Source organism: Sapajus apella, unplaced genomic scaffold (genome assembly GCF_009761245.1).
Source record: "Sapajus apella isolate SASKATOON/1434 unplaced genomic scaffold, GSC_monkey_1.0 scaffold41, whole genome shotgun sequence".
NCBI classification, from domain to species: Eukaryota; Metazoa; Chordata; class Mammalia; order Primates; family Cebidae; genus Sapajus; species Sapajus apella.
Genome location: NW_022436981.1, coordinates 10473772 through 10540423, shown reverse-complemented (window position 1 = coordinate 10540423; position 66652 = coordinate 10473772). Strand labels below are relative to the sequence as shown.

Here is a 66652-nt window from a genome sequence, read left to right as displayed (position 1 = left end):
TGTTACCCAGGCTGGAGTGCAATGGCGCGATCTCGGCTCACCGCAACCTCCGCCTCCTGGGTTCAGGCAATTCTCCTGCCTCAGCCTCCTGAGTCGCTGGGATTACAGGCACGCGCCACCATGCCCAGCTGATTTTTTGTAGTTTTAGTAGAGATGGGGTTTCACCATGTTGACCAGGATGGTCTCGATCTCTTGACCTCGTGATCCACCCGCCTCGGCCTCCCAAAGTGCTGGGATTACAGGCTTGAGCCACCGCGCCCGGCCGAAATTTTCTCTTTTATAAGAAAATCATGCAGATCACCTTTCAATGATTTGCAAAGGGAAATGAATGTAATCTTATGAGAATTTCAAATGATTCTACATTACCTGTGGGATGAATGCATGAAGCCTTTGGTGCCATGCCAGACTACTTTTTAAATTATAACTATTTTGAAAAGAGCAATACAATTGCAAAGAGTAATACAGAAGCAAACCTGCATTTGGATTTCTTCTCCTCTACTGTCTCTACAGGCTTCTTCCATCGAGACTTAAAACCTGAGAACCTCCTCTGCATGGGACCAGAACTTGTGAAAATTGCAGACTTTGGTTTGGCCCGAGAAATCCGATCAAAACCTCCATATACAGATTATGTATCTACCAGATGGTGAATACTGTTTTTCTCAAAAGCATTTATTTGCACTTCTTTAAAAAGATATCATTAAGCTAAGGATAATATTAAAATCACAAACATTAACTTTTCACTAAGGAACAGTGCAGTCTGAAACATGTATTTATAGATATGTTGGTAGTGTACAAGGTTAAAATTTTGTGTTATAAATCATGTTAAAAGAAAACCTATTATGCTTTTCTATAATGTAAATAAAATTTTATATATAGGCCTTCCTGAGGACAGTTTCCCAAAAGAACTATGTAAAATATTCTCCAAAGACCTGCCTTTAAACCATCCAATTGCTATTGTGAAAACTTTGAGACTAGGAATTTGATTTTAAGCCGTTTGCCATGACCGAATAGCCTACACAGAAGTTGTAGGTTTTTTCTCCCTCTCCCTTTCTCTCTTAGTTTTTCCTTCCTCTCTTTTCTCTCTTTTTTCCTAATTCTTACTTTCTCTATGTTTCTCAAAGATGCCATAGAGAAGACTCCTTAGAGAAATGCTCAATAGAAAATATTGTGAACTAGAGAGAAGCACTACTTATCAACAGCAGCCCACGGCAGTTGTGAAGTTCTCCCAATTCCATTACACCACAGTGAACTAGAGAGAAAATAGAAACATATCCACCCCCTCACTGAGAACTGATTGTTATTTAATTTAATGTTTGAGCAGTGGAAGCAATAGCTAGCAGTTCACCTTTGTTCCTCCAGGTACAGGGCTCCAGAAGTACTCCTGAGGTCTACCAACTACAGCTCCCCCATTGACGTCTGGGCTGTGGGCTGCATCATGGCTGAGGTGTACACCCTCAGGCCACTCTTCCCTGGGGCCAGTGAAATTGACATGATATTCAAAATTTGCCAAGTGCTGGGGACACCAAAAAAGGTAATGATACAGAACAAAGGCCAGTGGGCCAAAGCCAGCAGCTTCCCATGCTCCCTCCGCCCAGCCCTGTTCAGCACTGGCACCATTGGGCACCTGCCCATTCTAGACTCTTTGTCTTGACCTCAGTCATTCTCCACTGCCCACGTTCTCAGACACATTTGGCTTCTCTTCTTCCTCCTAAAGTATGACATCTGTCATGGCTCCCTCTGCCTTCCTCTCTATATCATCTCACCTCCCTTGCAGAACTCCTTGGTTCTCATTGCTACGATTCATGCCTGTTCAGACGTCGCTTGACCGTAATCCTTAGCCCCCGACTCCCTACATTATTACTCCACTCACATGTTTCCAATTCTCTATGGGATTTTCTCCTGACTCCCTCACCATCACCTCAAACTCATCATGTCTGAAACATTGCCTTTTGTTTACCATCCTGCTAGCTTCCTTCTTTCATTCTCCATATCTGTTTGTGGTACGATCAGCATCCCAGAGCCCCCACCTTGAGGCTGAATTTCAGCTTTACCTTCTGTCTTTCTCTTACTCCCCTTTTCCTTGATCCAAGCAGTTGGTGGGTAAACGCTGTTGAATATTGCCACGTCACATGTCTCACATAGCTCCCGTCCTTTCAAGTCCACTGCTGCCATCACAGACCGAACCACAGTCACCTACCTATGTCTAATGGTATCTTCTCCATCTTTCTGCCTTCAAGTATTTTCACCCTGGCTTTTTGTTCAGTCTGTGGCCAGATTCAACCTCCTAAAGGACAGCTCTGGTACTGCCTTCCCCTTATAAAAGTATTGGTTGACTCACCATTGCCCAGCCTCGTAACTCCTATTCCTATCCCCACTTCACACCTGTACACCTACCAGCTGCGTGCCCTGGAATTTCCCTGCTTCTGTGCTCTGTACATTTACCTTCTGCCTGAGTGATGTCTGTCACATGGCCATCAGTAATCCTCTTTCTCATGTTTCTCTAATCTCCTCCCCATCTTCAGCTGTGTTCTGTCTTATTAATATAATTATTTGTGTTAATAAGTTGTTTCCTAGACTGTAAGCTCATTCAGGACAAAGATTTGCTGTATGTTTATTTTCCCAGGTCCCAGGACCATTGCTGATACAGACTAGATCCTCAAAAATTGTTTTAAATCATTTGAATGAATTACTAATACCGCTTCTTTAAGAAAGTTTCCTAAGTCCACTGCTGGAATCTTTCTCCTCTGTGTATCTGTACCTGTACCTCTCTTGCAGCTTTTTTCACTTTTTTTTTTCCATTTATTTATTTTATTGCATTTTAGGTTTTGGGGTACATGTGAAGAACATGCAAGATTGTTGCATAGGTACACACGTGGCAGTGTGATTTGCTGCCTTCCTCCCCATCACCTACATCTGGCATCCCTCCCCTTGCTATCTCTCCTCAACTCCCCACCCCCCACCGTCCCTCCCCTATTTCCCCCCAACTGACCCCAGTGTGTAGTTGCTCCTCTCCTTGCGTCCATGTGTTTTCATTGTTCAACACCCGCCTATGAGTGAGAACATGTGGTGTTTGATGTTCTGCTCTTCTGTCAGTTTGCTGAGAATGATGGTTTCCAGGTTCATCCATGTCCCTACAAAGGACACAAACTCATCGTTTTTGATGGCTGCATAATATTCCATTGTGTATATGTGCCACATTTTCCACACTACCAGACTTCAAACTATACTACAAGGCTACAGTAATCAAAACAGCATGGTACTGGTACCAAAACAGAGATATAGACCAATGGAACAGAACAGAGGTCTCGGAGGCAACACAACATATCTACAACCATCTGATCTTTGACAAACCAGACAAAAGCAATGGGGAAAGGATTCCCTGTTTAATAAATGGTGTTGGGAAAACTGGCTAGCCATGTGCAGAAAGCAGAAACTGGACCCCTTCCTGACACCTTTCACTAAAATTAACTCCAGATGGGTTAAAGACTTAAACATAAGACCTAACACCATAAAAACCCTAGAAGAAAATCTAGGCAAAACCATTCAGGACATAGGCGTAGGCAAGGACTTCATGACCAAAACACCAAAAGCATTGACAACAAAAGCCAAAATAGACAAATGGGACCTAATCAAACTCCACAGCTTCTGCACAGCAAAAGAAACAGTCATTAGAGTGAATCGGCAACCAACAGAATAGGAAAAAATTTTTGCAGTTTACCCATCTGACAAAGGGCTGATATCTGTAATTTACAAAGAACTAAAGCAGATTTACAAGAAAAAAACAAACAAGCCCATTCAAAAGTGGGCAAAGGATATGAACAGATACTTTACAAAAGAAGACATACATGAGGCCAACAAACATATGAAAAAATGCTCATCATCACTGGTCATCAGAGAAATGCAAATCAAAACTACATTGAGATACCATCTCACTCCAGTTAGAATGGCGATCATTAAAAATCTAGAGACAACAGATGCTGGAGAGGATGTGGAGAAATAGGAACACTTTTGCACTGTTGGTGGGAGTGTAAATTAGTTCAACCATTGTGGGAGACAGTGTGGTGATTCCTCAAGGACCTAGAAATAGAAATTCCATTTGACCCAGCAATCCCATTACTGGGTATATATCCAAAGGATTATAAATCGTTCTACTATAAGGACATGTGCACACGAATGTTCATTGCAGCACTGTGTACAATAGCAAAGACCTGGAACCAACCCAAATGCCCATCGATGATAGACTGCACAGGGAAAATGTGGCTTTTGTCACTTTTTACTCTGCATTATTACTCTGTTTTTAATTAAATGTCCTCTTTTATCTTTTAGAACAGTAATATCTTTAAGGGCAGGATTTATATTGGATCTCCAACAACACTAAGCATATAGGAGGCATTCTAGAGCTATCAAGTGAATGAATGATAAAAGCTATACATATTGCCACTTGGCTTTTAAAAAGAGTAGGGGAAAAATTACCTTAGCCTGTATGTTATAAAATAGAAGAGTGTTAGAACTCAAAGGAACCATAAAGACCATTTCTTTTGCATTTTCTATCATTCACTCCAACATTTAGTGTCCCACAGAAATGATGCATGAAAAAGTGGAAAGTTTGACACTTTTGAGACTGGGTGAAGCACCTTTCCTTACTGCTGGTCTTCTCCACATGTATACTTTGAATCATCAAGTTGAAGATATAAGTAGAGTTTCACAATTTATTTGCCCAGGAACAGGATGTTTTGTTTTATGTTGTTTTCCCCCAAAGAATATCTCATTGGCAGTTTCCAGAACCTCTGTCTCATGGAACACAGTTGGGGAAATATTAATTTGGTTCAATCCCAAAATCTCAACAGATGGGCTATCTTACATAAAGATTATAAAACAAGTTGGCAAATCTGATATCTTTTCCACTCCTCCCCAGATTTCATGGTTTTGGTAATCTTTCTATTTATACAACTCTATTTCTCATTCCATACAGTGCTATGGTAATGAATGTGGGTGGTTAATGAATGTGAGTGGGTAATGACATGGTTGCCTTTCCATTTGGGCGCACACACCAGAATACAAACTTATATCACAGCAATTGGCTGAGCAAGGTTTTCTATCTTTTCCTTCTTTCAGACGGACTGGCCTGAAGGCTACCAACTTTCAAGTGCAATGAACTTCCGCTGGCCACAGTGTGTACCCGATAACTTAAAGACCTTGATTCCCAATGCTAGCAGTGAAGCAATCCAGCTCCTGAGAGACATGCTTCAGTGGGATCCCAAGAAACGACCAACAGCTAGTCAGGTTTTCCTCCATTTTCTTCTGCTTGATGTGCTTCTTATGAATTCATATCTAACTCCGAATAATTTCTTTAAATTGCGTAGGAAATATTTAGTATTATGGGTGAGAAATAGTACAGAATACCACTAATGGTGTACTACATAAGGTATGAGAACTTAAAATAGTTTGAAACTTACTGGGTATAAAGTAATTAAGATGTAAACAATATAGTTGCTTTGAAAATATAGTTCACATGATACATCACCATTTGTATGGAAATGGAAATAAACATATATTTTTCTGCCTTTGGAGAATGTTTTCAAATCTATTCTCTATGAGTTACAATTATATAGTAGTTTGTTTATAAGCCAGTACTGGTTGTTAAAATGTAACTTCATATCATGTAAAGTCCGACTGATTCATGACCTAAAGAGATCAGATGAGGTAGAGCTAGGAGAGTAACTGCACTTAGCATTTCATAGCACTTTACAGTGTGCAAATGCTTGAGTATGTTTTATATGATTTTCACTTGAAATGAAGTCAGGTTCTCTGACTTCATAGCTCCTGCTTTCCCAACGACTTAGACTTAAATAATGAAATATAACCAAAAGAGGTGTGGTAATGCTGTGGGCTCTTATCACTCACAGGCCTCTTGCAAGCCTCCTATTGTGGTAGTTATGTCTGGCCCCTTTGCAGCTTGTCTCATTGACAGTTACATTGCTCAGAGGATCAAATAAATGACCAATTCTAATCAGAGAAAATGATTCAGAAGAAGAGGAGTGATGAGGATATTTGAAGAAAGTGCCAACATGGTGGTAGAATTTGTGATAGCAGGGGAGATGATAGCTGGAGGAATAGTTAAGGAGTGTAGAAAAGCAGTTTCCACAAGCTCAAGGAAGAAATAACCACAATTTGGTGTCATAAGACTTTGGATGGCTCGAGAGTTAGAAGGCTCTCAGAAATGCACTCCTGGTGGTGAAATTCACAAATATCTGCAGGGCAGGAAAGCAGCTTTTCGATGAACGCAGTTTTTTAAAGGATGCGTATAAGAAATGAAAAAGATTCTATAACCAGAAACCAAGAGAGGAATGTATGCTTTTAAGAATAGTGTGAAAAGCTAAAAATACCCCCCAAATCAGTTAAGACTTGCAAAAATGTCTGCAACTACAGAGAAGGCTTTCAAACTATAATAGATGCTAATATCTGGGACCTCTACCAGGTTATCCCCATTAATTGCCTCTGTATCTACACTTGCATATAATCATCACAGATGTTTATAACTGTCCCAGGCTTGCTAAGAAAGATTATGCTATCCTTAATGACTTTCATTCAAAAAGACGAGAATACAGGGAATATTTCAGAAAGAATTGTAAACCCCAAACCTTAAGTTATCTCTTGGCTATATAGAAAACTCAGTTATCCAGAACAACTGACAGCGTTTTGTTCTTGATAGAGAAGGTTTAACTATATCATGTTTTACACTTCTGGCACTTTCGGGGTAAAAGCATATGTGCCTGCTTATTTTGTACTCAATTCTTCAGTGTCTTCCAGGATCATTATGTTCGGTTCTTTCAGTTTTTAATTATTATTTTTTTCTTCTTCCATGGAATGAGGAAATAGGCTTAGAAGGATGAAGTACCCTATTTAAGACACATAGCAAATGAGTTACAAAACCAGGATCTGTGTTGATCCAGAATGCTTTTTAGAAGTAGCCAGGGTAACAGCAGTGTCACTGGCTACTATATAGAAATGATTTTGTGTTGCAATCATTACATATATTTTATGGTATCTTAGATAAGAAAAATCACAAGGGTATTACAAATTCAAGATGCTGTTTTCTAGTTGGGCTAAGAAACGGTAGTAAACTGGTCACAATGAAATATAGCCCAGTAATCAAGATAGTAGCAACTTTCCTGGCTAGACTTTTCTCCTAAAGCCTTCTTTGTCATTCCAGGCACTTCGATATCCTTACTTCCAGGTTGGACACCCACTAGGCAGCACCACACAGAGCCCTCAGGAATCAGGAAAACCACAGAAAGGCATCCTGGAAAAGGCAGGCCCACCTCCTCATATTAAGCCAGTCCCTCCTGCCCAGCCACCAACCAAACCACACACACGAATTTCTTCACGACAACATCAAGCCACCCAGCCCTTTCTGCATCTCACGTACCCCTACAAAGCAGAGGTCTCCAGGACAGATCACCCGAGCCATCTCCAGGAGGACAAGCCAAGCCCGTTGCTTTTCCCAGCCCTCCACAACAAGAATCCCCAGTCGGTGAGCAGCCCAGATTCACTAGTGAGCTTTGTGTCTGCTTATTCCTCTTCTGACCCCACTTATTGTGTGACATATTTTCTCTTTCCGTATACAGAGTCTAATCACGGTAGATTTACGTTTGCAACAACATGGAATTGTGAAAAGACCCTTGGCTTTGGAGTGAAAGATCTAAATTCAAGTTCTGGATGTGCCTGTTAATAACATTGTCACTCATGGGGACAGCTGTAGGGTAGTGGTTGGGAGCTGGCCTCTGCAGCCAGACCGCCAGGGGTTCAAATCTCAGCTGTGCTATTTAATAGCTTTATACCTGTGCAATTTACCTGGCCTCTCTGTTCCTCATTTTCCTCATCTGTAAACTAAGGATAATAATAGTAGCTAACTGCTACAACTGCTTTCAGGACTAATGAGTTAAAACGAAAAGAATTCAGAATAATACCTGGCACCTAGTTACAACTCCGTAAAGGTTAGTAGTTGTTATCATTCATCCCTGTGGACTCAGTTTCCTCATCCGTAAAACGAAGAGTATAGCGCACATCTTACCTACCAGACAGGGTTGTTCATGAAGATCAAAGGTCATGATATTTATAAGATGTTTTGAAAAGCATAGAAGCACTGTATTAATATTTATAATTGTTACCCATATTATTGCTGTTAATCAATACTGTTAATGCTGGGCTATTAACTGAGCCCAGATCCTTCTGCTCCTCTTGGGCTGGTTTTCAAGAGAAAACAATGAGTGTTAGATTTAATAAAATAATAACCTTACAAGGGGTTCTGTTTTTTACTAGCTTTGCAGTGCTGTCTGAAGAGGCCAACTTTCTATCACTTGTTCGAAAAAGTGGCACTTTCTGTGTCGGTTAGTATTTGCTGAGTGCTGGCCCCCAGCCACAATAGTGTGAGACATTGCCAGATCAGGGTGGCATCTCTGGCCTGTTCACTTTATTCCAGCATACAATTTCGAAGTGGTGTGTGTATGGAAATGTCCTGTTGTAGCTAATTCTTTATAGCTAAGAGATAGTAACCATACCTACTGAGAAGGAAAAAAAAAAAAAAAGCATTATCTGCATTGATTTCTGTAAAAGGTCAGGCAAGCTGACATCTTAGCCTTAATTTCTTTCATCCATTTTTATAACAGTAGAAATCACATGAACTCATCTAGGATGAGACTGTGCATGAATCTAGTCACCTTTCTGGTGTGTGAGAAATACCTTAAACATTTTTTTATCCTTATTTTACACAACTTTAACGTCTTCAGTGGATGGCAGCTGATGTGATCCATGCAGGATGAGTGAGACAGAAAGATTGGGAATGTGTTTTCCACAATTGCCCTTCAGATCAGCAATGCTATGCCCCAGGAGCCTCCTTTGCATAGCAGAGGAAGTTTAGAATGGAGATTACTCATGGATGAGTTCCATTAATGCCAAGTATTGCTTCCCCCTCCCCACCCCACTTGTTTACACAGAAAATCGCAGCTGGCCTGGAACACAAAAATGGTGAGATAAAGCCAAAGAGTAGGAGAAGGTGGGGTCTTATTTCCAGGTCGGCAAAGGATTCAGATGATTGGGCTGACTTGGATGACTTGGATTTCAGTCCATCCCTCAGCAGGATCGACCTGAAAAACAAGAAAAGACAGAGTGATGACACTCTCTGCAGGCAAGTGTGCTGCTCACATTCATAAACACACTGAAGCTGGGATTTGTGAGATTATTGGTACATATCTGAGGATATATGCTGTCTCTCATGCTGACCCAAGCCATGCTGTCTTCATTCAGGTTTGAGAGTGTTTTGGACCTGAAACCCTCTGAGCCCGTGGGCACAGGAAACAGTGCCCCCACTCAGACGTCATATCAGCAGCGAGACACACCCACCCTGAGATCTGCAGCCAAGCAGCACTATTTGAAGCACTCTCGATACTTGCCTGGTAATATAAATGACTTGGCTTTACTTTGACTTTTGATAAGAAATCCTGTCCTTGGAATCACGTATCACTCACAAAGATTCTGTTTTAGAAGGCAGATACTAGGGGATTCCCTTCAGAACTGAGGGACACATCACAGAAATATTTGCTGAAGCCCAAGCTTCACATTTTTTTTTTTTTTAAACGGAGTCTTGCCCTGCTGCCCAGGCTGGGTGCAATGGTGGTACCTTGGCTCACGACAGTCTCTGCCTTCTGGGTTCAAGTGATTCTCCTGACTCAGCCTCCCGAGTAGCTGGGACTACAGGTACCCACCACCACACCCAGCTAATTTTTGTATTTTTTACTAAAGATGGGGTTTCACCATGTTGACCAGGCTGGTCTTGAACTCCTGACCTCAAGTGATCCACCCACCTCAGCCTCCCAAAGTGCTGGATTACAGGCATGAGCCACTGTGCTAGCCTCAGGCCTCATATTTTTATCTTTTATAGTCACTCAAGATACGAAATATGGTATAGGAAACTGGGTCCAGCCTCCAGGGAGAAAGGAACTGGCAAGAGCTGGGTGGCGTGTCTGAGGCCCCTCTACCAGACCAGGTTTAGGGGAAATTGCCAATAGGGAAACCAGGACAGAAGCTTAGACACACCATCCTGGCAGTAATATGGGGGTTAAATATCAGTGCTATAGTTTTGTGGGTTCCCAAGCCTTTCTCTTGATTTTCTATATTCCAAACGTACATTAGTGAATCATTCATTCAATACATGTGTATCAAGCATCTACTGCATGCCAAGCACTGGGAATATTATTGCAAACGAAATAGCCAAGCAGAGCCACTCAGTCGCACAACTCTGGGAAATTCCTTCATGTTGTGGTCTACACAGCGGTTTTATACAGCAGCTTTGCAAACAACACCCTCACCCTCACACAGCTCACATGCTAGCGGTGGGAGTGAGACTTTAATAGATAGACACACAGTAATCACAGATCGTAAAAGAATGGTCAGGTAGGGCCTCTCTGAACAAGTGACTTGGCTGGGCCCTAAAGAATGAGAAGGAACCAAATGTGCAGAGAGCTGAGGGCAGAGCACAGCAGGGAGAGGGGAACAGTGAGTGAAAGATCTGGAGCCAGGAGTGGGCTTGTCCTGTGAGAGGAACGGCAGAGGCCAGTGTGGCCAGAGCACTGTGGGAAAGGAGGTGACATAACGTGTAGTATGAGGCATCTTTTGGGGCCTTGTAAGAAATTTGAATTTTACTTCATGAGCAGTGAGAAGTCCTTGAAGGGTTTTAACTGAAGGAGTGATGTGGTTGTACCAACACCTCTGTGCTGAGTAGGGAGGGGCCGGCAAGCTGTAGCTGTCATCCAGGTGAGGGGGATGGCGGCACAGGCTGGGGTGCAGTCAGAAGGGAGGGATGGGGTGGGAATGGCAGGCCCTCCTGATGCATGAAATTCCTCACCGTCTGGGAATGTCGTCTAAATACTGCTAAACTTCATCAGGATTGACATTTTGGTCTTAGAAGATTGGCCTGACAGGCCCCAGGATGATCCAGAAGAGAGATCCAGATAACAGGTGTAGGGTGATGCAGTAGGCAGGGCCAAGCCTTGAATTACAGTGACCACAGGCAGAAAGGAGCAGGGAGTGAATCCGAGAGCTTTTTATTTCTTTTTGGTTGTAGAGGAAGGAGAAGAAGGATAAAGGGGGAATTTAAACTGTCAGTTCTGAAAAATAGCTGCAGTGCCAGTGGGAATGGGGGTGATCTGGAGGAAAAGTGGCTTTTGTCCTGAGGTCAAGGTCAAGGCAGCCCCATTCTGGGAGGCCTTGGGTGTGAGGGACCACAGTCGGTGAGAGTTCCTTGTACAGACCAGAGTCATCAGCACGTGAGGGTAGCAATGGTCCTGGTTGGGTGAGAAGAACCCTGGGGACAAGACAGAACGAGGAGAGCAGAGAGCTGCAGAGTTGGAGGCTAGGGGTTTGGGATAGAGAAGAAACTGAAGACTGAAAGGAAGTGGTCTGTAAAGGGGAAGAACAGAACGTCCAGCAGCTGCAAAGCCCAGGATGGCACGAGAGGGTCAAGATGTGGAACAGATCCATTGGTAGAAGCGGAAGAGGCCTCTCTTGGGCACCTATAAGTGAGACGTCTTTCCTCTGACATCTGTCAGATGACATCATCACACTCAGTTTTTGTTTTGATTATTGCATTATAGAATGTTTTTGACAAATGGCATTCTGCATTAATTTCATCTTTGTAGTCTGGTATAAGATTCAATGTGTATTTTGCATTTTAAAATCATTTCTTCTCTATTAGGGATAAATATAAGAAACGGCATACTCTCGAATCCTGGCAAGGACTTTATTCCACCTAATTCGTGGTCTAGTTCTGGCTTGTCTGGAAAATCTTCAGGGACAGTGTCAGTAATCAGCAAAGTAAATTCAGGTGAGTAATGATCATTAACCCCCAAATTTGCAAAAAACAAATTCCCTGGATGCAGTAAGGTGGGCACAGGGAACCATGGGACGAGCTTTGGAAGCACAGGGGCCTTTGTGGTCTGAAAGCTCAGGCCTCTTTTCCAGCCCTATCCTCCTGTCTCTTTCTTGGCTGTGGTCCCTGGGAACTCAGCCAGCTCCCATAGGAGTCTGCCTTCAAGGGTAGCTGGGGAGTAGAGCACAGTCTTCCCTGGCTCAAGGGAAGGAAAGGAAACAAAAATACCTGGACAGACTACTACTAGGCCGGACGGCCAAGGCCCTGGCTGCAGCAGACACCCTCCTCCTGAGATAGAAGTCACCCTTGGCTGTGTCTGCCTTGTTCCAGCCCATCCCCTCCTTCTGATGACCCAACTGCAGACCCAGTATCAAGATCCCTTCTAGTTGGAAGGTGGACAGTTTGGAAGGCCCTCCCCACTCTTTTTGTTAAATGGATGAATGAATTTCCTGAGTCCTAATGCTGACCAACCCTGTTCACAGTAGAAGCGTTTCCCACATCAGTTTTCCCTCACGCAGGCAGCCCCTGCCAGGTGCTGCTTCCCCTCTGCACTGCCAACTGGGCTTCGCTTCTCCCTGCCCTCATCCATTAAGTGTTTGTTTATCTTAAGGAATACAAAAAAGAAAGAGATAGTATAGCAATGCCTGTATAGCCACCACTCAGCTTAAGAAGTCAAACTTTGGCCAGGCAAGGTGGTTCATGCCTGTAATCCCAACACTTTGGGAGGCTGAGGCAGGCAGATCACTTGAGGTCAGGAATTCAAGACCAGCCTGGCCAACATGGCAAAACCCTGTCTCTACCTAAAATATAAAAATTAGCCATTCATGGTGGCAACAGGCCTATAATCCCAGCTACTCAGGAGTCTGAGTCAGGAGAATCACTTGAACCTGGGAGGTGGAGGTTGCAGTGAGCCGAGATTGTGCCACTGTACTCCAGGCTTGGTGATAGAGCAAGATTCTGTCTCAAAAAAAACAACAAAAAACAAACAAAGTTAAACTTGGCAAATGCACATAAAGCCCAGTGTCTGGGCCTTTCCTTCCCATCCTCCCTCCTTCCCCTTACCACCCTCCATGCCAGCCTAATCAAGTTTTTATTTGGGTTTGTATAAACTTCATAGTGTGGCTTTGCAGGTTTTAAAATTTATTTGAACATAATCTTGGATCACTGCTTCATGCATTTTAATAAATATGTGTATAGCTATTATAGAGATATATATTATAAAACATATATACACAATACCATAACTTATTATTTATGTAGACTATGATTTATGTATGCCTTCTCTTCTTGATAAACATGTAAGTTGTTTGCAATTTTTGCTACTAGAAAAAGAGCTGAGATGATTATTGTACCCTATTGTTACGCACAAGTGTCAGGATTCCTCTGGGTATGATAAATAGTGGTCAACATTTTATTTTATTTTATTTTATTTTATATTTTATTTTTTTATTTATTTGAGATGAAGTGTTGCTCTGTTCCCCAGGCTGGAGTGCAGTGGCACAATCTCGGCTCACTGCAACCTCTGCCTCCCAGGTTCAAGCAATTCTCTTGCTTCAGCCTCCCTTGTAGCTAGGATTACAGGCGTATGCTACCACACCCAGGTGTTTTTTTGTTTGTTTTTTGTTTTCGTATTTTTAGTAGAAACAGGGTTTCACCATGTTGAGCAGGCTGGTCTAGAACTCTGGTGATCCATCCACCTCAGTCTCCCAACATTCTGGGATTACAGGTGTGAGCCATCAGAGTCAACATTTTAGGTTAAAGGGTGTGCTCATCTTCAACTTCACAGATACTGCCAAACAGCTCTCCAGTAGGATATGGGAGTTGCTCTGCATCCTTGATGCCACTTGGTACTGTCTGACAAGTGTGAAATGTTGTCCTCTTGTGGTTTAAACTTGCATGTGCTGTTTACTAATGGGGTTCATCATCTTTTCCTGTGTTTGTTGACTATATGTTTTTTCTCTTTTATGACTTACCTATTCAAATTATCTTCCCATTTTTCTTCATTCACCAAAGTGTGAAATGCACTCCCGCTGACCAACACAACTCCTCACACAGGCATTCCAGCCTGTGTTTCCTACTCTGCTTTAAGCAGTTGCTAAAAAGCCTCTGTGTTGTGGAAACAGAGCAACTGTACCACTTATTGACTTTTCTTAATGGATAGAACTTCCATTTTTATAATGCGCAATAATGACAGTCTTCATTATTCCATGTGTACCTTCAAGCCTTAATAATAAGAATTATAGATATTCATTCACCCATCCAATATTAACTGATTACCTGCTATATGCAAGGCATTCAGTTATCCTCCCCAGAGTACAAAGATAAGTAGCATACAGTCCCTGCCCTTAAAGCTCTCCCAAGTGGAAATGACATAAAAAGTGAATGTATTTAGTATTTTTTAAAATGGTTAATTTTTCTGATGTGGATAAGAATATTTAGTATGTTATTACTTATCACAGCTAAATAATATAACCTGGTGTGTTGATCTGTAAGAAAATGGTTAAATGGACTATGGTTTAGCCATACTCTAGAATATATGTATACTGACATGGAAGGATAGCTATATTATGGAGTAAAGAAAGCAAATTTTAGAACAGTCTAAAACTACTCTTACAAAAGGAAATAAAAAATGTCACAGCCAACCAATCCTGCATTGGCTGCCCCCTACAGGAGCAGCGCTGTCTTTGACCCTTACAGTCTTTGTGACAGGGTCAGAAAAACTAGCCAGGTGTGGTGGGATGTTCGGCTCAGAATTCATTTTTATCACGATTTGCTATTTTCCCTCAAAGTAAACACTTGGTTTGTTATTGCCCTGCAATGCTGTCATTTAACCTTTTGATGTCCTGGGTCCATGTCTTTGTGGTAAAAGAGCTTTTTGCTTTTGCAAATCAGTTGGTTCCAGCTCTACAAGTTCTAGTGGACTGACTGGAAACTATGTCCCTTCTTTTCTGAAAAAAGAAATTGGTTCTGCTATGCAGAGGGTACACCTGGCACCTATTCCAGACCCTTCCCCTGGTGAGTTCTATTTTAAATGATTCATGAATTGACTCAATAAATGGTTACTCAACAACTACTCTTGACATGATTGTTCATCTTACAACTGCATGTTGTAGGCTTGGGATCCACCAATAAATGAGACTTGCCCTCTACAGATAATAAGTAAGCTGAATAAGTGCTATATAACATATAGTAAGTCAGATGCTTACTGACTCACTGCTAAGAAGAAAAATACAGCAGACAGGAGGTAGGGATTATGGGGGTTGGAGTGTGGGGTACAGGTTGCAATTTTAGATAGAGTAGCTAAAGAAGAGCTCACTGCAAAGGAGTTGTTGAGTAAAGACCTGGAGGAGGTGATTGAGCAAGCATGCGGTATGAGTGAGGCTTTTCCAGACAGGAGATTCTTCTGTGCTTGAGCTTTGAGGCAGAACTGGCCTGACAAATTCAAGGAGCAGGAAGGACGCCAGAGTGCGGGAGTGACATGAGTGAGAGGGGGCGTAGCAAGACGAGGTCAGGGGCGGTAAGCATGTTGTCATGGATTCTGAGTGACGTGGAGCCCCCAGAGGGCTTTGAGTCCAGAAGTGAGGTGATCTGACAGCGATCTTCACGGGCTCCCCCAAGCTGCTGTTGTCATTAGACTGAAGCAGGGGCAAGGCTGGAAGCAGGGAATCCAATTAGGAGGATGTTGAAATTATCCAGGCAAGAAGTGATGCTGGCTTGGGCCAGTGTGGTAATAGTTGAGCTGGTAAAAAGCTACCAGGTTCTGTAAATATTTAGAAGGTAGAGCTAAGAGGATATGCTGACAAATTATATGTGGGACATGAAAAAAAGAGGAGCCAAGAATCATGCCATTATTTTTGGCCTGACAACTTTAAAATGTTGTCTTTAACTGCAGTAGAGAAGATTATAAGAACGAGACAACTTGCTCCTCTTGAACTTCTTATTTTCTCATGTTTTTGTCACCAGAATGCAATTCTTTGCACTTTGCTTGCATTGGCCCCATATCAGTCCTGTCAGCCTTTTTCTTTCATTGCAGGTTATTCCTCTCTGAAGGCCATGAGACCTCATCCTGGGCGACCTTTCTTCCACACCCAGCCTAGAAGCACTCCCGGGTTGATACCACGGCCTCCAGCCGCCCAGCCAGTGCATGGCCGGACAGACTGGGCTTCCAAGTACGCATCTCGGCGATGACTATCTGCCTTGGTGATGAATCTCTTCGTAGGGAGAAGCAGGACGCTTTTTCTCAGCTGACGAATGTTCTACCTGCAAGACGTGAAGAGGGCATAAAAGCAAATCAACACTTTATAGTTATTCTGAACTAAGACATGTCAATATTCTTTTTTAAAGTTTTTTTTTTAATATTGATTTGAATGCAGTACGCTTTTTTGTATAAAATTATTTTATTCTAAAACTGGGTCCCATTATTTTCTTAAACAACAGCATTTTGTATATATGGATTATGTTTTAGCATTTTATACAGTCAACTTTGTAATGAACTTTTAAAAGATTAATTGATTTTCCTTTGGGGTTCCAGATAATATTTTATACAGATTTTGAAAAATGTAATAATATTAATGCAGTATTGCAACAGGGGTGCAATTTAAGGCTATGTGATAGAGGCTCAGTGTGTGCAGTTATTTATGAAGTGGTTAAATTTTAAGTATGGCTCACTAGGTACTTCAGCCTTTCTTGGACTGTTGTTAGAAAAGTGATCCTCTGCTTTTCCTAATAAGTCATTGGTTTGGTTTTTGGGTACCACCCTGCTGCTGCTCTAAAAAAACTATTAGATAATTGGCTTTGTTTTATTTTTGTTCCCCAGATGAAAGAAGACTAAATAAATACATTTTAAAAAATTTTCCCAACACCCTTTAATTTGGCTTCAGATAGCAAATGAAACCAGGCTTAATCATATTATGCCATTATATTCTCATTTATTCTATTTTTGAAATCAAATTGTATGTGTACCAATAAAAGGAGAGCTTTCTGCATCAAAAGGCTCTCAACATAAAGGTTAATACAGTCAATCAAACTTACATTCCTGCAAAGGTGCATAGCCAAAAAACTAAGTATCAAAGCAGCAGAAGGTTTCGATGGTAATAACTGAGATGGAATTTTGCGCCTGGCTCAGTTCTCCAGATCCGGCTAGGAGCAGTCAATGACTAATCTTCTATCCTAGCCAAATTCTCAGGACAACTGGGGAGCAGAAAGAGTTATGGCAGAGGTTCCACTCATCTGCGAAGTCACAGTCACATGCCACGTTTGATTTCCTAACCCTGGTGTAGTATCTTTCAAGAGTGAGAACTTTATGTGTTGGGCAGAGGCTGTTTCATTGAGAGGAATGTTTACAACAATTTCGAAAATGACAAAGCCAGTTTGGAGACAGAAAAAGACAAAAGGTCCATCTCTATATGGTACATTTGCCTCATTCACGGTTACCTTAAAGGCAAGAGGGAAAGTCACCATCAGTGAATGCAATGTAATCTCAAGAGCGTATTGACTCATATTCTCTTAAGGGCTCAAACTACTCTCTGTTGGTTCTGGGTTCCAGGATAATGGCAGGTTGAACCATATGTAAGTGATCATTTTTATAAGTTAAAATGATAGGTGAAATGAATATAGACACTTCCATATGGTTCAACCGAATGAGTTGGTAAATAATTGCTTTGGTGTATTAATAATATGTTGCATTCTGAACGAATTACCATGGCTTCCAAAGGGCCCTAACCTAAAATCAGAGAGTAATTTATGCTTTGGAGAATCTGACTCAAAAATATACTTGACCAAGCACCGTGATTCCTAGGGGCATGAGAAAAGCACATAATGGATGTGGATGTGATAGGTGGTCTTTTCCTGTTAACAAGCTGGCAGCAAAGCTTCGGAAAATATACATGCAAGCACAACTTGAAGCTGAATTCATTTCTGTATTATATTCTCAACTCATTATCTAAAGCATCAGAAAATGTGTTTTCAGAGATGAGTCCTTTACTATAAGGTTAAAATTTATTTTCCTTTTCTGTATTATATATAAAGAGTAAATTAATCTGAAACCTTGCCCAGCTTGCTGGAAAGCAGGTTTTAAATTGTAAATATTCCTTAGAGGAGCAAATGGATTGTTTAATACCATAGTCTTGGTAATCTAGCTTATATAAGGTCATTACATTTTTTTAATTGAAAAACCTAGTTACTTAATTATTTCACATTATAAAATTGTTTTTCTAATACTTTTGTAGGGCCCAAATTCAGAAAATACTTCACTCTCTTCCTTTTATGCTTTCCTTTGTTTACCAGCAGACAACTTCCTGGGGAAACCAAACCATATTCATAAAAAAGTCAAGTAGCTGATGTGCAGTTGAGAAAACTAGAGGACTGAAAAAACAAATTCTAACTAGCAAATGCTATGAAGGACTCTTCCTCCCCCTCTCTGAAATGGGTGAAGGACTAATTGTGTATACAAGCTATGCACTATAGAAGGGAATATTAACCATTTCTTTTGTCTCTTTCTGTTTTTGTTCTGACTGAGATCTGTTACATGAAAATAAAATGCTACTTGTTAGCTATATTTTTTGTTATTATAGAATTATAAAATGTAATATAAGACCAACAGAAATGATGTACCTGTAACTGTACCTATCAGGACCATACCTCATTTACAATCAGAAAGCTTACTGGGATGTCAGGAAATGATACAGGGTTGGTTCTCATTTCATGCTGAAAGGAGACAAAAGTTCAGTGACAAAGGTGTGCTGTGCGGGCACCGATGTGCCCCATGTAGAGTGAGCAGAGCAGGGAAAACTGCATTTGCATAAAACTACTCTTGACATGGTTGTTCATCTTACAATAAAATTTCATTCATTACCAAGCCCTCAACCCAGCTCATATATGATAGGTTTTATGTAGGAAGAAACTTGATTTTCAAATAATTTTTAAAGTGTATCTCTTACCTAAAGGACTATATACATCTAATAAAGTAACACTTTGTCATTTTCTGGAGTTATCAAAAATTGTATACCATCAAGACAGCACAAAATGAGAATTATTTTGTTTTTAAGTGCAACTACAGGTACTGTTGGAGTTAATGGGCACCATGCTGTCTCATGAAGTAGCATTTCCCTACCATCAAGCCATTGTTTTGTGCCATTTAAAAGAGGAAAAAAAGGAATTTAGGCTGTACATTTCAGTTCAGTGTATGACCAAAAGCAATATGTTTATAAGAAGATGTTTGACATACTCTTATTTTATATCATTTAAAGCATACTGTAGCAATTTGTTTGTTTAATATATGTAGTTAATTTTTAGAATTATTTTTACTATTTCCGACCAAATGTACTGTACTTTTATATAATTTATTGTAAGGAGTTTCTCATGGAAACCATTAGGAAGACAGACTGGAGGTAAATATCACATAAATCTGTATTACCAGTTTCTCATAGACACTGTGCTAATGTGAATTTTAGATGAACTGAATCAAGTCTTCTGTTCTCAGATATCTCAGTACAGATAGAAATTAGTCACCTGATTTGATTACAATGGAGTAACTGACGATATATTTATTTATAAAGCAAATTTTCATAACAATGAGAAGATAGGAAGACAGAAAACCACTTAAGCAAGACCCTTCTGAAATAAAAATGTTACTTTTTAAATAGTTTGTCCTGAGGTGTTTAAAAATGTCAACCTTATGTAAGGAAAAATTTCCTGCTCCAAATAAAGTTGAAGTTTAAGAAAAATTGATTTGAGTGTTCTGTTTTTGTTTTCATGTTCTTCCATTAGTATTTTCTAATTTTTGTCCTTTTTTAGTTCATTTGGAACTTTGATGTTTTATAACTTCTGAATGCTTAGTATTGTGTTATCACTATGAAATTAGAAGCATACACTTAGAGTAGCAGAATGAAGAGTTATCCTGCAATATGGAGTTGTTTTTTTTAATTTAGCTTTTAGAAAGCTAGGTGCCTGGGAGTGGTGGTTCATACCTATAATCTGAGCACTTAGGGAGGCAGAAGAGGGAGGATCCCTGGAATCTAGGAGTTTGAGACCAGCCTGGGCAACATGGCAAAACCCATCTCTACCAAAATTACAAAATTTAGCCAGGTGTGGTGGTGCGCACCTGTGGTCCCTGTTACTTAGGGGTCTGAGTCAGGGGAATTGCTTGAGCCTGGGAGACAGAGGTTACAGTCATCCCAGATCACCCCTCTGCACCCCAGCCTGGGCAAAAAAGCAAGGCCCTGTGTCAAAAAAAAAAAAAGAAAAAGCAGGTGGAAACAGTTTCTTGTTCCTGATTTCATCATTTTGACCTGCTTTGTATGTCTTTTGGCTTTTCACAGTGCATTCTCATATACAACATAAACCTTCAAAAGAAGTTCATAACTTCATGAGAATGTCATAGTTCATAACTTCATAAAGAATGTCACAGGAAATTCATTTTCTAAACATTCTTTGACTCCTTGACAGGATTTTGTAGAAACATGACCTACCAATCGAACCTGCATTGGTGAATCCCTGAATGTGCCTCTCGCCATCAGAACATGGTGACTTTACTGTGTAATCATGGGCATTTGTCTAACTTTTTGGCATCACATTGGGCTCATGCTGCCCTTTCAGAAACCCTGAAGAAGCCATTTCAAGCTCTCAACCATCTTTCCTGATAAGAAAACCCACTCATTAGAGTAAACTTTGACACTAATCACTTATAGCTGAGGCTGAATTGAAGACAAATGTTTTCCTCTTCTGGGAGTATACAAAGCTCTTAAACTGAGATTTGAAGCTCTTGATCTTTGTGCAAGCAATTTTACCTACTACTGAGTGGATGAGTGAAGGGTTGAGGCTAAGAAGACTTCTCAGGGCCTCTGAAAATGTAACAGGTAGGTAGGTAGGTAGAATAGATAGATAAAATGAATAAGACTATCTCAGAATGAGGTCAACTCTAAGGGTCTTCAAGAACAAGCAGGTTGATGATGTCAGGGGCTTCAAAGGAATAAAATGGGCTTTGGAGTACCTGTCATAAAATGCCAGAACTATTATGACAGGAGTTTCCATTTCTCTCCAAGCCTGTGTAGTAATAGAGTCATGCTGCTACCTTATTTACACTTTTCAGGTGAACAAGGCTGAATGTTGCCAGAAAAAGGCATCCTGATCCAGACCCTAAGAGAGGGTTCTTGGATCTCACACAGGAAGGAATGTAAGGTGAGTCACAGAGTGCCATGAGAAGCAATAGTTTATTGACAGCTACTGAGTTACAGAGTAGAGTGTCCTTAGAAAGCAAGAGGAGGAATGCCTCCTCTTTGTTTTCTCTTCAATAGGGTTCTTATCTATCTAAAAGTTAAGCTAAGCAATGTCTATGTACTAACAGCATGAAAAATATTAGCACTTGGGTAACTTAAAGAAAGTTATCCTTGGCATTTTCATGCGTAAGTATGTGAAAATATGACTATAATTATCTTAAAGGCATATAGCATTATGCAATATTGGAACACCTGGACATTCTCCTTTCATAGGAATTTTTCCTTGCAGGTATTATTAAGCCATTTCCTCAGCTGTAGACATCTTAAGATGGCGTTGAATTTTTTCTTTTTAATTTTACTTCAAGTTCCAGGATACAAGGGCAGAATGTGTAGGTTTGTTACAGTGTGTCACGATGGTCTGCCGCACCTATCAACCTGTCATCTGGGTTTTACGCCTCACGTGCATTAGCTATTTGTCCTAATGCTCTCCTTCCCCTCTCCTCCCAACCCCCGACTGGCCCCGGTTTGTGTTGTTCCACTCCCTGTGTCTATGGGTTCTCATTGTAAGATGGAGTTGATTATAAAAGGCTGAGGCCGGGCGTGGTGGCTCACGCCTGTAATCCCAGCATTTTCGGAGACCTAGGTGGGCGGATCACGAAGTCAAGAGTTCAAGACCATCCTGGCCAACATGGTGAAACCCTGTCTCTACTAAAAATACAAAAATTAGCTGGGCGTGGTGGTGTGCGCCTGTAGTCCCAGCTACTTGGTTGGCTGAGGCAGGAGAATTACTTGAAACTGGGAGGCAGAGGTGGCAGTGAGCCGAGATCACGCCACTGCACCCTAGCCTGGTGTCTGGCGACAGAGCGAGACTGTCTCAGGAAAAAAAAAAAAAAAAAAAAGGCTGTCACTCCGGCTCGCCTACACTCCTGTTTCCCTAACTCTAGGATGATGTCTCTATTTTATAAGATTGGGCATCTGAAACTGCCATTTTTGAAGGGTAAAAAAAGTAACATATTAGCAATTTGGTATATAATTCAACCAATTGGAACTAAGGAAATGGAGACAAGTGCTTGGCTTAAATGTCCAATAAAAGCAATCATGACCGGGCATGATGGCTCACGCCTGTAATCCCAGCACTTTGGGAGGCCGAGGTGGGTGGATCACGAGGTCAAGAGATCGAGACCATCCTGGTCAACATGGTGAAACCCCGTCTCTACTAAAAATACAAAAAATGAGCTGGGCATGGTGGCGCGTGCCTGTAATCCCAGCTACTCAGGAGGCTGAGGCAGGGGAATTGCCTGAACCCAGGAGGCGGAGGTTGCGGTGAGCCGAAGTCGTGCCATTGCACTCCAGCCTGGGTAACGAGCAAAACTCCGTCTCAAAAAAAAAAAAAAATACAAAAATTAGCTGGGCACGGTGATGGGCATTTGTAATCCCAGCTACTCGGGAGGCTGAGGCAGGAGAATCGCCCGAACCTGGAAGGCGGAGGTTGCAGTGAAACGAGATCGTGCCAATGCACTCCAGCCTAACAACAGAGCAAGACTCTGTCTCCAAAAAAAAAAAAAAAAAGCAATTATAAGAGCCAGGTGCAGTGGCACATCCTGTGATTACAGCACTTTAGGAGGCAGAGGCAGGAAGATCACTTAAGCTTAGGAATTGGAGACCATCCTGGGCAACATAGTGAGACCCTTTCTCTACAAAAACTAAAAATTAGCCAATGTGGTGGTGTGAGCCTGTAGTCCCAGCTACTTAGCAGGCTGAGGTGGGAGGATCACTCGAACCTGGAAGGTCGAAGCTGCAGTGAGCCCTGATTGCATCGTTGCATTACAGGCTGGGCAACAGAAGGAGACCCTGTCTCCAAAAGACAAACGAACAACAACAACAAATTCTCACAAAAAAACTATGAAACCCACAACCTTCCAGAAAGGCCATTGCAGTCTTATAGAAAAAAATGCTGGTACTACCCTTGTTATTCATCTTTGTAGCAAAGGAAAATTATTTCAAAACAATTATGCCATTGTCATTTTTGTCATTTAGAAATCTTTGTTTCATTTTACCTCCCTGAATGCACACATAGTTTACTACGGCATGCGTATTCGTATTGCAAAACTCTATTTCCAAATAAATTTCTTTTAGAGAGCCTGTCTCTGCTTGTTATTTAGGAGTCTTGCTCTGTTGCCCAGCTTGGAATGCAGTGGCACAATCACGGCTCACTGCAACCTCCTCTTTCCAGGTTCAAGTGATTCTCCCACCTCAGACTCCTGAATAGCTGGGACTACAGGCTTGCGCCACCACGCCTGGCTGATTTTTTTTTTTTTTTTTTTTGAGACGGAGTTTCACTCATGTTACCCAGGCTAGAGTGCAATGGCGCGATCTCGGCTCACCGCAACCTCCGCCTCCTGGGTTCAGGCAATTCTCCTGCCTCAGCCTCCTGAGTAGCTGGGATTACAGGCACGCACCACCATGCCCAGCTAATGTTTTGTATTTTTAGTAGAGACGGGGTTTCACCATGTTGACCAGGATGGTCTCGATCTCTTGACCTCGTGATCCACCCGCCTCGGCCTCCCACAGTGCTGGGATTACAGGCTTGAGCCACCGCGCCCGGCCCTGGCTGATTTTATATTTTTAGTAGAAATGGGGTTTCACCAGTCGTGAGGTTGATCTCAAACTCTTGACCTTAGGTGATCCACCCGTCTCAGCCTCTCAAAGTGTTGGGATTACAGGCGTGAGCCACCGCACCTGGCCCTCATTGGCTTTTTCAACTAGTAGGCATTTCCAGCTGGATGGCTCATAGCAACAAAAGACAAATCAACCCATTTTCCACAAAGTTTGCCTTCCTCTTCCACTCTTTATGGAGCTAGAAACCAAAGCATTGCCCATTCATTCATTTATTCATTCAACAAATGTTCTTTGAATGACTACTGTATACTAAGACGGATGTACAGAAGGAAAACAAAAAAACCCAAAAATCCTTGATCTCGTGGAATTTAAATGTTATAAAAAACAGACGTGTGTCTTTGTGTGTGTGTGTGTGTGTGTGTGTATGTGTGTTGGGCAGGGCATCATTCTAGACTTTTCTTCCTCCTCCCTTCGACCTGATTTGTAAATCCTTTACCACCTACCTCCTTAGTATTTCACCTTTTCTTCCCCGTATTCTTCAAACTCATGTTGCTACTTTAATTCACACAGAGACAACAGGTTTCTTAGTCTGCCCCTACTGCCCCAATTCATTCTCCACACTTTGGTCGGAGAAACCTACTTAAAATAAAATCTGACCATGTTAGCAGCTACAATTGTTCAGCACTACAGGCTTTTCAAGCAAGATTCTCTCTAGCGTCCCGTGGGTGAAGAAAATAACATTTTTAGCCTGAGAAACAGCAGAAGCTGCCTCTAAAAATAAGATGTATTTTCGAAGGCATATATTTCAAAATTTAAAATCCAATTTTGCAATTGTTCCATAGCATAACCCTGATAGTTTTAATATATTTTTAACCCTTTTAACTAGCTTGCTAGCAAATTTTTTTTTTATTTGCTCCCCAACCCCAAAGACCACCTTCCAAGCCGGTGTGCTGTCTTGAGGCCATTGCTATAGAGCGCTTGTCTCTAAAATGGACAAAATGAAGGGAAATCTCAAGATGTCCCACTGAGATGAAGAAAGAAAGAAGAAAATATGTATGTGTGTATATATGTATACATGTATATGTATGTATATACAAAAGTAGAAAAATTAGGGTCTACTGTTTTGATTTTAATCCGTATGTAGTGCTTTGCCTACTTAATATCCTTATGTGGATTTCCTGAGGGACTTGACATTCCTGTTGGAAAGCATTGTGTACTCGCTGTTTTAAAAGCATCTAAGGGCCAGGCACCGTGGCTCACGCCTGTAATTCCAGTACTTTGGGAGGCCTAGGCGGGCGGATCACCTGAGGTCAGGAATTCGAGACACGGCGAAACCCCGTCTCTACTAAAAATACAAAAATTAGCCGGGCGTGGTGGCGGGCGCATGTAATCCAAGCTACTTGGGAGGCATGAGGCAGGATTCGTTTGAATCTCGAAGACGGAGGTTGCAGTGAGCCGAGATCGCGCCATTGCACTCCATCTCAAAAACTCCATCTCAAAAACAAAACAAAAAAGGCATCTAAAAATTCAGGGGTCAAAAGAAAGGCAGACTGCCACATGCAGCGCCTCATTTGGATGTGTCTGGAGTCTTGGAAGCTTGACTACCCTACGTTCTCCTACAAATGGACCTTGAGAGCTTGTTTGGAGGTTCTAGCAGGGGAGCGCAGCTACTCGTATACCCTTGACCGAAGACCGGTCCTCCTCTATCGGGGATGGTCGTCCTCTTCGACCGAGCGCGCAGCTTCGGGAGGGACGCACATGGAGCGGTGAGGGAGGAAGGGGACACCCGCCTAGCCAGCCAGATCAGCCGAATCAACCCTGGCGATCAATGGGGTGACAGATGTCGCAGCCAGATCGCCCTCACATCCGAGATTTAGGTGAGGCGCACAAGCTATATAAACCGGAAGAAACTTCCAACTTTTCACTGAGGTTAGGTTATTTTTCAATCTAGAGCTTCTGCAAGAAATTTTCATCAAAGACAAATTTAACTGGTATAGCAAATATCATTTATTACTAAAATGCTAACATTTGAGAGAAACGGACTTGATTTTGGGCTGTTTTGACACTATCCAGAATGCCTTGCAGATGGGTGGGGCATGCTAAATACTGCCGTCTCTATTGGTGAGGTCGTCCTGGAGCCTCGCCTAGCTCTCGCGCACTAGGGCCGCCTGCTGGTCCAGTATAGCCGCCTACAGCTGGCCTAGCGCGTTGTGCGGCTCCGAGCCTCCGAGCGGACTCCAGGTCTGTCTCCCTCCTGCCGTAACCCCCTTCCCTGCCCTTTCCCTCTTCTTTTTTCCCTCCCCTCTACTCTCCGAGTCTCACTCTCGCATTCTCGCATTCATCCCTGACCCCCGCCAATTCAGTGCTTCTCTTGTCTTTCTCCCTCTTATCCTCTGCGCTCCAGCCTCAGTCTGGGCAGAGGCAGACCCCTTGGCTGGGGTTGGGGTCCTTCTTGCTCAGTGTGCGTATTTTTTTTTTAAGCCCCTTCTGCGGAGTCTGAATGCATTGATGGAAGGTGGGCTCGGATCGTCCCTGGGCCTGGCCGGGTGGCCGCTACGTCCCTGCGTGGGCTGAGCGGGGAAGCGGAGCACTGGAGAGTGCAGTCTCAGATGGCCAAGCCCTGGCTCCGGCTCATTCTGCAAGACCCGGGACTCATCTCCCAGTAGGGGTGGGAGACACGCGGGACCCGGGAGGCAGCCACCGCATGCGTGACAATGGACGCACGTTTTGTAGACAATAGTAGTACTTGGCCTGTCCACCTCCCGGTTGCTGTGATAATAAAATACGATGATGTATGTAAGAGCATAAATACTTGAAGAGGCTCCAGTGGGTGTGCGATTTTTCTTCGCCGCCCCCTCCTTCCGATGCTTGCCACCCCCTACCCCCAAGCTGAATTTGGAAAAGCTGAAATTCTCAAGGTCAAAATATATAATGTTCTGAATTTGTGAAATCCCGTACTGCTAGCACGTGTTTTTACAACAAATGGCCCCAGCTTCCCAAGATCCAGGATAAGACGTCATAAATAGAAATCATATAAAAGCCAAGGGTTTTTTTTTAAACTCATGTTTTAAAATGGTGGTATGTTTTTCTTGAGTGAGGAAAAATGCAATAACAAAAATAAAGAACAGTTTCCCATGCCAAAATCCTGAATATTCATTTTGCCCCTGAGCATTGCGTTGAAGACGTGAAATTGAGACTGCTGGTAGGCGAGTAGCTGCTGCTGCATTTGTTTTTCAGGAAGCCTGAAAAGCTATCATGGCAGCAAGGCCCAAACTCCACTATCCTAACGGAAGAGGCCGGATGGAGTCCGTGAGATGGGTTTTAGCTGCCGCCGGAGTGGAGGTACCTTATATGCTTTTTCTTCACAGATTTGTCAGGGAACTTTTGAGACCTTTGAAAGAAAAATACATTTTGAAGCAGAGTTCAGTCCTAATTCTCGTCCACCAAAATCACAGACATGCTTCACTGAATCAGATTCCTCTTCCCGGAAGGAATAAATAAATAAAATTTATAAATAAAATTTAGTTCATGGAATTCTACTTTCCTTTTGACTTTTACTTAATTATTAGCTTCTGATCTAGCACAAATGAATATTTGTTAATAAGAAGAAAGGAAATTTACCTGAAAATTGCCAATTACTCTGAGCTTTTATTAATTATACATTCTTAGGGTAAATTTCCTGTTTATTTCAGTGGCTTCGAACTGGCAGCCTTGGTATCTATCTTGCTTGCCCGTGTGTGTGCGTCTGCTTTTGTTTTGTTTTAGCTTCTTATTATGGAAACTTTCAAATACAAACAAATGTAGAGAGAGCATTGCCATGAATTCTATGCACTCATCACCGGACTTCAGCAATCATCAGCTCTATGCTAATCTTGTTTCATCTATCACCCCCTTGTTTCGTGGGAGTAAAAGCAAAATCCAAACATCGTAACATTTCATCTGGGAGTTCCTCAACATTTTTGTCTAACAGATGAGGATTTTAAAACATAACAATATTATTATCACACTCAACAAAATTAACAATTCCTTGTCCTCATTAGAGTCTGATTGTCTCAAACAGGTGTTTTTTATTTGTGTTTATAGTTTGTTCCAGTCTACGTATTACATTTAAAATGGTTATGTTTCTTTCAGTATTTTAAAAATCTGTAGGCTTCCTCTTCATTTTTTTTACAAACAAACTTATGTTTGGGAATAAGTTCAGATTTATAGAAAAGTTATAAAATAATACAGCCCCTTCTTATTCAGTCTCCCTTAATGTAACATTTTACATCACCATGATTAACACCGGTGCATGTTAATTTCTAAGTAACTAATTTCTAAGTAACTAAACTACAGTTTAAACTTAGCTTATAATCCAGTGACCTATATTGACTTTTTTCAGATTTCACTGTTTTTTTCTACTAATGTTCTGATTTTTTTGAGATGGAATCTGGCTCTGTCACCCAGGCTGGAATGCAGTGGTGCAATCTTGGCTCACTGCAACCTCTGCCTCCTAGGTTCAAGCAATTCTCCTGCCTCAGCCTCCTGAGTAGCTGGGACTACAGGTGCACGCCACCACAACCAGCTAAGTTTTTGTATTTTTTTAGTAGAAACAGGGTTTCTCCATGTTGGCCAGGCTGGTCTCAAACTCCTGACCTCAAGTGATCCGCCCACCTCGGCCTCTGAAAGTACCGGGATTCCAGGCGTGAGCCACCACACCCAGCCCATTGCTAGTGTCCTTTTACTATTCCAGGATCCAACATTATATTTATTCATTATGTTTCCATAGTTGCCAACAATCCATGACAATTTCCCAGTCTTTCCTTCATTTTACCCATCTTGACGGTTTTGAAAAGTACTGGTCAGTTATTTTTGTAGATTCTGATTGCTTTCATCTTGGTTTTTTGTGTGTGTGTTTAGACTGAAGTTAAGGGTTTTGGGAAAGAATGCCACAGAGGTGAAGTATCCTCACCTCATTATATTAGGGGTTACATATTAACACGAGTTGTCACTGGCAATATTAACCTTGATCACATGGTTAAGGTAGTCTCTGCCAGGTTCCTCCAGTGTAAAGTTACTGTCTTTCCCTGTATTCTTCTGAAGCAGATCATGAAGTCTGGCCCACATTCAAAATGATGAGAATTAAGTTCTACCTCCTGGATGAGGTAGTATCTACATTTGAAATTTTTATATAAGGAAGATTTGTCTCCACGCATTTCCTCAGTTACCCAATTTTTTATATCACTATAGACCTAAGTATATTGATTTTATACTTTAGGTTATAGTCCAATGACCTAAATTGCCAAAATTGTTCCAGCTTTGGCCACTATTGGTGCTCTTTCAGGTTTGGCTTTTTTGATTTCAGATTGGCCTCTTTTTTGTTCTCAGCACTTTCTGACACTACAAAATGCTCTGTGCTCATCTTGTATTAATATTTTCCCTGCCCTAGCCCTAGAATCAGTAATTTCTTCAATAGAAAATGGTATTAACAAGACGCACGGTGGCTCATGCCTGTAATCCCAGCACTTTGGGAGGCTGAGGCAGGTGGATCATGAGGTCAGGAGTTTGAGACTAGCCTGACCAACATGGTGAAACCCTGCCTCTACTAAAAATACAAAAATTAGCTGGGTTTGGTGGTGCGAACCTGTAATCCCAGCTACTCAGGAGGCTGAGGCAAGAGAATCGCTTGAACCCGGGAGGTGAAGGTTGCAGTGAGCCGAGATTGAGCCACTGCACTGCAGCCTGGGCGACTGAGCGAGACTCCATCTCAAAAAAACAAAAAGAAAAGAAAAGACAATAGCATTAACAGCCAAGGTCTGGGTGCTAGATATCTACCTTTGCTTCTAGTGCCATTTATTTGTGGAATAAACTGCCCTGTAGAATTTCTCCTATTCTGGATTTGGTTTACTTGCCCTCCAAGTGTTGCCTTGCGGTAGCATGGTAAAATTGTAACCGGGTTTTTTCTTGGATGCCCGTGACTGTTGTGGGTTTTTGGCCTTCAGCCTCCTAAGGAATAAGCGGTGGGGCCCCTGCAGGTGGACTGTATGCTCGTAAAGTGAATATCGGACCCAAAAAGTGTTGCAGAAAGGTGATTTTATTTAGGTTGAGAAAAGAGAAGGAACGAAGAAGAGAAAGGCTTCCACGAAGAGTGTGGACGGGGATTCCTGAGGGGAAGTCCAGGAGGGAGCTCCCACTGCGTGGGAGGGGATTCCAGAAAGCTGGAATTCCGGCGCAGGTGAGGGATCACGGACTTTTATTCCGGGAGAAACTCCCACCTTCTCCAAGACCCTGGGCCAATGAAAGGAGTTCCTTAGAACTTCCGCTGGAGTGATTGACTTTTAGCGAAATTCAAACATAAACCGTTGAATCTCCCGGATGGAGAGAGATGGGAGGGGGGCATGGCGCCAGGAAATTCTTGCCCTTAAAGCTTCGCCCCCCCCTCATGAACCCGGAAGAAGAACACATTCCCACAAAATGAGGATACCCTTATTTTAACATGCTCCTCTATTCTCTGTACTTCCCATAAATTACTAGCTGGACCCAGAGGCATGATCACTTCAGGCTCCTTTTTTCTTTCTCTTTAATTTTTTTTTCCTGCCAGACTCTGTCAGAGGAGATACTCTGAACAAACACATTTCTATTGTACCACATCAGGGACTGCCTGGCATCTGGTGGTCTCATTTTCAGTGATGCCAAGTTTCATCATTGTGTTCCTGTGATGTCAACGCTGATCCACACATTATAGTATCTCCCATTTTCTTTTCAACTTGTGGTTTTAGCAGCTGTTGGTCATCATCATTGGGGATTACAAAATGGCAATTATTTTAATTTCCATCATTTCACCTATGTTTATGAACTGCGATTCTAAGAGAGTACTTGTCACTCATTAACTAATTACTTTAAAATATGGCTCATATAGGAAAGGTAAGGTAATTGCTTATCAATTTTCAGAATAATGCGTTGTTACCCTAGCAACCTCAAAAGATGGCAAATGTGAGTTATTGGATTATGGGTTTTGTGTTTGCTGTTTTTATTTTTTGCATATGATAACTTGCCACATGGTGTTTTACAATTTTCTAAATGAGTTGACATCATTTTCATATGCAGATTCTGATTTCTGACTTGTCTTTAGAAATTGGAAGATATGGTGATCCTGAGTTCTCATTTTCACAGGGCAGCAATTGTTGGATCTGAATAAGGACTGCCCCACCTTGTCCTCTTGTCTCGCCGTGTATTTGTTAACTGTTAAGAGGAAAATGAAAAACATTCATGGTCCCAGGACCTGAACCTGCTCAACTTCACTTGTGTCTGTCATTTGTCTAATACCCATAGTGTTCTGTGTTTGTAATTCTTTCTTTATTTCATAGGTTTTGAATGGATGTCTTATATATGTGTGCAATATAATCCTTTGCCAAGTATTCTCTCTTTCTTGTCTTCATTCTAGCCTGCCCCTCCTACTATTTTTGGTTACAGTAATAAAAACTCAACCCCAAATAAGTTAAACAAAAAAATAATGAGTCATCTGACCCACCTACCTGAGACCAGTCACAGGGACAGGCTGATCGGGTGGAGTAATGAGCGCATTCCTCAGACCAGAGTGGAGGAAGCTAGATTGGTTTCTCTCCTAGGGCAACCACATGGTTTACAGTGACAATTCCCAAAAGGTGGAGGGGAGGGGGGCCCTCCCCATCTCTTTGCCAGTTAAGTTTGTGCTCACATAGATGTGAGACAGTCAGGAGGAATCAGCTGGCAGCCACCAGACAAGTCCATGTTTCTCAATATTCCATGATTAGGTTGGACCTGAAGTTGAAGCACATACATCTGAGTGAGCAGGTCGCTACAACCTGCTGAAAACAGCCTGCTCTAATTCAGGGAGTCCTCAGTGTTGGTCAGTCACTTAATTTGAGTCATCATTGATATTGCTATATGTTGCTTGTTTCTTCCATGCTTGGAACTTTATTTGCCCAAAGACCCCTCAAAACCCAGGCAAATCCCCATTGATACATGGGAGATTTATACCATTTCTACCATTAACAAGGAGCATCAATTGAACACCGTGTCCCTGCATATATCAGATAAACTTTCTGAGCCAAATGTGGTGGCTTGAGTCTATAATCTCAGCTTCTTGGGAGGCTGAGGGTGGCAGGATCCCTTGAGCCCAGGAGTTTGAGGATGTAGTGAACTGTGACTGAGCCACTGCATTCCACCCTGGGTGATAGAACTGTAAGAAAAAATAAATTATTAGTTATTTCTGTTAACTAATATGATGTTTTGACTTTTGATTTTAGTATGTTGTAGCACAAATATCCAGGGACAAATTCCTCAATTGCCTCTATCTGAGAGACAAATTGTCAGTTGATCCAGGAGTACTGCCTGCACCACATCTGACCACCTGGGCTTTGGGATAAATGTCCTGAGCATTGTTGTCCCAAGGCTACTGTTCATGAGTGTTAGATGGAGATCTCCGGGAGCACCGAGGACCCTTTCCTCATACCATGAGCACCCACCCTGGCAAGTAGTAGAAGCCAGGCCTCTACCCTATGATCCTGATTCTCCCCACCCCTCCAAGTTGAATGTTTTTTCAACTAAATTCACCGTTTGTTAACATTTTGCCTCATTTGCTTTTTCTCTTCCCTTTTTTTTTTTTTCTGAATTATTTCAAAGTAGTTGCAGACATCAGCATGTGTCTTCTTCCCAATGTTACAGGAAAGGGGTCCCAACCCACACCCCAAACAAGGGTTCTTGGATTCTGCACAAGAAAGAATTCAGGGAAGTCCACAGTGCAAAGCAAAAACAAGTTTATTAAGAAAGAAAAGGAATAAAAAAAATAGGAGCCTAGTTCCTTTCAGGGGGCAGTGATACTTAGAAACCAAGGTATGGATGCTAAGACTGCTCTTTCTCTCCGCTCCTTGAGACTGTTTAACTTGGTATTTTCAGTCCTGAACCTGTAATGATATTTAACTCCTTTTGGAGGTTGGGGATAGCTTTTTTGATACATGCATATCATGTGTAGTGATCAAGTCAGGGTAATTAGAATATCCATCACCCACCTCAGACATTTATCTTTCCTTTATGGTGAAACGTTCCAACTCTTCTCACCATTTTGAACTATGTATTATGTTATTGTTAACTATAGTCACCCTACTGTACTATCAAAACTAGATTTTATTTCTTCTGTCTAGCTGTATTTATGTACCATTAACCAAACTCTTTCCACATCCCCTTCCTCACTACACTTCCCAGCCTCTAGTAAACACCAATCAACTTTCTATTTTCATGAGATCTACTTTTTTAGCTCCCACATATGAATCAGAACATGCAATCTTTGTCTTTCTGTGCCTGGCTTATTTCACTTAACGTAATGACCTCCGTTTCTGTCTGTGTTGCTGAAAATGACAGGATTTTATTTTTTAAATGGCTGAATAATATTCCACTATGTATATATTGTTCTTTTTTTTAAATTTAGTTTGATGAAGAATTTCTGGAAACAAAAGAACAGTTGCACAAGTTGCAGGATGGTGAGTATGAAAATGAACCAACTGTCTCTAATAGTGATTTTCCTTTAAGAAATGCTATCTATGTGGAAGGGCAAAAATATTTGATGACACTGAACATTCAGAACAGTACCCTAAAACCAAAAAAGCACGAGGGGATAAATAGCTGAAATTGCCAGGAAATCAATTCTTATTCAGTAGTTCCATAAAAGCTGGCTGAAGGGAGTGAACGACTCTTCTCCATTCCTTTCTTCTCCCCTCTCTCTCCTCCAATCTCTTCCTCCCACTTTCTTTCTCTCTCTTGCCCCTTCCCTCCTTTTCATCTTCCACTACATCCTTCACACTATCCGGGGCATCCTGGCCTGCTTGAAGTATGCAGATAAATATCCCCATCTACATGGGGAGACTTTCTGAAGTAAATACTACACAGAAGTGAAATCAACCAACCCCCCTCCCTGCTTTAATTCCTGGTCAGCCCTGCTCCCTCCTTGCCATCCATTGTAGCAGGAGCCACCAGCAGACCCATAAGGAATGCACCCATTAACCCTGTGAGCAGCCTCCTCCCAGCAACAGCAGGGTCCTCAGGCCCAACTCAAGGCTCCCTTGTGTGGTACCGGTACTCCAGGGCTGTAAGGCCATCTTTTGTGTGTGACGCTGGCTGGAAGCCACTAGGCATGTGCTAAGTACTCTTCTCCTGTCTCCCCTCACCTCCCGCAAATGCCCAAATCCCTCAAGGGCCAGGCTGCACCCTATAACTACATCTCTCCCCAGGATTTGGTATGTGGAAAGTGTTGGATTCCGGTTTGTTAAAGAAAAAAGTGGGTTATTTTTTTTCACTATTGACAGCAAACTTGGTAGTAAATGTGGCTACTGTTCTGTAGCCACAGAAGAGATATAAACTAAAGAGTATACATGAGTCTCAGCTGATTACTTAGGTTTCATGATCAGATTCTCTAAAAACAGTGCTGTCCAGCGGAACATTCTATGGTGAAGGAAACGTTCTATTCTGCACTGTCCAGTATGGTAGCCACTAGGCACATTTGACTGTTGAGCACGAGAAGTATGTCTAGTGCAACTGAGGAACTGAATTTTAAGATTTAAAAATTGTAATTAATTTAAATTTAGGTTTACATAGCTGCATGTTGCTAGTGATTGCTGTATTGGCCAGTGTAGACTGAAGAAATATCTTCTGTAATGAAGATAATTACCCCCAGTCCTATCACTGTGAATAGGTATTTTTCCGGGGGTGAAAATGAAAAGGGTGGGTTTATAACAATGCTAGTTTTCAGGCCTCTTTTTTTTTTTTTTTTCCTGAGACAGAGTCTTGCTCAGTCGCCCAGGCTGGAGTGCAATGGCATGATCTCGGCTCACTGTAACCTCTGCCTCCCAGGTTCAAGCAATTCTCTGCCTCAGCCTCGCGAGTAGCTGGGATTACAGGTGCCCGCCACCATGCTCTGCTAATTTTTGTATTTTCAGTAGAGATGGGGTTTCACCATGTTGGCCAGGCTGGCTCGAACTCCTGACCTTGTGATCCACCTGCCTCAGCCTCCCAAATTGCTGAGGTTACAGGCGTAAGCCACAGCACCCGACCCCTTCAGGCTTTTTTATGGCTAAATCTGCTCTCCTGAATGAAGTTAAGGTTATCTGTCATCCAGAAGCTTTACACTATTTCCTAAGGCCATGATTCCACTGTTTATTTTCATTCAACAGAGCATTGTTTAGGGGTTGGGGGACAGGGAAGAAGAGATCACTTCTAACTCTGGGCTTCCATTCTTAGGTAACCACCTGCTGTTCCAACAAGTGCCCATGGTTGAAATTGACGGGATGAAGTTGGTACAGACCCGAAGCATTCTCCACTACATAGCAGACAAGCACAATCTCTTTGGCAAGGACCTCAAGGAAAGAACCCTGTACTGTGGCCCCTCTCGAGTGTTCTCACTTGTCAGCTTACTGATGCCTTAGCTGATTAGCAACCCCCTGCAGCATGACACGTTTACTTTATGTCTTACATAGTTAGTGAGATCAGAGAACAAAAACCCAGGAGGGTCACAAAGACCAGTTGAAACTTCAGTAGAGAGAGCCTGAATAAAACAAAAGAAAAGAATTGGATTCAGAAATTGAATACTAGATCTAGGGTGTCATTGTTTCAGATTTCAAATTTTTAAATGCTTTGATACTGCTTTTTCCCTTTCTTGCAAATTCACTATTGTTAAGTATGAGGAATGAGGAGGTTCTGTGACATTCAAGGCCTGGGAGAGAGAGCATTAGATTACAATTTGAATTCAAAGCCTGGTCCTTGCACCCCTTAGATGCATGACCCTGGACAAAGTGGGAATAGTACATTTCTCATAGTGTCATGTGATTCAATGAGATAATGGATAGAGAGTGTTTAGCACTATGCATGGTACACTCTGAGCACCCATAAGTGATATTCACTACTTTTGTAAATACGAAGTTTGACCCATACCAAGAGACCAAAATGTAGATGCTGGGGTGAGGATTAAGGAGGTAGATACCCAGAAAGAGAGCACTTATGAATGTCAAGCTCTCTGATCTGTGACAGATTTCCAAAAGATTTTTTTCTGAGTTACAACTAGAATTGACCTTATATCTTTGCTCTTAAGAGACAGGTATAGGTAAATGCTTCTAGGAACGTGAGTTACCAACACACTAAAAAAAAAAAAAAGAAAAAGAAAAAAAGCACTCTGAATTCTTAGTTGTGGAAACTGATGACTTGGAAGGGAGAAGAAACTGAGACAACTGCTTTTTTGTTTTAAGGATTGACATGTATGTAGAGGGGACGCTGGATCTGCTGGAACTGCTTATCATGCATCCTTTCTTAAAACCAGATGATCAACAAAAGGAAGTGGTTAACATGGCCCAGAAGGCGATCATTAGATACTTTCCTGTGTTTGAAAAGGTAGGTGGCAGAGATGCCTACATACACTGAGTAACCAAACCACAAAGGAGCTACCACAAATACCCTTTTCTGCCCAGGGCATCTTAAAGCTGAGCCCAGTTGGATTAACTAACCTAAGGGCTAATAGCAGCCACAGCACAAAGCTGGTGTCTTAGAGCCCCTCAGACTCTGCTAGGACCGCATGATTCCGAAGTCTAGAAAAAGTATGGGCTTCCTGCCTTTGTCCCTTATTGTTCCTTGCATTCACCAAGTGCTCACCTTGTGTGGGTACAGCAGAGACTTCAGAAGATGCAGAAAAGCAGAAACCACCTCATTTGTTCATTCAACAAACAGTTGTTGAATAGCTATCTCGTAGCGGACATCCTCCTTGATAATTTGATATGAGAAAAAGAACCATTTCCATTTTATTTGTCTTCCCTTTGCTCTTTTTGTTTTTGGTTTTGTTGTTTTTCTCTGTTTGCTGTATCTGCTTTTCCGAGCTTCAGATTTTTTATTCCTGAACTGGGAGGAATTTTTTTTAGTGTTTCAGTACAAACACTAAAGAAAAGCATGTGAAAATATGGGAAGGCCTATTTGGCAAGCTTCCTGTGACCATCTTCACGGAATTAGACTTAGGAAAAAGGAGAGGTAATTTCTGGGGTTTCTGTAGCTTGGTTTTATGGTCTCTTTCCCACAGACACTTTGTGAATGTAAAATAGGATAATGCAGAAATGTGGTCTGAAAAGGGCACACAGGAGCTGCTGCTCTGGTGAAGGATCACTGCTCATTCTTAGGTCCCAGGGGCCCAGAATGTGTCAGGGTTTCTTGCAACACACCTGTGAAATGAGAACTGTTGTCCCTTTTACACATGATGAAATGAAGTCATGGAGAGATTTAGTGACCTGTCAAAGGTAACATGGCTAGAAAACTGAAAGATTTTTTTTCGAGGAAAAAAAAATCTCATTTAATGACTTCAGTATTCACATGAGGAAGTAAAGACCCAGGATAAAGAAGTCAGCAGCCAAGCTGGCTTATCCAGTGGACGCTTGAGAGCAGGGTTGGAACTGTGGCCTCTGACTACAAATTCAGGATGCATTATACTATGCCACTCTGGCTGCAGTAGCTATATTTGACTTTGAGTTGTGTTCAGAGTCCCTGTCACACACACACTTGTACAGCGCAGACACCCATGGGCATCTAAGAGTTCACTGTGAAGGGGATCTCCCCTTTGCTGCCACCACTCCTTATCTCTCCCTAATTGATTCCTATAAAGCCCCCTAGCTATATCTTACCCTCAGAATGGGAGTCAAGATGAACTCAAGTTTTTAATCTCTGTTTTGGGAGATGTAAGAGGAAGTCTAATTTTATAATTGGGTTGCATTTATGACTACACGTCTTGATGTTCTAGCAACAGAACTGGGAAATAAGAGTGGGCCTCTTGAAGATGATCTATCACTTAGATTTCTTAAATCACCCTGCCCCTCCCCAAGCCTCCTGCATGCATTTCTGTAGATAAATTTTTGGAGTAGACGTATCCTTTGAAAACACCAGATGCTAAATCCAGAAATAAGGAATTTTCCCTTCCTCACTTCAGTGTCTCATTCAGATCCACAGCATACATTTAAGGATGCTTTCATGTATTTTCACGCCTTGTTTTGTACTCTTTCTTTCTCTTTATCTCTGTCAGATATAGGGGGTGTTCTCTTAATTGATGTTATTTATGAAACTAAGGACAAGGCCATAGTTTCACCTCTTCTCAGATACTGCACTGATTCAATAGCCTCATAAGTCTCTCCATGTGGAATATTATAACTGATGCAAACCATTTTCCTACAGATTTTAAGGAGTCACGGACAAAACTTTCTTGTTGGTAATCAGCTGAGCCTTGCAGATGTGATTTTACTCCAAACCATTTTAGCTCTAGAAGAGAAAATTCCTAATATCCTGTCTGCATTTCCTTTCCTCCAGGTAAATAAAACTATGTATTAGAAGATTGGCCTAGAACTCCTGGGCCTCCCTTCCGTGCCTATTGTTTCGTTGGCTTTGGGGAGTGTGAGTGTGTGTGTGTGTGTGTGTGTAATTTTTTTAAGTTTGGCAAATGAAATGAAAGTGAGGACCTGAAGTTGTTTTTCTAGTTCTTAAATACTTCAAGTTGAAAGATCATTGATGTGTAAAAGATTTGTTTTTTGAGATGGGATCTTGCTATATTGCCCAGGATAGTCTTGAACTCTTGGGCTGAAGAGATCCTCCCACCTCAGTTTCTCGAGTAGTGGGGACTATAGGCGTGTGCCAGCACTCCCAGCTCAGAAATTTCCATCAGAATTTTGTTCCATAACTGTACTCCTGGAAAAAAACTCCATACACAAGAAGTTTGCCACTGGGGACTTCCCATAGAAATAACCATAGAGGTGAGGTGCTCTCACGCTCTCATGTATCTACTGATGGGAGAGTGGGTGAGATCAACATCAAAACCGTCTATTCATCAGGCTGTGACCCCCTTTCTCTGAAATAGTATGGTCTCAAGTTAGGAAATTTTAAGGCTGATCTCTGAAAGCAATTGAAAGATGTTAGCACCCTAAACATCACCCCAAAGCATTCCTACCATTCTCCTTCTGAGAAATTCCAAGGAAAGATTTGTGTGGTTCAAATTATCCCTCAGGGTTATTCTGGCAGGATTGATCATAGAACTTTAAAGCAGAGACGGGCCTTAAAAAAAAAATCTCATTTGATGATTTCAGTATTCACATGAGGAAGTAGAGACCCAGGATAAAGAAATCAGCAGCCAAGCTGGTTTAGCCAGTGGATGAGAACCTTAGCCTTTTATTTCCATGTCTAATGTGCAGACTTTAACCCCTGGGCCAAACCTGGCCTGCCACCTGTTTTTGTACAGCTCTTAAGAATAATTTCTACATTTTTAAATTGTTGAAAAATATCTCTGGAATAATATTTCATGACACATGAAAATTATATGAAATTCAAATTTTAGTATTCATAAATTTCATTGGAACAAAGCCATGCCCACTCATTTACAAAATGCCAATGTTGCCTTTGTGCTTCTACAGCAGACTTGAATAGATCAGACAGAGACCATATGGCCTGCAGAACTTAAAATATTTGCTGACTGGCCCTTTATAGAGAAAGCTTGCCAATCCCTGATACAGACCAAATTGCTATGTACTTGACCAAGTTATCAAAAGCCAAGAGAGACACACTAAGTCCCCAAAGAGTAACATACATAAAACAGTTTTTTGCCAAGTCTGTTAAATATTTTGATATGCTAATGAGGGCAATTACCACCAGTTCAATAAATACACCCGGAAAATGAGAATAAAAATCTTCAACAAGACAATAAACCACCATATCATTTATGATGTTATAGTTTATATACTTTTTTTCAATTTTTTTTTTCATTTACTTTTGCAGACACAGAGATCAACTTTCTTTAATGTGATTTTATTTATTCAGAACTTAGGATACTTTTCACCTGAAGTATTCTTTTGCACTGTTAAAAAAAAAAAAAACCAACATTATTTGTTTAGCAGAGAAGGGGAAATCAGAGGAAGGGATCTGCTACTTGTTGAGTGCCAGCTTCGTTTCAGTCAGTCTGCTAGGCACTTACATGCATTTACTCATCTGTCCTCTCAACCCCACCCCAGTAACCCAGGAGATAGGCTTCACCATCTCCATTTTACAGATGAAAACTACAGGCTTGGAAACCTTACATTCTGCATAAAGTTGCAAGACTGTGGATGGCTGAGTTGGGAGCCACAGAGGAGTCTGGGACCTAAGTCTATACTCTTTCTGCTAGTCTGTATGGTTTCTGAAAAATAGATTATTTAGAAGTACTAGAAGCACCTATATCCCTTAATAGGTGGGATGCTGAACCTAGAAGTAGGTAGACTGCTAAGCTTATTAAATATGAAATCTAGGTCAGGTATGGTGGCTTATGCCTAATCCCAGCACTTTGGGAGGCTGAGGCAGGTGGATCACTTGAGGTCAGGAGTTCGATACCAGCCTGACCAACATAAGGAAACATTGTCTCTACTAAAAATACAAAAATTAGCTGGGCGTGATGGCATCTGCCTGTAATCCCAGCTACTCGGAAGGCTGAGGCAGGAAAATCGCTAGAACCAGGGAGGCAGAGGTTGCCGTGAGCCAAGATAGTGCTACTGCACTCCAGCCTGAGTGACAGTAAAACTGTGTCTAAAAAAAAAAAAAGTGAAATCTTTCCAGGCATGCATATACATGCTTGTGAACACATACACACATACCTCACAGGTAGTAAGGTACTTTTCATTGAATATACACAAAAGATCTAAAAAGTCTACGGTAAATGATAGAGATCAAGCTTTTTTTGGTAAGCTGTAGCACCAGGACCTATTGGTATTTTCCATTCATGACACTATAATAACAATCCCCCTTTTTTTTTTTAATCCCAAAGTGCTGGGATTACAGGCCGGAGCCACCATGCCCAGACAATAACAATCCTTTTTTAAGCCCCAAGGCTTTATCTGTATAAATACAGTTTTAATCTCTGATCAGATCGAGCATCAATATTTAAAAACTTCAGAATCTGACACCAGATCTATGATGAATTTTAAAGAGTTATTCCTGTGTTGACTAATGGATTTAAAAAGTTACAAAAGTTTTATTATACATAACTATGAACCCCAGATAAATCTTGAAACAATACATCCTTTGGAACAAGCTTCTAAATTTTGGTATACTATTTAAAATCAGATAACAGAAGTAGAGCTTAAGTAAGTAATGAAAAGAGAAAATTGTCATATTTATATATAATTAATTGGCATCATTATTAGGGTTTTTGTTAATATTAGTGACATGTATATATGTTTGTGTGTGTGTGTGTGTGTGCTTAACTAAGGCTGTGCCTTGTGCATAATAGGCAATAAATAGTAGCTATTTAAAATGACCTCTTCACTTTTAAATAAATGATTTTATTTAAATAGCTTTAAAAGGTTTTACTAGAACAATTGTAAATGATGAGTATATGTTTCTTCATATAGTTCGGATTTTTCACTAGATCAAATGGGCTTTTCTTCTCAGTTACTGAAAATTGGTAAGATTTGACTCTATGAATGAAAAATAGAATTTTTTCTTCCATTCCAGTTTACGTAAATATTTGGTATCTGAGCCAGAGGCTAGGAAAAAATGTAACTGGCTATTTCCTCTACATAGCCAGAAAGAGGATTCATTTACTGATAGGAATAAAAAGTCTGAAGAAGCTGAATCTTAAAATATAAATTGTACCATCTGATGACTTTTTAAAGCACTTTTACTTAAATGGCTCATGCATTTTCTCCCAGCAGATCAATGCACTTCAGGTGGCTGGTCAGAGTGGCATTTACAGCAAATTGATCATAACCAGTTACAGCTTTCTTTGTTCCTACTCCACTCCCATTGCTTTGCTTTACTAACATTAAAAAAAAAAAATACACTTGAGGTATTTTCTATGAGTTTTTTCCTTTTCTTTTTTTTTCACCTTAAGTGTCAGAATTCTATTTTGAGTATGTTTTTACTTTTGCCATTTCTGGAAAGAGTTCATATCTTTTTGTGAACCTGGAGATTGACGTAAACCCTGATCTTGATACAGGTGATTGATGACACAGATTGTATAGTCATAGAAATCAGATCTTAACCCAAGCTTGTCCAACCCACGGCCTGCAGGCTGCATGTGGCCCAGGACAGCCTTGAATGTGGCCCAACATAAAGTCGTAAACTTTCTTAAAACATTATATTTTGGGATTTTTTTTTCCAGCTCATTAGCTATCATTAGTGTAGTGTATTTTATGTGTGGCCCAGTGAAGCCAAAAGATTGGATGCCTGTAGTAAACAAATGCTGGATTTCAGTTCTGCTTGGAACCTTTCAACGAGTATTTATTAAACAAATTTTGATGGGTGATTTTGTGTAATCATATTTTCATAGTAACTAATACCTTTGCTGTTAGCCTAAAACTTTTGGATTTTCCTTTTTCAGGAGTACACAGTGAAACTAAGTAATATCCCTACAATTAAGAGATTCCTTGAACCTGGCAGCAAGAAGAAGCCTCCCCCTGATGAAATTTATGTGAGAACCGTCTACAACATCTTCAGGCCATAAAACAACACATCCATGTGTGACTGAGAACGTGTTGCCAGAGATGGCTGTGTCCACAGTAATGTCTTAATTGATCCCAGCTCTGTAACGTTGCTATGTATTCAGTTGGGTCCTAAGTCGGGTCTTTTGTGTCAAAGAGATAGTCTCTTCTAGAAATATCAAAGTTTTTTGTCCAGTAAATAATTGTTAGGGGATTTTTTTGGAAAACCTTTTTGGAGAGGCTGTCATTTAAATTAGATCTGACCAGGCTACTCATGTCCCGTAACCAGTTCATCTTGATAACCAGAATAGGCAGGATCTCATGTTCTCCCCTGAGCATCTTTCTGCTCTCCTTATCCTATTCTCTTATCCTTATCCCCTCCAGCGTCTTCCTAATTCGTAGTGTTTATTAACAACAGAATGTCTAGTGAATGACTCTCCTCTGAGCTGTAATAAATAAAATGGCAGTAATGAATACAGCCAATATTAGCCAAAATAAAGAATTTATGAGTCATTGCTCATTGCCTTGTTGCTAGAATTTTTAATTAATTTTTTTGAAATACAGACTACATTTGCATGGTTCAAAAATTAAAGTGTAAAAGGTCTCAGAAGTCTTTTCAACCCTGCTTCCCAGCAACCAAGTCCTGCTTCTTACAGGCAAATGCAGTTGAAATTGGTGTACCCTTCCAGTTACATTTGGCACATATAGAAGAAAATGCAAATATATATGTTTTTATCTTCTTGCTACCCAAGTGGTTATTTGTAGACTTCTAATTTTTTTGCACTTCAGAACTCAAAATATGGTCTGTTAATAGAATGTTCCCGTTAAACAGGTGTTCATTCATGTCTCAAATACTTATCAAGCATCAGCTGGGCACAGTGGCTCACACCTGTGATCCCAGAGCTTTGGGAGGCTGAGGTGGGTGATCATCTGAGGTCAGGAGTTTGAGACCAGCCTGGTCAACATGGTGAAACCCCATCTCTACTAAAAATGCAAAAAGTAGCCAGGCATGGTGGCACGCCCTGTAATCTCAGCTACTTGGGAGCCTTAGCTGGGAGAATTGCTTGAACCTGGGAGGCAGAGGCTGCAGTGAGCCGAGATAATGCCACTGTACTCCAGCCTGTGTGACAGAGCAAGACAATGTCTCAAAAAATAATAATAATAAACTGATCAAGCCCCTGTTAAAAGCCAGGCAGACTTGCCAGGAGGCAGAATTGGAGAGCAAAGCCCATGCTTTAGAATTCAGCATTGGGTTGGGGGAAGATACACATGTAAACAGCAGAAGTGATTTTAAAAAGGAGAGAATTGCTGCTTTTGGAGTATCTATTACTCAGAAATTTAAAAACCAAGGAAAGGCAAGTTTTTGATGAGAGTTTCATTGACTCGTCTCTCACTACAGAAGGGATTTTTTGCTCAGAGAATTTTTTGCTCAAAAGACAAGTGGGAGGTGATCATTGCCTGATGCAATCAATACAAGTCCCACTGTTTTCCTTAGGGGAAAATCAAGCGCCAACATCAAGGCAGTGATTTGCCTTCACATTTACACAAAGTGTGCCCTCTGTTATCACCCTGCTATTTCAAATTCCTGCAAAAGCAAAAGCCAGGTGGCAGGTACAGCCCCGAGGCAGGCCTGAGAACCAGTGCTGTCCTAAGCCTGTTCTGAGAAAGAGGCCCAGCCTTGGAGTCCCCTGAGTGCAACAGCCAATAAAAAGAAGAAAAGGGAGTACGTGGTAAAGACTTTCATCTTGCCCCAACAGAGGCCTGACCTTTGCTTCTGGAAGGGAGTCTCTATGTCCTTTCAATGCTAGGCCTGACAGGAGTGTCTTCCTTTGCCTGGGGATCTTGGGCCAGCCAGCTAGTAACAATATGAGTTTGGATGAGAGCTTTGAGCCACACCAGCAACGTGATACTGGGTGAGAGCTCTGGGTCACGTGGTATCAGCTCAACTCGGGAGTGAGTGAAAACAGATCACCTGTTGGGCAGTCAGCCATGCTTACCTGATGGACTCCCCAATAAAAACCCTAGGCTCCGTGCCTGTAATCTCAGCTACTCAGGAGGCTGAGGCAGGAGAATTGCCTGAACCCAGGAGGCAGAGGTTGCGGTGAGCCAAGATCACGCCATTGCACTCCAGCCTGGGTAACAAGAGCAAAACTCCATCTCAAAAAAAAAAAACACCTTAGGCTCCAAAGCTTGGGTTAACTTCCACAGTTGACTATACTCCATGTGTGTTGATACACAGTGTTTTCAGGAGGATTACCTGTTGGGCAGTCACCCGTGCCTACCTGATGGTCCCCCAATAAAAACCCTAGGCTCCAAGGCTTGGGTAAACTTTACAGTTGACAGTACTCCATGTGTATTGACACAGAGTGTTGCCAGGAGGAGTGAACGCTGCCCATGACTCCACAGGAGGACATCTGGAAGCCTGTGTTTGGATCCCTCATGGACTCTGCCCCATGATACAGATGAAAACCCTTGGGTGGTTTTCATCTGTATCCTTTCCCTGTAATAAATCACAGCCATAGTGGCTCACACCTCTAATCCCAGCACTTTGGGAGGCAAAAATGGGAGGATCACCTGAGGTCGGGAGGATCACCTGAGGTCAGGGGTTCCAGACCAGCCTGACCAACACGAAGAAACCCCATTTCTACTAAAAATACAAAATTAGACAGGAGTGTTGGTGCACACCTGTAATCCCAGCTACTCGGGAGGCTGAGGCAGGAGAATCGCTTGAACCTGGGAAGCAGAGGCTGCGGTGAGCTGAGATTGCGCCATTGCACTCCAGCCTGGGTCACAAGAGCGATACTCTGTCTCAGAAAAATCAATCAATCAATCAATCAAACAGTAATTAAATAAAACCATAGTCATGGGTATTACAGCTTTCAGTGAGTTCTGTGAGTCCTTCGCATGAATCATCCAACCTAAGGGTGGTCTCAAACTTCCCTCTAAACTCTTCAGAGAAGATAAATATTTTACACACATTTAGAAATTAATTTACACATAGTAACCAGTTATTTGACTTGACAATCCTCAGGGGTCTGTATTACAGACCATCTGAAATCCCAAATGCTTTGAAATTCAAAATGCTCTAAAATCGGTAACTCAGTGCTGACATTGCACTCAAACGAAATCTTCATTGGAGCATTTTGGATTTTGGAAATTTTGGTTTGGGATACTCAGCCAGTAAGTGTAATGCAAATACTCCAAAGTCCAAACAAATTCTGAAATTTGAAACACTTCTGGTCCCAAGCATTTTGGATAAGGGATACTCAACCTGTACTGAGTTTTGTGGAATGGCAGCAAATTTGGGCTATTTAATATTACTGTGTTGCTATTTTTACTACTGCCATTCCTGATAATTTTAATCGAGGGCTGGCTATATAGACCTTAAGCCATTTTGCGAGTACTTGCTGTTTGGTTTTTGTTTTGTTTTTTGTTTGTTTTTGTTTGCTGGGACAGAGCCTCCATCTGTCGCCAGGCTGGAGTGCAGCGGCGCCATCTCGGCTCACTGCAACCTCTGTCTCCCAGGATTCCCCTGCCTCAGCCTCCCAAGTAGCTGGGATTACAGGCACGTGCCACCATGCCTGGCTAATTTTTTGTATTTTAGTAGAGACGGAGTTTCATCATGTTGGCCAGGATGGTCTTGATCTCGTGACTTCGTGATCTGCCTGCTTCGGCCTCCCAAAGTGCTGGGATTACAGGCGTCAGCCACTGCGCCGGGCCTGGGTTTTAATTCTCTTAGACACAAGGGGCCCCCTAATCTGGTTCTTTGAGGAAAAAACCAGGGAGGAAAGTTGGCTTCTGCATTGAATTAAAGGATTAGAGAAAAGAAAAACAAGAGACCGGGCTCTCTCCAACAGAAAGAGGTTCCCATGTTTCTCATGTTCATGGTTCACAACCTTAAATTGTGCAATTCACTTCCCATATTGGAAACCAGTCGCCTCCTGCCCCGTTCTGCCTCAGGTGCATTACCTCAGCTTCATGATTTCCCTTTTTGGTGCAGACTCCCACCCTTTAGTCTCAAACCTCTAACCATCACCACCATTACCCCTGACAATTTTCACAAGTTACCAGACTTTGATAATACAATCAGAGGTCAGGGACAGGATCGTTTATCCTAAAAAAATATCAACATGGCTGAGCATTCAAGGCTAAACCTGAAGTCAGCATGAGTGAGACAGGGTGCAAGAAAGAGCAGAAGGAAGACATGAGGCTCACTAAGTAAAAGCCACGACATGTGAACCAACGGGGTTAAAGTGCACAGCCATGCGTAAATGGGGCAGTTGCAGAGGCTTCAGAGTCTGGGACAAAAGAGGAAAAATGGACAGTGTGGGACCCTGGTGTCTAGGACAGAATTGCCAGGGGACCCAGAATAAAGCCACACTTTCAGAGAGGTTTTGGCAGTTTGAGTGCCTGAAGAAACACCTAACTCTGACTTTCTTCCTGTGCTCACCTGACCGAGGCAGTTCTGCAGGGACCAGCCTCCCTGGGGGATGGAGCAGAGCAGAAAGTGAATCCCACAGGACAGGGGCTGCAACAGACAGTAACCAGCAGCAGCTTTTGTATTTGCTGATGTTCCCTCATGGCTGAATGTAAATTTCATTCCTTCAACCAAAATAACATGCCTCAGAACATTGTATGGCAGGCTCTGTCTTATTCCATGAGCGCTAACATCCCCAGTGAGGGAATCCTTTTCTGACCATGAGATCTACGAGCTTTCCATATACTCACATACCTCTTTCTGTTTATTTGTTTGTTGGTTTGAGATGGAGTCTCACTCTGTCACCCGAACTGGAGTGCAGTGGTGCGATCTTGGCTCACTACAACCTCAGCCTCCCAGGTTCAAGACATTCTTGTGCTTCAGCCTCTCGAGTAACTGGGATTACAGCCATGCACCACCACGCCTAGCCAATTTTGTATTTTCAGTAGAGATGGGGTTTTACCATGTCAGCCAGGCTGGTCTTGAAGTCCTGACCTCAAGTGATCTGCCTGCCTCAGCCTCCCAAAGTGCTGGGATTACAGGCATGAGCCACTGTGGCTGGCCCCACATACCCTTCTTATCCTCTTATTTTCTTCACAGATCTCAGCACCTCTGGCTTGCTTATTTGTTTAATCAATCCAATCTGTGTCTCTGTATTTGAAGTGGCTTGCTTGTATATGCACAGTTGAGTCTTGTTTTTTAAATCTACTCATGATAGTCTTTGTCTTTTTATTTATTTATTTGAGATGGAGTTTCACTCTTGTTTCCCAGGGTGGAGTGCAATGGCACAGTCTCCACTCACTGTAACCTCTGCCTCCCAGGTTCAAGCGATTCTCCTGCATCAGCCTCCCTAGTAGCTGGGATTACAGGTGCCCGCCACCACACCTGGCTATTTTTTTTTTTTTTCATATTTTTAGTAGAGACAAGGTTTCACCATGTTGACCAGGCTGGTCTCAAACTCCTGACCTCAGGTGATCCACCCATCTTAGCCTCCCAAAGTGCTGGGATTACAGGTGTGAACCACCGCACCAGGCAAGTGTTTGTCTTTAAATTGGTGTATTTAAGACCATTCACACTGAAGTAATTATTGATGTAATTGGATGTATACCTACCAAGTTTGTAGTTGTTTCATATTGTTCCTTCTTTGTTTTTTTGTCTTCCATTTGTATGGTGTATTAGTCAGGGTTCTCTAGGGGGATAGAACTAATAGGATAGATACATATTTTATATATAGATACAATATATACTGTATGTAATATATATATAAAGGAGATTTTATATATATATATATAAATTTTTATATATATAAAGGGGAGTTTATTAAGTATTAACTCACATGATCTCAAGGTCCCACAATAGGCTGTCTGTAAGCTGAGGAGCAAGGAGAGCCAGTCTGAGCCCCCAAACTGAAGAACTTGGAGTCTGATGTTCAAGGGCAGGAAGCATCTAGCATGGGAGAAAAATGTAGCCTGGGAGGCTAGGCTAGTCTGGTCTTTTCCTATTTTTCTGCCTGTTTTATATTCTAGCCGCACTGACAACTGATTAGAGGGTGCCCACCCAGATTAAGGGTGGGTCTGCCTTTCCCAACCCTCTGACTCAAATGTTAATTTCCTTTGGCAACACCCTCCCAAATAAACCAAGGATCATACTTTGCATCCTTCAATCCAATTAAGTTGACATTCAGTATTAACCATCACATATGGTTATATGATTTATGTGATTCCATTTTCTCTCCTCTCTTGGCAAATCAATTATACTTTTAAACATATTTTTAGGGTCGCCTTAGAAATTGCAGTATATATTGACAACTAACCCTGACCACTCTCAAGTAACACTGTATCACTTCTCAAATAGTGCAGCTACCTCGCAACAGAGTGCTCCTAATTGTTCCTTCCCATACTTTATGACTCTGCTTTCATACATTAACTTATACACAAGTTATAATCATCCAATACATTGTTGCTATTATTTTGAACAAACCACATTAAAAAATATATATGTACTGCCTGTCTTCCTCCTCTAGAATGTAAGCACAAGTGCAGACACGCTGTCATACCCACCTTTGTGGAGCCAAATCCTAAAACAACACCTGGCAGAAAAGGGTACTCAGCAAACAATTGTTGAATGAGCCAGTGGAATATTACTTTCTTCTTACTTGGTTAACTCAATGTGCTATTAAACATTTAAATTAAAAAAAACAGTAAAGTGAAACCCCAGAGGTGTGACCCAAATTGGAATGGCTGTTGGTTGATCCTTTGAGTGGGTGGAGCTTTCAATAGGAAAGGAGAGGGTTATAAACCCTCACTTAATCTCCCCCCAGCACCCTGGAGACAAGAGTCTCGGAGAGATAAGGTGAGTGGTGAAATTCTTATATACTCTTTTTGGGGCCTGGTTGGATAGTTATAATATTTTGCTGCCCAATTTTCAACTTATACTCAGCAACCGTTTTAACGTTGTGGTTAATTTAATGCTTATTATTTCCAAGCCTGCATCTATCGAATAAAATAAACAGACATTGTTTTCTGGATAGTAGTTAATGTAAATGAAAAAGAGCAAATGTACTAGTAGACAAGGCCTTTTGAAGGTTTTTATTGTGTATGCATAATATATATATAATATCAGACATATTAAAATATCCCCACATCTACATCACACATTAAAAGTAATTTCAAAAATAAGTAAGAAGTGGTGTTTCAGTTGATTGGTTGATATAATGTTTACTAGAATTTAAAAATATTTATTATTTGGACCACTACATTTTTTCCACCACAAGCAAATGTCAGATAATTCTGTACCCAGTTGAAAAGGACATAGGTGCCAGCCGTATTGTGCCATGGCGTCTAATGGGTAAACTAAGTCTTCCTGCACCTACAGATCTACTCCATGTACACTTGGAATATTTAATTCAAATGATCTGACCCTGGGGTCTTCCTACAGGGTTCTACATCCCCAGGGAACTATGCCAAGATGAGAACTCAAAGTGCTGACACAAATTTTTCTAGGACTCGCACCAGTCTTTCAACAGCAATGAGCTGCCATGTGGTGGCTCACTTTGTTTATTCTCCAAGAAGTTTCAAAAACCTTGGTAGATAAAAGTCTCTTTCTCGACTCAGATATATTTTTCATCTAAGTACGTTTATAAGTCTTGGAGTTAATAAGTCAATGTCTTGTGAGTTTTGGAAGCGTGAATCAATTCATTAGAGCCTAACTGAAAGGAAATTTAGTTTCTGAAAATGAAATATAGGGCTCTCTGGAGAAGATACTTATTATGCAAGCTTGCAGTAGACCTCCCTCCTTAATCATTTTACAACATAAGTGACCATCACCTCCTCCACAGTAACATTGTTTGGTTGTTTGTGTAAAGTGCCATGTAAATACTTGAGATCTGTTTTGGAAGGGCTGGTTCCCTGTAGGAGACCGTGTTTGCTGGTAACATGTCAAATCCAAATTGTTCAGTCTTTTGCTAACATGTCGTAGGTCAGAAAAACGGAGAGAAATAATTTATAATCACTGTAACTTTGAAGTTATACTGAAACTACAATAAAGCTATACTTTAAAGCTGTACTGGAAACCTTGGTTACATTACTAACATTATCTTCCAACTTCAAAATATTCTTTCTCTGTTGTATTATACACTTAAAGCAAAAATAATACATCTTTCTAAACCAGCAAATTGAAATTCAGGGCTAGCCAGGAGAGTTTTTAGTTCCAGTGACAAATTCTTACCTGCTAGTTATGATGAACACAGGCCATTCTGATCAAATAGTGAAGCTAAAGTAAATGTTAAGGATATTTGTATTGATAACAGATTTAGAATTGATATCTTATATTCTGGCCCAAAATATTGCTAAAACAGCAGTCTTCTAAATTAGCTCCTTATAATTTTTATTATCCAGAAAACTTGCTAAAAACCTGCTTTTGCCTAACCAAATAACTGAGAAAAATGTGCTTATTTTGTCTCAATAATCCAGAATGACTGTTAACATTGTCAGTAGAATGTCACTGCAAAGAGACTGGCTGCCTTTCCAAGGTGTATTCAGCAAGTAAGAGCATAGGGCAAAGTATAAATGCACAAGGGGAGAAACAAGATCATAAAGACCCTTGAAGTCTGGGTATGATGGCTCACACCTGTAATCTTAGCACTTTGGGAGGCCAAGGCAGGAGGTTGGCTTGAGCCCAGGAGTTCAAGACCAATCTGAGCAATATAGGGAGACCCCATCTTTACAAAAAATAGCAAATTAACCCGGTGTGGTGGCACACACCTATGGTCCCAGCTACTTGGGAGGCTGAGATGGGAGGATCCTTTGAACCCAGGAGGTTAAGGGTGCAGTGAGCCATGATCACACCACTGCACTGCAGCCTGGGCAACAGAGCAAGACCTTGTCTCAAAAAGAAAAAAAAAAGGTGATTACAACTGAAAGAAACTAAGGAGATGATCTGATTTCAAACCAATTCCTCATTTTATAGTTGAGGAAACTGACATCTCTTTCTAACCCTCCCTCAGGGCTGGGACCTACACATTTGGTACACTGTCAAATTTGGGAATCGAAGGGGGGCCTTGCCAGCTCGGACATCATGTCCCTGGCTGCGCCCAGTGCTGGGCCGGGCAGCTCTGAAGGAAGCTGCTCCCTCCTCAGCTTGGTTACTGTTGAGGAGCGGAGCTCAGGATCGTGTCCCCTATGGCGTGTTGGTGGTGGAGTGCAATGCGCCATGATCGAGTGCTGTGTAGATTAAGGAAGGCACATGAGACCTCAGCAGCTGAAGGTTGGACTTCCACTAGACTTGCAAGTTGCCACAAGACAGATCTTAAAGAATCAATTGGCCCCTTGTCCTCTCACATCCATTCCCTGAATCTGGGCATGTCAGAGGCTGCTCTCTGGTGTGAACTTGGTTTGGAGACAAAAGGCTGGAGGCTGAACCAGCATTCTTGGGCAAGGACTGACTCTGGGGGAGTTGTTCTTGACTTTGGACACCCTCACCTCCCACTCCTACATACAAGATTTTTGACATGAGTATACCCCTGCTTAGTTCCTCTTGTGGGGCTGCATTTGGGGTGCTTTGCCCTCCCCACTGAGAGTGAAGGGCCGAGGGATCTCTCCAAGGCTGTCTCCCTGGTGGCTCTGTTTCTTCCTTCCTTCCTTGGCCTCTGTCCTTTGCTGACTTCTTTCTCCTTACTGATCAGGCTCTGGCTCCCTGGGAACTCGCCTTGGGTTGGGACAGGGAGGAGGGGGCCTATCTATTGCTTTTTCCAATCCTTCCTTGTCCAGCTGGCCAAGGTGGGTAGACTACAAGAGGTACTGGTTAGTAGGCTGGACTGCCCTGACCTCCCGCACCTTGAGAAACACAAATGCTTGTTTCTCAAGGTGGGGAAAAAAAGAAGGGGGACCTTGAATTCTAGGTGTTCTTCTCTGAAAAGAGGGTTAATGTAGATGATCTAACATGAAGAATTTCTAATTCTCCAGTCTTCCCTCTCCTTTCTCCATCTATAGGCACATAAAACTACAGTACTTTATTTATTCAGCTGCCCTTTTAAGCACACTGCAATGTATGCCTGCCCAGCAGCCCCTGGGAAGAACAATTCAGGGCTGCACACTGAGCCTCAGAGGCAGGTTATTGGTTTTAACTCTAGCCCAGCTTCTCAAATTTAATTTTCATATATATATGAATCTCCAGCAGATGGTGTTAAAAACACAGGCTCCAACTCAGTAGGCCTGGCTCAGGGACTGAGATCCTGCAATCCTAACAGGCTGCCAGGCACCACTGCTGCTGTTTCAAAATCACACTTTCAGAGAATGCCCTGCACTTCTATCAGAAGCAGGTTTGGCTGCTTTTCTTACATGTGAATGTTGCTGCAATCTAGAGATGTATGTGCGTGTATGTGGCATTTTTTTAGTCCTTACTATGTTCAACAGTTTGTACACATTATCTCATTTCAACCTCATAACCAAATGAATTAAGCACTATTAACCTCATCGTGCAAATAAGGAAACTGAGGCTCAGGGAGATTCAGAAACCTGCTCACATGAGAGAGAGAGAGAGCTGAGATTTGAACCTGGGTCTTTTTTCCAGTACCCAGAGCCTCACTCAGATTAATATGTTAGGGTAAATGTGTTCTTCGACATTTCCGAAAGATCTTGGGTCTGTTTTTCTTTTAAATCAAAGGCTATTCTCCAACTAGCCAAAGGTCATCACACTGTCTTCACTGCTTTCTGCTCAGCCCACCTTAGATATGTACTGAGGACTGTGGGTGTGGGAATGCACTCCCTTGGCTTGCTCATCTCAGGTGAAGCTGTACACAGGTGAAGTTTCCAAGCCCTGAGAGATGGGACTTAATTTCCTACATCAGAAGATCCCTGTGAGGACACACCTGTTGGCTAATATCAGCATCAGAAAAACCAGAGGTGAAGAGATAGGCTTGAGTATCTTAGCTTCTAAGGCTCTGGACCTTCCAGCAGCAGAATTCTCAGAGTGTTTGCATTTTGGATGAAATCCAGAAAGCACTGCTTCTGTGTTCCCTGTTTCTTCATTTCCCACAGATGGGGTATATATTTCCATTGCACCTGTTCTTTCAAGCTTGGACAGTATACGTTTAAACAATCAGAGTAAGTGGGTTTATTTTTTGAAGCATAAACAAACTTGGTTTTCTATATTACCAAGCTGTGGTTTAACCTAATCTTTGTTGAAATTCATTAGAGGTCAAGGAAAAAGGATTAAGGGACCTGGTTTAAGCCCTTAGCTTATAATGCATGGGGAAGAGAAGGATGACAGTTCAGACAAACAAATTTATATCTATTTGTGCTCATTCAGAAAGGCTCTCTTCAATTCTTAATACCATATTGTACTTTTCTTAAACATTTATTTCATTCTGACTTACCTTATAGTAGTCTGGATGTTTTTGATGGCAGAAACTACATCTTATTTAGCTTTCATGCCCAGAGTACTTAACCTAGTACTTTATCTAATAGCTCAGCCAGTCTCAGTGGCTTACGCCTGTAATCCCAGCAGTTTGGGAGGCTGAGGCGGGCGAATTGCTTGAGGCCAGGAGTTCGAGGCCAGCCTGGCCAACATGGCGAAACCCCGTGTTTACTAAAAATACAAAAATTAGCCGATTGTCATGGTACACCCCTGTAATCCCAGCTACTTGGGAGGCTGAGGCTTGAGAATCATTGAACCCAGGAGGCAGAGGTTGCAGTGAGCCAAGGTCATGCCACTGCACTTCAGCCTGGGTGACAGAGTGGTACTGTGCCTCAAATAAATAAATAAATAAATAAATGGAGCTCAATAAATGTTCATATTGAAAGAAAAAAATGAACACAGGAATATCATCAGGTTTAGAAACTAGTATCCCAAAGTAGTGGATTAGCAGTATCCACCACATATATTGCACAGCAGCTGCACAATATAGCACAGAGGGATGAATGAAGCACGACCTGACCCTGCCTTCCAGGAGTCTGCCACCTCCTCAGAATTTTGCAGTGTAGAATCCAGGGAGAGAAGGTGGCTTTTGGCTGGGCATGAGATTGTAAGATGTTTGGGCCCCTTCTCTGTACTCAGCTATTCTACAAGGAAGAGCTCCTCCTGGGAAGAGCTTGATGGGGGGACTGGAGTCTTGCTGAGGCTTTTTGGACACCCTCTAGTTCAATCCATTCATCATGCCTCCTGAGAGCCTAATTTATTTACATGTATTTGTTTATTTTGAGACAGAGTCTGGCTCTATCACCCAGGCTGGAGCGCAGTGGCACGATCTTGGCTCACTGCAACCTCTGCCTTCTGGGTTCAAGCAATCTGAGAGCCTAATTTAGAGTCCCATAGAGCCATGGCTGAGAGACCAGGTACGGCAACTACTTGGCCAGGGCCAGCTATTTATGGGGCACACAAACTTTTGCTGAGATTTTTGCAAGAAGTGGTAACTTATCATTTGAGTTGCTGGCCCTCAAAGTTACATCCTTCTATCTCCCACATGCCTTGAGAACATGCAGGGAGCAGGCAGGAGTGGAGTGGGGAAAACTATGCAGGCCCAAAGGTGTCACATGAAATTCCAAACTTCAATACCGTAAGCACCAAACTACGAACATTCTCCAGTTATGCTCATAAATCACAAAATGAAGGTAAAAGTCACTCCAGATCTTACTTTTCTTTTCTTTTCTTTTTTTTTTTTTTGACAGCGTCTTGCTATGTCACCAGGCTGGAGTACAGTGGTGCAGTCTTGTCTCACTGCAGTCGCTACCTCCTGGGTTCAAGCAATTCCCCTGCCTCAGCCTCCCGAGTAACTGGGAATATAAGCACACATCATCATGCCTAGCTAATTTTTTGCATTTTAGTAGAGACAGGGTTTCACCATGTTGGCCAGGATGGTCTTGCTCTCCTCACCTTGTGATCTGCCCTCCTCAGCCTCCCAACACGCTAGGATTACAGGCGTGAGACACCGTGCCCAGACAGATCTTACTTTTAACACACCTTTTATTGCAATATCGAGTCAAATTTACAATAGCGTTAGCTTCCTTTTACAAAATATCAATTGCATTTGCAACCAAACATTTTTCAAAAGACACGGAGAACCAACAGACAAGCTAATCTTAGTACAAGATACTCTAGAAAACACTAAATCGATTTGTAATTCCTTTAAAGAGGCATGGAGGGCTCTATTTGACATACGGCACAGTGTGCAGCATGTATTTTACATATTGCTTGCTTCCATCCTCAGGCCCCACAATAACCCTTTGAGGTGGGTAGTTCGACCACCACTCCCATTTTAAGGATTCGGAGACTGAGGCTTAGATGGAATAAACTTGTATTGCTATAGTGAGGACTCATGCCCCTGAGGCCCAGAGACACCTGCCTTTGAAAGAAGGGGATATTAACACTCACTTATCACTTCCATTTGAGAATTGTACAGAACATGGTAGTGTATTTGGCATGGGAACAGATGAACAGGAGTGAATCCACACCTGGGTTTCTCAGTGTTCATTCCCTTGGGGAGGTCAGAGCAGCTGTTAACCCATATTCAGAAGGTTATGATCCAAGGAGCAGAGGTTTCCCCTTTAACCCTGTGACTTCAGCTCTCCTAAAGGAAAAACTGCATCCCGTCTATGGCACCCAGACTCGTGTTCACTTGTCTGATATTGCCAGACCTCACCAGTTTATTCCAACATATCCAAGGGCTCGTATCTCTGCATCCCTTTGAGTGTTAGCTCTGCAATGCTAGCAAGAAGCTTGCCCTATTATTCTCATTTGAGAATGGCATTTTGCTGCCGCTCCCATCATCTGGGAGATTTCACTGTCACTGGCGCGAGGCACAGCCATTGCTATCTCACCATCTTGCAGGTCTCTGGGACAGACAGAATATCTGGGGCCAAAAAATCATGACACTCAGTGGTACATTAGGGACCTGTCTCCTGTGGGCAGCCCAGAGCTGAGCGTTTTCATCACTAAGAGAATAACCGGACAGAAGAAGGACCAGCCAGCCTGCATTTTAAGTGACCACTGCTTAGAAACAGCTTTATGACAGAGAGTGGTGGCTCACGCCTGTAATCCCAGCACTCTGGGAAGCCAAGGTGGGTGGATTGCCTGCACTCAGGAGTTTGAGACCACCCTCGGCAACATGGTGAAACCCCGTCTCTACTAAAATACCAAAAATTATCTGGGCATGGTGGTGTGTGCTTGTAATCCCAGCTAATTGGGAGGCTGAGGCAGGAGAATTTCTTGAGCCCAGGAGGCGGAGGTTGCAGTGAGGTGAGATCACATCCCTGCACTGCAGCTTGGGCAACAGTGTGAGACTCCGCCTCAGAAAAAAAAAAAAAGAAAGAAAAGAAACAGCTTTCTGGAGGCAAAGGTCACCAGAAGTGACCTTACCTGCATTCACAGGACAAACCAAAGGACAACGGTCAGTGTGTCTAACTGGGGGAGCAGAATAGAACCACCATATAAAGAGTTTTAGCAGTATTTCCTGTGCCCATGTCCTTTCATCCTATGATTAGTTTCAAATACAATTTGGTCTGATAAAGGTTTTAGGGAGACAGAACCACAGGAATTAACCAGACCAGCTCCCACCAGCTTTACAGCTTTATCCCGTCTCTCAGAGCAGGTGGAGAGGGATCAAATGGATCAGAGTTCTGCACTAAAAGGACAGTGGAGAGATGGCATTTTCCAAGCGGGTCCCTGATACTGAACTTCACCAGTGCTGCTTTATCGTTTTTGTTTTTTGTTTTTTTGTGTGTGTTTTTGAGACGGAGTTTAGCTCTTGTCACCTAGGCTGGAATGTAGTGACACGTCTGTCTCAGCTCACTGAAACCTCAGCATCCTGGGCTCAAGTGATTCTCCTGCCTCAGCCTCCCAAGTAGCTGGGATTACAGGCACATGCCACCATGCCCGGCTAATTTTTTATTAGTAGTAGAGATGGGGTTTCACCATGTTGGCCAGGTCTCGAACTCCTGACCTCAGGTGATCTGCCCACCTTGGCCTCCCAAAGTGCTGGGATTACAAGCATGAGCCGCCATGTTGGGCCCACTGCTGCTTTGTCTTTCTCAGAAGGCAGCAGAGTGGAGACGGGGGTTGGGGAGGTCCTCTTTGTAAGGAATCGCTTGTCAGTGGCCCAGCGGCTTTTAACTTGCCAGAGGCAATGTAAAAGGACTGAATCTTAATAGCAACCCAATATTGACGGTGCCCAGAGGGTGACAAGACTGTGGCAAGAAAGGAATTAAACTTTTCTAAGAGTTAAACTGAAAATCTGACACAAAAGAGAAAAAGACAGTCACAGGGAAGAATGACTTCCAAACACCTGCAAGACTTTGTGGACTTGATTGGCTTGTCGTCGGACGACTGAGTGTGAACAGTTAAATTTCTCATCATCAAGTGAGTTACTGATTTGCTGGTTTTTTACCTTCTTGTGAGTTTTCTTAGCACAGGCAACATCCTCGAGTTGAATCCCAGCTGGGGCAGATATTTGGTTTGGTTTGGTTTTGAGACAGGATCTTGCTCTGTTGCCTAGGCTTGAGTGCAGCGGTGCGATCATGGCTCGCTGCAGCTTCAACCTCCTGGGCTCAAGCGATCCTCCTGGCTCATTCCACAAAGTAGTTGGAACCACAGGCATGCCAAAACACCTGGCTAATTTTAAAGATTTTTGTAGAGATGGGGGTGTCTCACCATGTTGCCTAGGCTGATCTCAGATTCCTGGGCTCGAAGAGTCTTCCTGGCTCAGCCTCCCAGTGTGCTGGTATTACAGGTGAAAGCCACTGCACCTGGTCTGGGCATGACATTTGGCACTCCAGCTGCTTGCCAGGCTGAGGACCATGCGGACTGTTCCCTCAGGCAGCTGAGGCCACACAGCCTCTCTCAGGCCATGCTCCCCCTGATGCTTCCAAAGCACCTACAGAGCTTCAGTGCCGTATGCTCTCTGCCAGCTGGGATTTTTCCTGCTCCCTAGAAGCACACATTGTGGTATGTGGGGAGAGAGTCAAAGGTGAGAAAAGAGACCCAACTATCCTTTAGGTTGGTCTAGACCTTTAGTGTTTTCAAAGCACTTTAGCTTTATTTTATCTTGTTTGATTTCAGTATTGCTGTGAGATAGGCAGGGTCACTCACAGAATAGCCGCTGTGGCTCTGGCAACAGTGAGGTAGAAAGTACCATTCAGTGCGCTTCCATTATGACTACACTCTCCTTAACAAGGCTGTGGATCACCTCGTGTCTTCTTACTTACAGATAAGGACATGAAGGCAGACATTGGTTTTGTGAATCGGGTCTAAGGTTACTCATCTCACTGGTGACCGGGTAAGAACCAGAATCCTCATCCCAGCTAGGCCTGCATCTCTGCTTGTCCCAGCACTCAGGAAGGTTTTGTGACAGAAATCAGAATATTCAATTCTCACTGAATATTTCAACCCCAACAGGCCTACATCCTTGCTGCTGTTAGAAAAAAAAAATTTTTTTTTTGCAGGATGAGTCATGAAATCATTTTATCTGAGTGTTTCTCTGAGTTCTGTGAACTGCTCCAGCAAATTAGTCAAACACAAAGAGGGAGTTGTGGGAACCCCAACTTGAAGCTGATTGGTCAGAAGTTCTGGAGGCCCAGACTTGTGACCGGTGTCTGAAGCTAGGGCAGTTTTGGGAACTCAGCCTTCACTCCCTGGAATCTGATGCTATCTCTAGGTAAATAGTGTCACAACTGAACTGAGGATACCCAGTTGGTATCTGCTGTGGAACTGATTATGTGCTTGCTGGTGGAGAGAAATCCCTACATATTTTGGGGTTCACAGAGGTCTTCCGTGTTGATTGTAATTGTGTTGGTGTAAGAAGAGAAGAAAATCATGGTTTGAGATTTTTTTTTTTGAAAGAACTGACGTCAGTGAAGTGGGATTTGCTAGGATGTCCCTGCCTCAGAGAAATATGTGGTTTGGGAGGAGACAGAATGGAAGAGCTTTTGATTCCTGGGTGGTCATGTGGTCACCTGTGGCATGGAGCAACACTGTGCCATGCTTAGTTACTAAAGGTACGTTACCAGTGGAATTGAGAGACAGATCCAGCTCCCGAGAAATTGGCTCACTGGGTGAATGAGGAAATGAAAACTAATAAGAAAAAGGCGAAATATTCGATCCCTTGGTTATTGTTATCTATAATAGCTAAAATGAAATTAAAAGAGTGCCGGATCAAACCCTGATGCTACACCAAACTTTCGGTGAGTCTGAGCTTCAGCCACTAGCCTCAGAGTCATGCCCAGGGGTGAAATCATGCAGGAATAGAAAATACTTCTGAATGGTTACCAAGAGGGTAGTCAACATAGGGGAAGGGCAAAACCAAGTAACAATGGAAACCAGAGTACAGTGTGAAAGAATTGCTCCATTCTGTAGATGGGCATCCTCAGCTTCCTGTGGAACTTTTCCTAAAATGGATTGTGAGGGTAACTACTTTAGGGGCAGTGTCTTTGGCTTTAAATGCTGCAGAGTGGAAGAGCATATGTGGGTTGCCGCAGGACTCATAGCTTGCTATTGAAAAACCGCAGACCAGGGTATATATGATCCAGACATGCAGGAGGTTATTCCCAAGAGAACAGCCAGCCTGGTACACTGGATAAAACCACTGTAAGGTCTGTTTACCCTGAGAAGCGGGACTGCTGGACGCCACTTATAAATGCCAACTGGAGCACCCTGGATGAGGCAGCTGATATGCTTCCTATGCAAGCCATGTGGGACTACCATGTAATGACTGGGATATTCACCCTCTGAATATGCCTGTGACCCAAGTCATGGTAAATGCTGTGGTGATCTTATTTCTGCAAAATTCTTGTTACCCCGTGTGACCTTACTTTTGCAAAATTGAACAAGAGGTCAAGATGCCTTATCAAATGTACTGTCTCAGCTTCCCCTCTTGGGTCTTTTTCTTACTAGCTTGCATTTCCTTATTCATCCAGTGAACCAACTTCTCGGGAGTTGGATGTGTCTCTAAATTCCACTGATAACTTTCATCTTTAGTAACCAAGCACAACACAGTGTTGCTTCATGCCATGGGTGACCATGTGGTCACTCAGGAGTCAAAGATGCTAATAAAAACGGTTTAGTTAACAAGAGAACAAGGAAAAGCAAAAGGGAGAGTCAAAGGACTTATCCCAGGAAGGTGGAAATTTTTAAATGCTTATTTAAAAATAAGATAGGCTGGGCATGGTGGCCCACGCCTGTAATCCCAGCACTTTGAGAGGCCAAGGCAGGCGGATCATGAGGTCAAGAGATTGAGACTATCCTGGCTGACACAGTGAAATCCCATCTCTGCTAAAAATACAAAACATAGCCAAGTGTGGTGGCATGCACCTGTTATCCCAGCTTCTCAGGAGGCTGAGGCAAGAGAATCACTTGAACCCAGGAGGCGGAAGTTGCAGTGAGACGATATCAAGCCACTACACTGCAGCCTGGGCGACAGAGTGAGACTCGGTCTCAAAATAAATAAACAAATGATAAATAAATAAGAGATGAATAAAGAGAACCTTGATAGGGATCAAATTAAAAAGAAAAAGAAAGGGGAAAGTCATGGGACTTGTTCCAGCAGGGTAGAAACCTTTAGATGGTTATTTTTAAAAATTGAATGAATAAAAATGGAAATTGATGAGGTTAAAACAAAGGTCTTACTACAATACTGTCAAAGGTGGAGGAGACCAAAGGGAGCCCCTTCTGGTCCCCCTACATTAAAGGGCCCTCAACCAGTTTGCTGTATTTCCCCCAGTTTGAAAAAATTTAAAAATCCAGGAGGTAAAGGTTACAATGAGAATCTCCACCTGGAATAGCCTAGGGCAATGGTTAGACTGATTAATCCAGGTAATGATAGACAAAAGGGCCCAGGTTTCTTGGCTCAACCCCTGGCTGGGGACTCAAAGCTTTTTGCACAAGGGAGGGTGAAAATGGCCTGAAGATGGAGAAGAGAATTTTTATGTTCCTGGGACTAGAACATAAAAATGAAAGGGTTGATCAAATTAGAAAGTTGGTATGTTTGAACATGCTTCATGTGAAATGGTTGCATCTTTTTTACCTGACTATATTATGGGAATGGGCATTATATCTGACTGGGAAATGTTTGCCCTGCCTAGTGCTACAACACAGAAGGCATCCACCCCTCACACAATATTAATTGGACATGCTAAATGGGAACCAGTCCGATTGCCCAAGCCCACATAGTATAGAGTAGAATCTAGAGTCCTGGTAGGGACATATTCTTCATTTGATAATCCTACGTGGAGCATTTCCTGGGACTTACGATGAAAACCTGTGGGCACCTCTCAATAATGACTCCTGGACTTTAGGCTAGAGAATTTGTCTTGAAATTTACTGCCGTACTATGGAATGTTAACTGAAGCTACCCCTATGACTGGAAGTTATACAGTGGTCTTGCCATCTGAAATACTCATGCTGTCTTGGGTGACAGAGACATAAAACATTCTAATGGGGACGGCAGGGCCTAAAAGAGTTCCATAACAAAATGGAAATGATTTATACAGGATCATGCTACCTGTGAAATGCAAGAAGGAGGTACTCACAAACAGGAAGCTTCTGTTCCCTTAGGGCTGACTCAAACTGTGTGAGGAGCTGCTGGATTTAGTGCCCTATAAACACCTCTCAGCTGGCCAACAGAGAACGGCTTGGTTTGTGGATGGCAATTCCAAGGTGAATGGGCAACATCTGTTTGGAAAGCTGCTATTCTGACCCAAGAAGATAAAAACGGATCCGCCCAGTGGGCTGATTGCCTGCTGTTTTCCTAACAGTGATGGAAGAATTGAACAGCGGTGGAAGCCTCTGTGTTTGGTTTTTACTGACTCACAAGCAGTGACCAAATGGCCTAGCCATACACGCCGGCAAGACTGCAATGGAAACCAGGACGATGAAAAGGATGCTCATGTGGAGCGTGGCCCTCTGGAATGTGAGGGGTGCATTCAAGTAGAATAAGTCAATGCCCATTAGAAGAACTCCCTTCCGGGTTTGGAAGGGGTTGGAATTGACAAATAGATATTGCTATGTGTTCCCTTGAGGTAGCCACCTACCTGGGGCCATGAAATGAGTGGCTATGGTGGTACTGTAGCAGTGCAGAGATGGGTTGAATCGAGACATGTTCTTCTACCCTCTCAGGCACACAATGCTAAGAACTGTTCTGTTTATCAGCAAGAGAGACAGAGACTGTGGATGACTATGGGGCAGATTCCCTGGTGGGAAGGCCCTGGACACAGCTAAGTGAGACTGATGCTAGTAGCCCTGGGGGGCTACAAATGGGTCTTGACAAGAAAAAATACTAACCCTGGAGTGGGCTTTGGTTATTCAGTGGAAGACGAAAATACTCAGAGTGCCATTAAAAAAAAAACAGAATGGAAAATATTGCATGGATTTGGATGGTCAGAGTCATTTCTTCAGACCAAGGAATACACTGTACAGCCCATAATGTAAGACTAAGACTTTGATAGAGAAGTGGAAGGGGCAATTAAAACATTGGTTGTCTAAAACAAGGAAATAAAGATATGAAGGGCTGGCTTACATGTCTTCACAAGTGTGAGCTCACACTCAACATGAGTGGGACTAAAGGAGTGTCCGCACTAGGTTTTTCTGTTTGATCTGGTGAAGCGGGGGGGGGAGGATGCTGGTACGACTGTAACCAAGTGCCTTCACTTTCCCAGAGGTGGTTTAATTATTATTATTATTATTATATTTATTTATTTTTGGGACAGAGTCTTGCTCTGTCACCCAGGCTGGAGTGCAGTGGCACGATCTTGGCTCACTGCGACGGAAGAGGGAGACCCAGCCATCTCAGATCAACTTCCCCTTTGACTATCACACTGCATTTCAGTAGAAGAAAAGGCTGACCAACTGGTGCCTCCTGTTTCACCTTCCTGTAGGTGGCAGGCTTGGTCTTGGGGAAACTCTCCAGAAGGCACTATTTTTACGTAAAACAAGATCAAACCAGAAACCTTTTCACGTGTGAGTCCTAAAACTGCAAACCGGAACCCTTTCATATGTGATTCCTCAAACTGTAAACCAAAACTTTTTCACATGTGAGTCCTAAAACTATAAGCCAGAACCCTTTCATATGTGATTCCTGAAACTGTAACCTTTTCACATGTGAGTCCTAAAACTGTAAACCGGAACCCTTTCATATGCGATTCCTGAAACTGTAAACAGAAATCTTTTCACATGTGAATTCTGAAACTATAAACCACAACCCTTTCATATGTGATTCCTGAAGCTGTAAACCAAGACCCTATTCATATGTTATTTCTAAAGCTATAAACCTAAGAATCTTCCACGTGTAATATCTAAAGTATAAGCCTATATAAAGGCAGAACCTTCCTCTGTTAGATGAGCTGAGCTTTGGACAAATTATGCTGAGGCTCCCAGTCGAATAAACTCCTTCCTCCTGTATTCGGCGTTCAGGAGATCCGTTTCCCACGGCCTTTCCTGCTACACAATCTCCACCCCTCGGGTTCAAGTGATTCTCCTGCCTCAACCTCCTGAATAGCTGGGATTACAGGCATGCCCACCACGCCCAGGCTAATTTTTGTATTTTCAGTAGAGATGGGGTTTCACCACGTTGGCCAGGCTGGTCTCAAACTCCTGACCTGTGATCCACCCGCCTCGTCCTCCTCAAGTGCTAGAATTACAAGGTAGACGTGAGCCACCACCCCACCCGGTGGTTTAATTATTTCTTTTTCTCTCTTTCTTTGTTCTTTGCCTTGGGCTCCCCGTTTCCTGCTTAGCCCTTCAGAAATGTAAATATAATCTTTCACTCCCACTTGACCAGACATTCCTTCAGGGCAAGTTCTTCTAACTGTGTGCTTCAAGACAGAGCTTTCCTGTGTGTTGACAATTTGTAGACCAAAGCATACCCACTACAGAACTTTCACCTCTAGGGATTGCCTTGGAACTTTTATCCACCAGGAGGGCACATCATGCCCACTTGGCCACTTTTACAACTTGCTTCTGCCCCAGAAGTTGCCAACTCAGCTGTCTAATAGGTAAGACACCACACTAGCAGGACCCTCCCCTGCCCTTGCTCATTTCCTCCCTTACCTTAAAAAGGTGCGTGCTTCCTGCCCCAAAGTGAGGCGGCACAGCAGGACACCTGCACCTCTTTCCCCGGCTAGCTTCGGAATAAGTTCACCTTTTTTGGTATCAGATCTCGCTCTTGTTTGATTGGACTCTACACGTGGCAACTAACCCCCATTTCAGTGACATGCCTATGTATTTTTTGCCAAGGGAAGAGTACACTTGTATAATGACTATAATTTTTTCTGTGTTTTCCAAACCATCTCAAAAACATTTTTCTTCTCACCTATCTGAGGCGATGGTCATAGGACTGGGGTTGCAACTACTAGTGCTGGAAGCAGGGATTTCTAAGTAAGAAACTGTCAGTGGTTTTCAGACCTTGTGTCAGAATTCCTAAGGGCCTGATGGGGAAGTGTTGCGCCTTCATTGCGTCTAGCAATATTGGGGCCGAATGAATGCAGCTATGCCTGGTAGTAGAAATAGCTCACTAGCTCTGTACCTATGTAACTGCAATCCACCTGAATGGCAGTGGACTGAGGAGGAGGTACTTGCTAGACTAGTATTGCTGCCTGCAATCTGGACCAGCACAGTGGAGATTCTAATGTTCCTCCCAAAGGTGAAAAAGCTTTGTTATCAATGGAGAGGGGGAGAAGTAGCTGAGCGTAAAGGAATGAATAAGTGGGGTGGGTTATAAATGGAGAGAAATCCAACATTGCACTAACACCTTGAAAGGGGCTCAGAGAGAGGGATGATGGGTCTCATAGCTCAATTATAACGGCTGTCTGAAAGGGTGCAGCTCTATGTTTGCTCCTACTTTTGGAACTAAATGAAAGGAAACCTGCAAACCTGAGTGACCTCACTCTGGGGACATTAGTACAATAACAACTAATTATTACTGATTGAATGGGACTCTAGTAATACGGCAATACCTTTTGAGAATTTTTATGTTCCTGGGACTAGAACACAAAAATGAAAGGGTTGATCAAATTGGGTTTCAAAGGTGGGGGAGGGTGGACTGTGGTATTGTGAAATACATATTTGGTGTTCTTCTGCTTTTCTGACATACAACTACCGAGTACCAGCTCGGTCGGAGAGACCCCCACCCAGCAGCACTGAAGGCAATGACAGGCAGACACTCAGAACAGCAAAGTGGGTCTATTGGGGGGAGGGGCTGGCAGCCTTCCAAACTGAGAGCCTCAGGGGCTGACAGCATTCCAGGCTGAAGGCCCCGAGCAGATTCTGAGCCATGTATTCACTAGCAACAGGTGATTATTATTACCAAACAGGTGTTCTGTATTTTCTCATAACACAAAAATATGCTAGGTAGGCAGCTGTTACCCGCTTATCACTGATTACAGACAAACTAAAACGCATTCTCTACGAGGGAGCCACAGGGGCAGGGTCAGATATTTCCAAGAATTGTTTAACTGGTGTATGATATTTATACATTGTCCTGCCACTATGGAATGCCCCAAGTGGTTTTCCACTTGGGGGGTGTTTTCTCTGCCATCGTTCTTCCTAACAAACTACATATTCTATCACACACTCAGTATTCATCAATATTCATAAACTTAGTATTTCCCAACATACAACTCCTAAATTCTTGGAACCCCACAGTGCTGTCTTCTGTATGCTAATGTTGACTGATGCTGCAGGATGGGGCTGGTCAGCTGGAAGGACAAAGTCGAGGTTAAAGGGTTGGGACTTTCAGCTCCAACCCCCAACCTCTATAGGGAAGAAGGACTATGGCTTAATCAATCATGCCTACGTAATGAAGCCCAATAAAAAACCAGGATGGTATTCCAGGAGTTTGTGAACCGGTAAAGGTTCCTGGAGGGTGGCGCTCCTGGGGAGGACGTGGAAGCTCCCGTGTCTCTTCCCGCACCTCACCCTATGTGTCTCTTCATCTATATCGTTGGTGATAGCCTTTTAATAAACTGGTACACTTAAGGGTTTTTTTGAGTTCTGTGAGAAGCTCCAGCAAATTAATTAAAACCCAAAGAGGGGGTTGTGGGAATCCCCACTTGAAGATGATTGGTCAGAAGTTCTGGAGGCCCAACTTGTGACTGGTGTCTGAAAGGGAGGCAGTTTGGGGACAGAGTCCTCACTCTCCGGGATCTGATGCTATCTTCAGGTGGATAGTGTCGGAATTAAATTGAAGGACACTCAGCTGGTGTCTGCTGCAGAATTAATTGCTTGCCTGCCAGTGGGGAGAAACCCCCACATATTTTGGGGTCACAAAACTCTTCTGTGTTGATTGTTTTTTTGTGTGTGTTTCCAGCAGAGGAAAAATATGATTTGAGTTTTTTTTTAAAAAAAAAAAACAATATACATCATTTGTTCTTTCCTTTTTCTTAAATTGTGAGCTAAACCATCTGTAGAGTAGGGTGCAAATGCAGTTACGTGCAATTTTTTTTTTTTTTTTTTTTTTTTTTTTTTT

At 42.4% G+C, this 66652-nt stretch overlaps 3 protein-coding genes across 7 annotated transcripts in view; all 3 read left to right on the top strand.

Moving 5' to 3' along the window:
* CILK1 (ciliogenesis associated kinase 1) overlaps positions 1 to 19654 on the top strand; it is a 60652-nt gene extending 40998 nt beyond the window's left edge. For 3 of the 4 annotated variants that reach the window (XM_032299696.1, XM_032299697.1, XM_032299698.1), the window contains 9 exons: positions 511 to 643; positions 1360 to 1531; positions 5116 to 5283; positions 7214 to 7534; positions 8997 to 9187; positions 9307 to 9455; positions 11753 to 11881; positions 14819 to 14941; positions 15960 to 19654. In XM_032299696.1, the coding sequence (XP_032155587.1) occupies positions 511 to 643; positions 1360 to 1531; positions 5116 to 5283; positions 7214 to 7534; positions 8997 to 9187; positions 9307 to 9455; positions 11753 to 11881; positions 14819 to 14941; positions 15960 to 16114 (1541 nt within the window). In that variant the 3' untranslated portion in view covers positions 16115 to 19654. Of the gene's footprint in view, positions 1 to 510; positions 644 to 1359; positions 1532 to 5115; positions 5284 to 7213; positions 7535 to 8996; positions 9188 to 9306; positions 9456 to 11752; positions 11882 to 13712; positions 13774 to 14818; positions 14942 to 15959 lie in introns of all 4 variants that reach the window. The other variant, XR_004275613.1, reaches the window with a different exon arrangement.
* A 6252-nt stretch (positions 19655 to 25906) lies between these two features.
* Positions 25907 to 42750, top strand: LOC116565838 (glutathione S-transferase A4). The gene is made up of 7 exons (XM_032299702.1): positions 25907 to 26001; positions 26998 to 27102; positions 33206 to 33257; positions 35011 to 35143; positions 36012 to 36153; positions 37969 to 38100; positions 42131 to 42750. Exons 2-7 carry the CDS (start codon positions 27016 to 27018, stop codon positions 42251 to 42253), a joined length of 669 nt encoding a protein of 222 aa, XP_032155593.1. The 5' UTR covers positions 25907 to 26001; positions 26998 to 27015; the 3' UTR covers positions 42254 to 42750.
* Positions 42751 to 66013: 23263 nt separating this feature from the next.
* The window catches only part of LOC116565835 (glutathione S-transferase A4-like), a 13353-nt gene continuing 12714 nt past the window's right edge, over positions 66014 to 66652 (top strand). Inside the window, exon 1 of one of the 2 annotated variants that reach the window (XM_032299695.1) lies at positions 66014 to 66152. The gene's annotated coding sequence lies outside the window, so the exon portion shown is untranslated. The remainder of the gene's footprint in view (positions 66153 to 66652) is intronic. The other variant, XM_032299694.1, reaches the window with a different exon arrangement.

What these genes read in the sequence shown, in the direction of transcription:
- LOC116565838 (XM_032299702.1), top strand. Translation starts at nt 27,016, where the DNA reads ATGGCAGCAAGGCCCAAACTCCACTATCCTAACGGAAGAGGCCGGATG. An exon ending in GTTGCACAAGTTGCAGGATG is followed by an intron (nt 33,258 to 35,010) that starts GTGAGTATGAAA and finishes TTCCATTCTTAG; the next exon opens with GTAACCACCTGCTGTTCCAA. An exon ending in GACCTCAAGGAAAGAACCCT is followed by an intron (nt 35,144 to 36,011) that starts GTACTGTGGCCC and finishes TTTTGTTTTAAG; the next exon opens with GATTGACATGTATGTAGAGG.